General features: G+C 32.8%; 2 protein-coding genes across 6 annotated transcripts; both read right to left on the bottom strand.

The window, feature by feature from the left end:
• Nucleotides 1-1055: 1055 nt before the first annotated feature.
• On the bottom strand, nucleotides 1056-31176 carry LOC127834837 (uncharacterized). 5 transcript variants are annotated; one of them, XM_052360897.1, is made up of 23 exons: nucleotides 31070-31176; nucleotides 22902-23049; nucleotides 19888-19937; nucleotides 16832-16974; nucleotides 15598-15815; nucleotides 14760-14921; nucleotides 14455-14577; nucleotides 11755-11823; nucleotides 11445-11510; nucleotides 10862-11095; nucleotides 9715-9834; nucleotides 7606-7733; nucleotides 7208-7250; nucleotides 6796-6848; nucleotides 5891-6693; nucleotides 5578-5692; nucleotides 5210-5367; nucleotides 5015-5084; nucleotides 4002-4139; nucleotides 2631-2806; nucleotides 2340-2508; nucleotides 1959-2072; nucleotides 1056-1619 (listed from the first exon to the last, which is right to left on the bottom strand). In XM_052360897.1, the coding sequence occupies exons 4-23, from the start codon at nucleotides 16832-16834 to the stop codon at nucleotides 1429-1431; spliced, it is 3153 nt and encodes a 1050-aa protein (XP_052216857.1). In that variant the 5' UTR covers nucleotides 16835-16974; nucleotides 19888-19937; nucleotides 22902-23049; nucleotides 31070-31176; the 3' UTR covers nucleotides 1056-1428. The 5 variants fall into 5 exon arrangements, with proteins under 5 accessions (XP_052216857.1, XP_052216858.1, XP_052216861.1 ...); XM_052360898.1 differs by lacking the exon at nucleotides 31070-31176 and adding an exon at nucleotides 26965-27086; XM_052360901.1 differs by lacking the exon at nucleotides 16832-16974.
• A 12553-nt stretch (nucleotides 31177-43729) lies between these two features.
• LOC127835561 (E3 SUMO-protein ligase ZBED1-like) lies at nucleotides 43730-45223 on the bottom strand. Its single transcript, XM_052361995.1, has 4 exons — nucleotides 44808-45223; nucleotides 44523-44541; nucleotides 44100-44272; nucleotides 43730-43892 (listed from the first exon to the last, which is right to left on the bottom strand). Exons 1-4 carry the CDS (start codon nucleotides 45221-45223, stop codon nucleotides 43730-43732), a joined length of 771 nt encoding a protein of 256 aa, XP_052217955.1.
• Between the last annotated feature and the right edge of the window lie 15725 nt (nucleotides 45224-60948).

Genomic DNA, 60948 nt, shown 5'->3' with positions numbered 1-60948 from the left:
TAATATAGCATAAAAGCTATGTTTATTGTTAAATATGTTGAAATTTTTATGCACATCTTTAAATTTTTTAAATTAAAACAACGTTATGGCTTAATTTGGGAGATCTACTGCTGAAAATACGAATGATGCATTTGCATCTTTATTTTTATTTAAAAAAGTAAACGGTAAATCTGTCTATTTCTTGGTATTTTTGCTGTATATAGTGTTTCTATAAACACTATTAAAATATAACTTAAAGGACACTATTTTGAATTTTATGACACTTTGTTCTTAACCGACCCAATTTTTACTGGGCTGAAATCACTTACATTTCTTGGCGCTATTCCATATATAAAAATTTGTATAAATAAATGTCTGTAAAAGAATACTTATTTCATCTTGTTTAAACTTTAAACACCTTTACTGCATCTGTACACACAAACTGCATGCCCATATTTGGAAATTTGAATGAATTATGGAACTTTTATAAACCCCACGGGTAAAAATAAACTGGACAAAAGCCGAGCGTGGGGTTGGTTTTGAAAAAAATCGGTATATTTTTTTTTTAAAGCATGGAAATCCTACCTACAAATTTGCATGTAGTTCAGTTAAATGATGCTGATTATGACAATAATTCATTAGATTATATTTGGATATGTGCCCATTAGGGGTGCGCTACCTTAAATGGATACCCAATTTAGTCCTGCTGCAGTGGTGATGCTTCTACGGACGTTTTTACCAGGGTATTTGTCATGACAGATATATCGATGGAATATAAATCACTATATATTATTACATTCAGCTTAACAGATAGTTATGAGAAAGATATATTCAAAGCGGGCTTAATGTGTGGCAATTCATGTTTGCTTGCATATAGCTGTATTTGATGATGATCAACTAACTATTCGTATAAGTATCACCCATATTTTATGTAGCGTATTTGTTTGCTGAACCATTAAAAAAAGTCACATTTCTATTCAATTTTCTAGACTTATATCATGGTGACTTGAATATGGCATGTGCCTTCTCTGGGGCGCGCACGCTCCCTGGTCCAGAGAAGATGACTATTCGACTCATTGAACTTTCATTTTGCATATTGCTTGATTTCAATAAAGGGGACCTGCATTGTTGATTATAGATCAAATCAACACAATCATTTTAGTAGTGAAAGTGGATGTTCAAGTTATAAAAGAAACATCGTGAATAACCGATATATATGCCATATAAATGTATGCATTACGTGTGCTAAATAAAATTTAAATTATACTTTAGAGACAGCGACAGCTTATAAAGTCATGTATACAGCTTCTTATGGTTCAGAACGATCGATAGCGCGTGTTAGATTTTTGAATTATACATAGTTTTCACTATCTATCAAAGAGTTATTTAGCCAGAATGATCTAACTTATTCTGGTTCAAACACAATGTTGATAAATGTCAGCTGAATGATCATCCCATAAATGTGCGAATCCTTTCCTTAATCGGTCTGGTACAGTCTGGACATCTATCGATGTGCTCCGTGCACTCTAAGCAGTACTTGCGATGTGTGCAGGGTAGAAATAATGCGTTTATTTGGTTTTTGTGGCAAACATGACATAGAAGTATGCTCTTTAGTCGTTGATTTTGCTCCATCAAAGTGTCTGAAACAGTAATTGTTTTTCTTTTTAATTGAACGAACTGCAACATCCGGCCTTAAATCACAGAGTGCATGATACATGTAGATGTATACACACTTTGTTTTCAAAAATCAGTTCGGTATTTATTCAAAATGGGTATCACGAAGACAATATATTAACATTTTCTTGACAGTTCGTCAGACACCAATAGATACTGTCTAATATATACAATATTAACAAACAGAAACATAACTGTATACTGTGTGGATCGATCGAGCAGGCATACATCTAAAAATGAGACAAACATTAAATATCGAAAGCAAATAAAGTATTAAACTTTAACCATTAATAATGTGTAATTACCTTCTGATTGCGTACATGGTGTGGGTTGCATTATGAGTTTCTCTTCAAGCGATTTTCTCTCACGTATTACCTCGATACGAGTTACAATTTCCCCAATGTCTGGATCGCTGCTGCCTAAACGTTTTTACAAATTGTTTTAAGTGGGATTTGTTGGGTTTTGTTTTCTACCAAAGTAATACAAATGGTGCAAAGAACTTAACTAGAAACATAACATTAAATAAAAAAAACAAGTCTGAACGTAACACAATAAATATGTTTCAAAGTATTAACTCATTTAGTATTTGAGAAAATGAGCATTTATCTTCATATTGAGTCAAAACATTACATTTGAGGTTGCATGCCAGTTTGTGTCAATCTGCTACAATTATTATTATGAACAACCTTGTTGAACAAGTTCCAAGACCGCATTTCTAACATCGTCTACCAGAAATCCCATGTCAAATGTAAGTATGTGTCGATGTGTGTCAACAATCCTTTGAACGAGTCGATCATCGATTGTTATTGCAGCCATAACGCCATTCAACTCTTCATGCTGAGCCGATGTGGCTTCCTGGTTTAATAAACATTCATGTAAAATGAGAAAAATAAACATTTACACATTTGTAAACATAAAAAATAATAATATATAATTCAGAGGTGCTTAACCTACTAACAATGAATTTTCACACTCACACTTGCGACAAGATCTGCGGATACTTGGATTAGATCGATAAATTCATCGCCCTTAATTTCTCTTGCATATGGACAGGCCGGAAACCATCTGCAGTGTTCTATCCAGGGATCGTCTCCTGATTCCCATTTCCTCAAACCACCATCACATGCGAAGCAGCGACAATGGTCGTCAATGCCTTGGATCAGTAAACATGTATAGTGCGCATACTTTAACACGACCTATGACGCTATAGTGTTACTACATGCACAACTACGCTCTGTAAAGTATCCTGATTTTCAATGAAAGCAGATAAGCTCAACAGAACTGCATTCTCCGTATTTTGTCAGATGGAATCCGTAACTAAAATTCATGTCTTAAAGAACTTAAGTATGGATCATTTTTAAACACTGGTATGTGCGGCATGAACGTTTTTATATTTTTGGCACTCTTTCAAATATTCAATGTAACTTAGGGTTGTATTTTAACCTATGTTTCGAACAACACATGTATTTACTTAACTTTAAAAAAATACTTTGTTGAAATTGCATCATATTATTTGTGTTATAATTTGTAAAATACATGGATCTACGACTGAAAATCGTATTTTCTATCAGTTTTAAATTACAAGATATTTCAAGCAATCCTGGTGATCGTATAAAACATATAGTTTGATCACATGCCATACCCTGTTTCCAATGTAATTTAACCATTACGAATATTTGTATCTTACACATGTGTAATATACTTTTTAAGCGTTTTCATTGGCTTAGTTTTTTGTCGATTGACCAATCACATTTTGTTATTTTTCTTAAATGACGTTGCAACTTCAAATGACGTCTTAAATGTAAACAACATTCGGGATTTATCATCATGTTTGCGTAAATATTTATTTAATTTGCACATTTAAAAGCATGTAATAAAAATATCTGTCACTCGTTGTCATTTTATTCCATATTTTATTAAATTCGTCAAGTAAGCTCGCCAAAGGCTCGCTTACTAACAATATTCCAGAACTCGTTTAATAAATTATGGTATGATATGACAACTCGTGCCAGATCCTAAATATATTTATGTAGTGTTTACATTTAAACTAATATTCAGTTGTTAATCGTAACTTTAAAACAAATATTAACTGGAAAAACAGCATACAAATATGCAGATTATTTTCATATGTGGTACAATAACAAGAAACCTGAGTACTGCTTGAAGAACTGTACACTGTTTAAAATCCAATCATCATATGAATACTTTTATATTCTAAACAGAACAATCAACGTGCAAAGGTGCTGCTCATTCCCTTAACACGCGACACGTTCTCAGAAAAGTTATTATTCTACAGATTTATACATGTGTTGTTATGAAGCGTACACCGATATCAGGATTTTACCGACCTGTGTAATACAGTCCTGCCTCCGCCAATTGTTGTGGTCTCTGTGACAAATGTGGCGGCCAGTTTATGAAAGTGTCAATACGTGATGATAATGACCGAAACCGTTCGTGCTTTGCTCTGTAGTTTGTAACTGGCCGACCTATGAAATAAGCGTTTAAAAATTACTTAAACACTGCTGTTGACAATATGTCCACGTAGTACACTCGTGTGCCTATATTAATTATTTATATTCAAATATAGAAGGAACGTTTCTATAATAAGAATCATAATTGCAAACAGGCCTGATTCCTGTTAAAAGTTAAAAGTGCTACCCGACGTTAACGGTCGAAGGATTAAACAAAATACATGTATGTATTATACATTATTATAAATTGCATTGAAACAAACCAAGAAAACTTGTCTACCGTGTTCACTTCTGCAAATACAATTCTTAACTTGTCTCAACCAACCAAGCATATAATATTTTCGCTAACATAAAATGGATCCCTGTATGACAAAACATCCATTAAAATCCAAAGGGGTTACACCAAAATACAAATTTCCTTCATTTTAATTATTTTCTTTAAAACAGAACTGTGGCCATTTTGTATTATACTTGATATCTATTTAGATCACGACTGTTTTTGACCACTCAGAATTATTGCTTCCACATAATATTCATGGGCCATTAAGGTAGTGTCTATGAAGAGTTGACCTTTGAGGTAAGGTATCACATGAATAAAATAAAATAATACTCTTAATAGAATACCATATTGTATATTTTTCAAATTCAACATATGTTGTATTAAATAACATACATGTTTAATTAATTAACGGGCTTTGTGATTCCACAATAATTGGAGTAGTCTTGCGGAATATGCAGTGTGCATGTAATTTTGAGGGATTTGTATTTATGCGCTTGAGGCGAAGAAATCTTTGATTGGTTTCGTTTACTGGATTATATGTTTATGGTTATTTTGTTCGTTCGAACTTCAGGTGTACCGTAAAACTAGAAGCGTATTAAACACAAAACACCTTGTTGCTGTTGATACAGTTCACGCTGTCTTCGTCTGATGTCTTCCGGGTCAGGACGTGCGTTGTTCTGCTGCAATGTTAATACAAATAACAGCATTTAGTAATGCATATATTAATAATAACTTATTGTTACTTACAAATACTGCGTAAAGACGAATTTGGTAATTTAGATAAACATAAATCGAGAACCCTAACCTTATACATTTCTAACGCCTCTCGACTTCCAAATTGGTCAAGCAAATACGGACAGTTCGATGAATGTTTCGCGTGCTCCAGCAATGGATTGTCCGAGTCAGAGAAGTCTTTTAGACCGATGCCGCAGCAGAAGCATCGAACGAGGTCGTAACTTTGACCTGGAAAATATGAATTGGATTCAGTGTGACAAAGGATCAACAATGCATTTACGGATAAACGGTTATTTCGTACTTCATTGTCTAGTATTAGCGTATGTTTAACATGGTATCTTTATGTAGCTGTGTATTATTATATTATCCATGAAACGCAAAAACATTAGAAAGAGTAAACACAGATTAAGAATAATTATGAATATAAGTTGATAGTACCTGTAAAAAAAAAACCTGCATTGCAAAGGGTTTGAGGATCTGGCTGTTGTAAAGGCCATCCCCGATACGTCTCCCTTCTGCTACCTTCATTTTCATACGAAACATATTTAGCCGTCTGTAATAATTAAATTCAATTTGTTATAGAAAATATCAATATGTTGTAATATTCTTTCATAACATGTCAAATAGATGTTTAACGTATAATCATAAGCACGCTGTATTACTTTAAACTCGAAGAACATTTGTCTTGTTCTATAATCGGAGATTCAGATAATGAAATATGCACAATTATGCTAAAGCAACCAATCCGTACCGGATATCGTCTTTGCTGCATTTTAAATCTAGGAGCAATGTCTTGAACGTGTTCTGTTGTGTTTCTATTAAAGCGCATTCCATCATCCCATGGATTGTTAAATGTCATGTTTATCTGAACGTGTGGTCTGTCAATCTGCTCGATTTGCGGATTTTCTGAAAAATGGTCTTCACAAAAAGTACCGGTTTGATTGACGGAAAGATGAGTGTTGTTTTGATGGCTTAGTGAAGGATCTTCATCAAGGGAGTTTTCTTCGTCTGACGCTGAACTGTCACGTTGCTCTTGTGCTTCAGAAACTTGAGTTGGGTATTTTAGTTCCGGTTGATTTGGAGGTTTATCGTGGCGTTCCCCTCTGTGCGGGTAAACACGCGCATTGTTGCATGTAATCATGAGAAACCCACCAAACGGGTTTGCAACCGTGATGTCGCAGAAGTTAATAGAAGATAGGTGTGTATTACTTATATGTTCATCTAGCAAAGACATTGTATGTTTATCTCGAAAGAAGAAGGTCTCTCTGAATTCATTTCTGTAGGCGAGTACACCCGCTGGTATTCTTCCAAATACCGTGGCGTCCAAATCTCGCCACCAAGAGGCAGACGGTAAAACCATATACGCGATATGTTTTCGCAAATAAAACAATGGCGGTATATCCAATTCCACAAACTCGCCAAAATTACATAGTTCATCTAAAATTCGACTGATGGCAAATTCTTTTGCTTTTTTATTATTTTTATTCAGAAGCCCTTTTCGTAAGTCGTCAATTAGCTCTATTTTGAAAACGTTTGTTCCAAATATGCTACCGACTGAAAAAGACAAAATAAGTCAAACATTATATAATATTACTCAAACATGTATAATAAAGCGTCTATTCATTTTAAGATTTTTTTATGATACCAATTCAATACCTTTGATGGAACCTGTGCATGCTTGTACCTTCCCAAAATGAAAATATGTGTCTCTGCAATGTACGAAAACAGCATGAGCAAAACATGAGCAAATCAAACGTTCGTATTTGCCTCCATACAACGTATATACAGTTTTAGACATTTAAAGCCAAGAATAAATGAAAAGATGAAATTAATTGCTGTATACAATCAATCACCATGCAGATGAATAAACCTCAACAGTTGAATTAATCTTGAACCAGTTTATATCGCCATATGTGTAGAATAAGATAAATCGAAAAAGAGACTTTGTCTTTAACACTTTTTTAGATTTGATTAAGTTTAAAAAATGAGGCTCGGAAAACGTACATTAACCAATTGAAATGTATTTAAACATAATTAAACATTGCCTAATATACTTATATGTTCATACCGCGTTTGCTTTTTTGCCACCAATCTTTCAATTGTCTTCGTTTCTATAACAAAAAGACATTTCATGTTAAAATATAAAAACAGCCCGTGTGATTAACTGGAATAACAAACCACAAACAATTCATGAACAGACATAGATTTTTTGTATGGACATATTATAATGTATGGATTTTCAAACAAAATTAATGCAGTTTATAATATACACTTCACTCATTTGACGGTTCATTTAGATAAATGATCATCGTGAATTTGAGCGCATATACCCTTCGTAGACATCAAATTTACATTAAACTAATTGATATTAACATGGTAATAATACTTTGGGGAATATTCAGCATCGCTTCGTGTATTAATGTCATGTTTTTCAAACGGGCTGCATTTCCTACAAAAGCATCTTACCGTCAAAATCGGTCAAATATGCAGGTCCAGGGTTGGGCTCCACGCCAGAACTGATTAATTGAGCCTTTATCACTCTGATGGGCATCACGTCATCCCACACATACCACAATTCATTTTCACCTTCATCTCTAATAAAAAGAATATAAATAAACGACTGTTTTTCGAGTGTATTGACTTCGGTAGCAGCACGGTTAATGTAAATAATGTTGTACGTTCCTTAAATATGACCTATTTTTTTCTTTCCAACTGCAGTGATGGCCCTAAGTCCATATTTTGACATATATATTACTATATAAAATTAAATACATATTACATCATCCTAGCACTGTCATTACATCGCTTCTATATACATTTGTTTATGGACACCAAAACAAGAAGCGCGTCGCGTGGGCGCAGACAGCGATGCCAATAGGCTCCCCTCTCTCCGTTGATCCTTTTCTGTAAGCGTTTATTATGTCGAAAGCAAGCTGATTATGAACATATTTGACTTAAGACCTCTAATTGTAACATTGTACTTAAAGGAAATGGGACGGTTGGTACAATTTTTACAATTTCATCGATATCATAAACACAGCGGGCGCCAGTCTAAAGCACATGGCATAAATCAGCGTGAAGTTGTTTCCTGTGGCTGCAGGCTTTTACAAGACAATGGTTCTATTGTGCATTCGCACTGGATGCTCGTTAACTCATATCTGTATACACCCCTTAAGAAGTCATTCGACCAACTTTCACAGTTGTAATCTACATGCAAAGGTCATTGCGTTTATAGCGTTCTATTTTCATTTTATTTTCTCTCTGTTTCTTCTTTTTTTTGCAGTCACATAAACAACCAAGCAATTTTATATGGAACTTTTACACCCATTATTGCTGCTTCTTCCTGTATTTGCGCGATGATGATCTGAATTATTGACCCTAGCTTTATTCATTTATGTGTTATGTATGTTGTTTTGTACTGTGCTGTTTTGTGCTGTTTTGTGCTGTTTGGGCAATTGGTCACTTGCCTTGCCTTAAATAAATGACCAACTAATTGTGTATAATGAGAATTCAATACTGCTCCAGCAGCTGGAGTTTCACTTCTTTATATGAGATTCTCATTGTTTTTATTGTGGTCATGTGTGGTAAGTTATTTTAAAATTGTATGATTAATACAAAAATATACGGTCCGTCCATAAACACATTGTTTATTGCTAAATTCGACCTTAGACCTGTAAGTGTGACCGTGTACTTTGAGGTAGAGAGACATGTGTTACACACGATATGCCATCACTTCAAGGTGGTCATTATTGGAACTTAATTTTAAAATAGCACAATTAATGAAAAAACATTCCGAAAGAGTTTTTTTTATGTTTTAATTTGACCTTTTACCTCTAAGTATGACCATGAAGTTTCATATTGAGAGGAGTGTAACAAATGACACGTCGTTTTATCATGGTTTGCATGAGTGCTAAATACTTTAAATACATGAATGTAAGGCAAAGAAACGACCAATACTTCAATGTTTAGCTGTTTTCTTGCCAAATGTTACCTTTGACAACTGAGTGTGACTTTGATATTTGAGATAGGGAAACATCTGTTATACAGAAACCGTCGTCTTATGATGGCTTACATTGTCAAAAAATTTGGAAACAATCAGATGATAACTGGTTTAGTAAGAGAGCGGAGATCATTAAACAGCCAATGTCTGAGAACTAAAAAGGCAATGACCCCACAATTCGTGGTAAGATTCGTCTGTTTTTTTTTTAATAGACCTACTTTTTTGGCTAAGTATATTCAGAACGGTAAATAACGATCAGATGCAAACTTTTATGCCTCGTTCGCGGGCATAAAATACAATAGGCATTTTGTAAAACCACATTACAAAAAAATGCAAACATTTCGATTTTAAAGCGTTATACACATTGGTGAACATCTTCGAACGTACTAATTGTTTTATGAAATGTCGAGTGAACCTTACATACTTGCTATTCTGAGTTTATTTGTAATAAATGTTATTTTGATCTTGTCGTCAAATTTTCATTATTGAAATAAACTAATATCATGTTGTAAGAATATTTTTATAGGACTCGTAGAGTTTTAAATGCATATAATCTAGAAATCGCTGTATTTTACCTATTGAAACTTGTGACCGTTTCCATCGTTGCAATGTCAATTGCGTCATGCTCACTTGCATTTCGGAATGATTGGTGTGGATCATGAAATAAATTGGTAGGCCCAGTATCTTTACAGCAACTTAATCAGAAAATTATTTTGATCATTCTATTTGAATAAATAAATATTAAGCAATCTAACTTTACTGAATAATGTATATCACATAAACAGAGTGAAAGTAAGACTTTCTCATGAGATAGAAAATCTGCAATGGTGTATCAAATCTAGTCCCCGTGCTTAGTAATATGCAAACGAATTTCACTTGTTAATGCATAAGAGTATTCGTTATGCATATGTTTTAAAAGTAATATATGGTAGTTATGCAAAACCAAAAGTGATTTTTGTGGTTTTGTCTACGCTGTATTTTGCCACAAAAATACAATTAACAATTGCGTTATCAGTCGACAAAAAACCTGTTCAATTCACTACACATTGACCAGCCGGTAAAAAATGACAACAAACACTTTATGATGAGGGGTACAAATGCCCATAAAACAAAACAAATGTGCCTTAAAGTCCCTAAATTATTGACTTCCGATATAAATATTAATAATACAGATGGTGTAACATGTATAACATGGTGGACACATGCAATCTTATATTTGCATTCTGTTCTGGAAAATGTTTGCAAAACGACAAAAAAGGTTTTAAACATAACTTGTCTTACAAACATCGACAAATATGCAGTCACATTCACTGTCAGATATCTTTGAATCAACAGTTATAAGTTATATTGATCAGATATTGCTAGCAAATGCCCACGTATTTCAAAAGGTTTGAACCAGTAAATAGGGCAGATTTCGTTACAAGAAATTCGAATCAGATCTTGTTAGCAAATGATCAGTGTATATGATTACATTTTAAAGTGTTTGTAAAAAGGGTCAATCTATTTTATTCTAAAATAAAATAAATGCAAGGGTTTACGATTTTTTCATAATTACGAAAGTGAATGTGATAAATACCAAAAGTAGATCTGCATACACAAGCATTTTATCTTTTGGCAAACATAATACGGATAGTATATATCTCCATGAACATATATAGACCCTCCATCTTAATTAATAACGATACTACAAAATGTATTGAAATTAACCGCCTTTAACTTTACCTTGTTGTAACATATCTTAGTTCTTCGTTGATATATTCTGCAAAACTAAAATCCGTAGGCTGAGCACACGGATCAAATGTATGATACAAAGTGTGTACAAAGAAGGCGGCCAAGTCGTCATTTGCTGTCGGACATATTGAACATAGTTGGAATGGTTTTTGTATATTTGATTGCATCTTTGACAAATAAGGAAGCATACGCACTAATTTTGGATCTGACTTTTTCCTGCTCATCCTGTGAAAGTATGGACAAGATCGTGATACATTTGATATAAGATATTCTGGTCAAAATGTATCAACTATAATAGATTTTACATTGACACAAAATATGTAACTATAAAACCAATAAATGAAACGTAGTTATTACAAGCCTATTGCAATAACGTGTAAATATTACCCGTTATTTTTATGTATAAAGGGACGCTGAGTTAATACAATTGCATGATTTTAAAAACCATAACGTATATATAATTCTGTAATAATTATGCGATTGCATTATAATGTTTTGGTATGCATAATTATGAGATTATTTATTATTGTATTTCAGTAAATATATGGTAATAAATCAAACATGTACACTTTACCTGACGAACAGTTTCTCATAACTTCGGTCCAGACTTTCTGTCAAAAAGCGAATGCTGGCTACATCTCTACAAACATGAAATACAATGTCAATAGTATGCATGTGTGTACACAGTATAATAAAGTTTATTTGTATGTTGAGAATGAAGCATAGAATGCTTCGCAATATTTTGTATTATTTTAAGCAAACTTATTTATATTTAACTCTCGGCTAACCCTGTCATTGCAATAATAAAATACAACTACAAACAGTAGCGCAAGTTCATTTTAAAAAGGTATGTTATATGCAGTTCATAAGATTAAATGATTTACCTTACACGGAGTAACTCTTCGAATAATCGAACGTTCTCTTCGATGTCAGTGTGAAGTAATTTCAAACGTCTGAAAATTTTAATTTCATCATTCAGTCCACTCATTTACACTATAAAGCGGAAAAAATTATATATTGTATTTACACGTATCTATAATAGATCCAAACTGTTTATTTGAAACGCCGCATCCGTCGTTTGTGTCACATTTTAGAATTTGTTTCCCACATATTCAAACAAAAAAGGAAAACTTTTGTATTCAATGTATTCCGATTTAAACCTCGGAAATGGGTTAAGTTGTTTGTGTTTTGATATTTCTCTTTTAAGTATCAATGTTCACAGATATCACTCAAAAGCATATATGAAATACTTTGAAAATACAGATACCTGTGAACCATTGTTTTTAAATTACTTCCTTATTTCACATTATTTTGGAAACGTTGAATGGCAATATGGGGATTGCGATCTTTCAATAAATGTTCTTGTGAGGTAATTGACATACAACAAAACATTTCATCTTATACGTCTAGCCCTTTTGTGCATTTTATTAAAAGTATTAACTTATAACGTTAAAATGTCCAAAAGACCCGCGAGCAGCATGTGTGATGTTTTACTTACAATTTTAAAACTCTACCAAGAAATCCCGAGTACTCATTTTCTGAGCAAGTATCACAATGAATATGCACAACCGTGACTTTTACAGTGTTCACGTGGTTTTACTCTAGTCATTAACTGTTCCGCCTTCTAGAAGGCGTGTTTAAATTAAATTAACCAGAACCGTTTTCGAACGTGATAATGATTTCATGACAACAAATGCTTTTAGAAGAATTCTTGATGATAAGTCAACACAGGTGAGTATGGGATTGTGTTTTTACAGCTTTCCACAATTAAAATAAATTCATCACAATCATTCCGACACTGGACCACCATGATTATCAACGGTCCATAACAGTTTAAATTTTCGCATCCGAAGCAGATATAAGAACACATTTGAATTAGCAATGTGTTTAACGAGTGGGCACATAAAGTGACATCTAAAGTGACATTTAAAGTGACATTTAAAGTGACATCTAGAGTGACATCTAGAGTGTTCGCTTGTACTGAAAGCTGTCACTTCTTCTGCCGGCAATGTTTTTACGGACAAAAACACTTTTTAATTCGGCCGAGATGTCATGAGAACAAATAATCTGAATAATTTTCACGAAAATAAAGAAAACAAAAAGCCATGTATGGAAAAATGCTATCGTACTCCTTCTGTTCTTTAAAATACCGGGCGTATTATAAACCTCGGCCGATATATAAATACAACAAATTTCCTGATTAAGTTTCCAATCATAGAATGTACCAAACCTTATTTGCTGAAATATTTATAAAAAAAACATCATTTTCAAAATCTGCGGAGATGTCGTGTAAATAAATAAGCAAACAGTTTCATGATGATTGGGAAAACAAATGTAACTTCTAGAGATATTGTATTATCTTACTTTAGCAATGTAAGGAAACCAGATCCTTCCACTGACTTTCAGATATCAGAAACCTTTTGAGCCAGTTTGACAAAAAAAACTGTGAATTGTAAGTGATTATAAGGTTTAACTATAAATACGCACACTTCCCCAAACCCTTGGTAGCCATGTTTTAAAAACAAAACGGACACATTTTTTTAAACTTTGCCGAGATATAATTAAACATAATGTTCGGGTCTACTCTAATGCATATTGATCAATAATTGAGACCTCAAAATATATCACGAAGTTTATATATTGTCATACAAGAACAAGTGCCCCCATCCCTGGCAGAAATATGCTTCAAAGAACAGGAGCATAAGGAAAAATGCTCTTACTATGTTTCATGATGACTAAACAAGAAATTGACTTCGATAGTAACTTTAACCTATTTTAATAAATTGTACATAGTGCGGTAGTTTTTTGAAACAACGTGACCCAGTATTGAACTCGGCATTGATATAAAATTGCCAAATGTTGTAGCCAAGTATGACAACGAGTGTGCAATACATGTGACGTCTATAGAGTAAATCAGGAAAATGTTGACCGAAATTGCACGAAGGACAAAAGTCGATCACAATCAAGCAAGGCATACAGAAAACACCGTTATATATATATATATATATATATATATATATATATATATATATATATATATATATATATATATATATATATATATATATATATATATATATATATATATATATTTCCATTGGAGATTTTGGCGTGTGCGCCAATCTACGATGCAGAATGAAGCAAATATACTATGAAATCCCCATCAGGATGGTTCATTCATAGTTACATATCCTTACCTAACACCGCAAGGCATCTTCAACGTTGGAACAGTTTACATACACAGAAGGGACAATTTTACATACATACATATTTACAAACATGAAACCATAGTTTTATTTGGGCCCGATCCGATCAGGATTCATAAATACCCTAACACTATGTTAGAAACACTGCGGAAATTAATATATATATATATATATATAACAAAAAAACATACAAAACATATAGTGGACGAATGATATCAACTTTTTATTTGATATATATATATATATATCAAAATATATGATATAAAGTTTATATCATTCGTCTATTATATTTAGAAATGTATTTAAATTATTTTTCTAAGCTTACACATCATAAACACATAAAATTCAAGACCTGTTATTGATAGTGAAAACATTTACCTGTCCGATAGTGCCAGTTTCTCTTGTAACGCTCTGGTAGCACAATACAATTTATTGCGCATACAAAAAGTTTTTAACGGCGCCAGTGATTTGTCATGTTCAGAAACAAAGGACCAGAGGTCACTAAAAGGCGAAAAAACACATTTACACATGTTGTACATTGAGAATATACAACAATTAAACATTTTATTCGATACACTAAAATATCATCTATTCGAAACAATACAATTATTAAAATTAATTGATTGCAATAATTGATCTTAAAAGAGAAATAGAACGAGTACATGGTTTAAATAACAACGTACCTGTTGAATACGATGCTTGCGATAGTTTTCAGATTTGACATGGAAGAATCAATGACTTCTTCAAGCATTGTATCAGTGACAATCCAAATTGTGCGTAATGAAGGCAGTTGTTGTTTAAAGAAAAACATCACTCGCTCAGCTGTTCCACTTATTGAAATTTTACTAATCATAAAGAACACTTACTGGTTAAAAATAACAATATATACACACAAACCATATTCGTGGTATATTATAACTTTTCGAGGGCAAGTGCATTAATTTAAATAGATATGTTTTTACATAGATACACCCTACCATACATAATATTATATGTAGTACAAAACGTAACAATGCAGAACAATAAGAAACAGTTTCATCATTCTGTGACTATTTTGTTAAAATTGAATTGTTATGAAAACATGGGGCGTACCTATACTGTCATACAATGTCAAACCGTTTTTTAAATATGTGTATTGCGCCCAGAAATATGCTCATTTTGTTACAGAAAAATGTTTCTTTATGAAAAATGTAAAAGTGAATGAAGTTTTTGTTAAAATTTTCTTACTTAATGCAAGACGCTTTTATGTCAAAATAACGAAATGAAAAAACCCAAATGTGTTCAGTTACGTAAGAATCACGGTAAAATACGTGATAACGTATATTCGGCTTTTTTTTTCTATTGACATCTTAATACGAAAATAAATTATTTGGAATAACATGATATGAAACAAAAAGACATTTGAATGTATTTAGAGATACTTATCAGTATAACACATTATCATAACGCGTTTATTGGGTTATGGAAATCAATGTTTGCGAAAATAATGTAAATAAATATCAGTAAATTCGTTTTACTTACTCAAACGCTGTATTCCTCAGATTGCAAGAGAAATTAAAGACGTATAGCGAAAGACAAACTACGAGGGCGATGGTTTGTAAGGAACCACATTTTCGACCACGTTCATCACACTGTGTTATTCTACATCCATTGCTTTCAGAGCTGGGTTTTTTGCGACTCGTATAGCTGAATGTTCCAATTCTACAGCGATACGTTTGAATATCTACCCCCATGATTTTCTGCAAAAACAAATATTTATTGTGAACAATAAGAAACATGCATTACAAACATGAATTTATGTTTATGCAATGCAAAAAAATCATATATGAATAACGAATAATGCTACACAAAGTGTGACATTGGTTATTTCGGCATAATTTGAAAAATAATGCGTGAACATTACCAAACAGATTAGGGAAACAATTGTCTTAATGTTTTATTTGAGAAAAGGAAGGGAAAGGAGGAAAATCAAAAACAGGTTTTAGAACGGCGGTCGGTAATAACAATTTAAATTTCACAATAGCACAGAGTTTAACACGAGTAATGTATATATATATGTATAAATTAAACGGTGTTTCTCTTTTCATTGTTTTCATGAGTAAGAATGCATTAGATCTACTTATATTTCGGGCTTCAAACGAATAGAGTTAAACCCACAATCATATCATAAATAAATGATATATTCAAATTTAGAAATTATTACATCGATACAGTATTCTATTAAAAGTAGATAGGTACACTTATTTGTTGTTTTCATTTGTTAACATGTTGTTTACATTAAACAAACAAGCATTTATCGACACAAAAATACGTTGTTTATATATGACATAAGTTATTTAAAAGCAAATACATACTCATTCATCGTGAATTGCTATTTATATATTTAACTACAAACTGTTACGGTTTACATAAATGAAAACAAATCGGATTTACTACATTTGTATACAAATATGTTCAATTATACTTCACGCATACGAAACAAAAGTACTTGCTTTGGCTTGATTTAATTAAATTTAACTGTTGATACTTACCACACGCCGATTAATAAATTAACTGTTTACATTAAACCAAGTTCAATATGAGATCGTTGGTCGTATATAAGCAATGTTTGACGAATAGCATCAACATTAAGTATACTATTTATTATAATCAACCGCTATTTCGATCCTTTGTTAACTTTACTTCCTGGTTTGCATGAATCATATCTTTTCTGGTTACCGATCTTTACTTTAAGATCTCATCTGACTTTATGTACCATCGTGCCTATCGCGTTACTCAGCCTATCGTCTGCTCAGCCAATAAACCCTTATCGATATTTTCCGCCCCCTGTACGTCGATAATCCAAACTGAGTTGGATAATTCAAACAGAAAAAATGTCTGCCAAAACTGAAACTGAAACTGAAAGGAAGGTTATTATTTTATAGTTTCTGTTTATTTAGTAACTATAAGAACGTAATTTTTCTACACATGTGAAAATGAATGTCTGACACACACATGCGTTTTGGGTTTTGCAATGATTTAATAGTTTTCTAGTAAACAAGGATAAATTCGTTTTCTGAAAACGCTAATTTTCATGAAATGCGACCTATGTGTTGAATTATTAACACGTTTATTGACAATAAAGCGAGCGAAACTGTAAAATACATATGCCAAATTATATCATGAATGTCCATTAAAAATTTACTTTTTACACCTAGTGTGTTTCTGTGTGAAAAATCATGTGTTTACAGGACGGGTATAAAATTTTATTAATAATTCCAAACTGATATGAACATTTCTGTGGATAAAAACCAAACTCAAAATGGATAATTCACAAACTGCGATGCATTCAACGTGTTTTCCAAAGGCAGGTTGGATATTATTCTTTGAAAACAACGATTTATAACCCAAAACTCACACGATGTGTATAATGGAATATAAAATACTTTCAACGATTATCAACATTAATTTATTTGTTATTAGTGAAATCAATTTCAACGGAACATGCTTATATATACAATTGACATTAGAAGCACAATAAGCATGCGAAATTTGCATTCCACGTACACAGTAATGCCATAACACGTGTTCCATGTCATTTTGGATAGCATGAAATGCATAGAAATTTAAAAAAGTCCCTACTATATTTAATCACTTGATTTAGAGGGATTCGAGTCGAAGCTGCAGTTTAAAGTGGCACTTGTCCCGCTGATTCATGTTTTTGTCACCATATTAGAGGTTTCGAACATTATTTAAGGCATTACTGATCTGATTCATTATACATTATATCAGAAAGATTGCATCGAATGGTACACACATATTAAAGGGGCATATTGACGGCTAGTAAAGCATTTTACTTTCCGAAATATATTTACATATTGAAAAGAACATATTAAATTATTTATCAATACAAACAAATATATTAAAAATCTTCTGTAAATTATGTATTTTAATAATAATAATAATTTTGAACATTTGATATTTCATTATATAAGGAAAAGCCGTCGATTTGCTCCTTTAAAATGGTGGCAAATAGTTTTAGAGCCGGGGCTTGGGCACATAGTATTGGCTTTATTTCGCTACGTGGTAGGACCAGACTGATAGTGGCATGCTTATTTATTTTCAACATTTGAATTTAGTTTTATGAAATATACATTTTTCAGTACAACTCATTTGGCGGAAATGGAGTTCGATCGGCATGACGAAGAATTTGAGTTGTCATTTCAAGAAGAAAAGAAGGAAAACAAGTTTTAAATGAAAAGAAAACAAAATCATTTTTTATAATGATTGTTTCAGAATGTGCTAAAATGCTTTTGTTGTCAGCAATTAAATAAATCTCGAAATATTTTACAAGAGTGTTCATTTTACATAAATCTTCACATAAAGACATCTGGCAGTTTGGTCATTATCCATCGACTTCCTAATGCTAGTTTGGAATTATCCATACACTAGTTAGGTCATTATCCAAGTTGTATATTCTTGTCCCAAACAAATACAGATATATTGCGTTTTCGAGCATTTATGCCAATCAAATTTTTTTACATACATTAATGAAAGGTGCATCCAAGTATTAAAACATTAAAAACATTCGATTATAATTGTTTTTGGCCTAAAAATTTCGACAATTTCATTTACTTTTTCCAGATTTTCAAACATGTTCATTTTATTTTGACGTTATTGTTTTTAATTGTTATGGGTTTAGTAGCCCATAGTATCAGGCAAATAACATTTTATAAAAAAGAAACGTTTATTATGTCACAACTAGACTTATATAAACGTGTTCTTAGAAATAAATTACTGGAGTCTTTATTTCTGTCGCCATTTGTTTCAGTCTGAATTATCCTACTCAGTTTGGATAATAGACGTTTTTGTGTCTAAGAAGTCTATCTTTTCTGTATTCCATCTTAATTTTACTTTGATGTTTTGATGTATTTGTTAGCATAGTCGAAAAATTTCATGAGTTCGTCAATTCCATGTGTCCATAGTCCAAAACCATCATCTATGAAACGTTTATAAAAGTAGAATGAAGATGGAATACAGAACAGATGACTTCTTAGACACAAAAATTCAACTAGAAGATAATAAAATAACAACGGATTTATTCTCAAAACCACTCGATAAACATCAATATGTCCAATATGACTCAGACCATGCAACAAATGTGAAGAAGGCAATACCCTATGGACTAGGAATACGTTTAACAAGAATATGTTCTGACGAAAACAAATACCGACATCGAAAAAAAGAACTAAAACAAAATCTACAGAAAAGAGGATATCCAAATAAATTTGTAAACCATGAATTATCAAGAGTTGAAAATTTAAATAGGAAAGACTTACTTAAGAAGACAGAATCAAATAAAACAGCCAACAAGAGAGTACCACTAGCTATAACTTATTCCAACAACCTTCCAAATATCCACTCAATAATTCGAAAACATACCAACAAACTATATAAATCAGACAGAATGAAAAATGTATTCCCAGAGGTACCAATAGTTGCATACAGACGAGATAGGAATATCGGTGACATTTTAGTTCGTAGAAAAACAAATAAAGAAATAAACAAGCGTTTTCAACAAATACCAAAATCATGCAAGACTAATTGTATAGTATGTAAAATGTTGAAAAGAGGTTTGCATAACAACCCAAAAAGTGAAATTCCAAATGAAGCATTAACACAGAACTGTTATATTTATAACTTGGTGTACGGTATATTTTGTATCAAATGCCAAAAGATGGTATACGTCGGAGAGACAAGCAGATCGTTAAAGGAACGTGCCAAAGAACACGAGGCTGACGTGCGGCTACGAAGAGAAAAAACCAATCTCACAACATTTCATTGGTGCTGGCCACAGATTGCAGGACATGGGTGTATCAGTGCTATCACAAATAAGAGACAGTTCCCGTTATTACAGATTTATTAAGAAATTGGAATTCATAAAGAAGTTTGAAACACAATCACCAAATGGACTTAATACAAAAAATCAACTTGATGTCCTGCTACGGGAAACTATCTAGTAAAACATATATGTAAAACACATTTTATATTATTATCAACATATTTGAATGTAAAAATAATAGTACTTTATGCAATTTATCTTATCCATAATGTGTATATGATAGAATAGCAAGAATATATGATTATTTAATCAAATATCATCATAATATTTTACGTAGATATGGATAGAAATAATTAAATTCATTAAATAAGTTTACCCTATTTAATATTTTATAACAAGTTTACGTAAATTATAATTTAATATGATGATGATTATTTTATTGTAAAATATCAATTGATTAAATATATAAAGCACACATTTGACATAAGATTGAGACAAAATATGTAAGTGTTTAAAGTCATTTAATTTTTGGCGAATTTTTACATTTTTTGGCACCATTTTATATAACGTCAGTTATGACGTCATCATGCATTATGCCGAAACGTCAATGAAAGGAGTATAATAAGAGAGTTATTATCATTTAATATCCCTTAGGATAATTCAACTGAGCTTAAATAGTATTTTCATTTGCTAAACTGTTGAGGGATTGTAGTTGGTCCTTAGAGATATTTGGTCGGAAGTGTTTCTTCTTGTTAGTATGTAGAATTTCATTCTAATTAAAAGTCAAGATCAAATCTTCCACTAGGAAGTGTAAATGTAGGTGGTATCTTGTTAAAAATTGGAAGATTGTTTAATTCATCAGTTTCAGTATTACTTTGTATAACGTTTTTATTCAGTTTTGTAACATATTCTTTTTAACGAAGTCTTCAGGTAAAAAGGAAAACATCTTTCGCTTATTGAATTTGATTATTGGATTTAATACGAGGACAGAAGCCTCATAATTTTCCTAATAAAATCAAATCACTGTATGTTAATGTACGGTTTAAAAAATTTAAAACGGTCCCCTTATCCTGCTGGATTTTTCTTTCCTGAAATTTTTATATTCCCGTCTGCTTTTGAATTTGCAAAAAGCCTTGTGTGTGTTTAAAATATCCGGAATAACACGTTTAAGCCAATCTGTACTCAAAACTTGAGACATATTTTTGCTAATGCGACTAACTTAAACGCAATATAAATCATGAAGCCTCATAATTTGTAATAAATAATGTTGATTATTGATTTATCTAAAATTATTTTCATTTTTAAATCTATCACAGAACAATACTACTTCACCTATTATTTTTCTGTAGATCCGGAAATATACTTAATTACAAATAAATATAGATTATTTAATAAGTTATTTTTCCATAGTCGTATAAAACATAATTATTAATGAAATTTCGCGCTATGACGATGATCTTTATGATTTCCCATTGTCTCTTGAAAACGTATGTTGCAGGGAATCATGTAACGATCATCTTTAGACAGTCATTACTGTTATTGGATGATGAGTTCACGCAAGAGTTTCAAGCTAACGTATTTTTGCAAATGGGAAAGAAACGGAAATATGATAGATATTGCAAACTACTATGTGTTCCTAATATTGTCTTAAATACGTTAAAGTCTAAATGTTAAACAGTTCATTTTTAATTAAAAATAATTTATAGCACATACATGGACCGCTTTCTTCCGAGTACGCAAAATGCTTAAAATACTAATAACATTTTCTTAAATGAACTTGAACATGTTGGCCTGTCTCTTCATTCGTTTCTACAGATTGTTTACAAACAACATGTATTTTCTTATACCATCAATTATTGGTTAACCTGACTTTCGTTGAAATCGAAGCAAATGCTCAAATATAAAGAAAAATGAGCATCATTCATAGTTAATGTTAATAAATAATGCGTAGTGCGTACTAAAGACTAAAAATCAAATAGAAGCCATATGACAATCCTTGTATATTAATATCCTCTCCACTCCCGTTTTGGCACTTGTATGGCAGTTTTCAAACTTAACCATAGATACATGTACATAGAAAAAATAAATTCGGAAGAAATTTATTTACCTTATTCCGTTCCGCTATTTGTATTTACAACAAAATCAAACTTAAATTAGTACTTAAACTAGCTTTTAACCGTGATGCTCTTTCTGCCTTAAAACGATGAGCTTATAATCGAATTCAATTAAGCCACTGTATACATTTAACACAACAATGATGCATAACTCAACATACGTACAGAATAAAAACAAACAATCAATGCATATTTTAAGGTCCAACCAAATATGGTTAAACGAAAACAAAGTGGTTAATATTTCTCGTACAGTCGGTATCCAAAAAGATCAGTAGAACAAGTTAAATGTATACCATTTCCTAACCGAATGTCATCTCAATATGCGCGAGCTGCAACTTCAATATTTAGATTTACTGAATTCTACGTTATAGAACACCTTGACAATCAGCAAACGTATGTTCTTGTATGGCACTTTATATTATAAAGATTGATAAATGGCACATACGTGACAATAGATATGAACATATTTTTTGCATTAATGAACATCAATTTTTAACAATATCTTGCCCAATTCGTACGTTTTATAAACAGAGAATGTGAGAGAATGAAACATGTTAGCTCAAAACATGAAGAAATAAATTTTAGCATACATTAAGGCACACATGGTGAGGGTGAACATAATTATAATGCGGTCTATTCGAGCGGGCTCTGCAAGTAATTTGAACGGAAACACATATTTGAGGTCCTAATTTTTGATGACGTTTATTGCGTATTGCATAATATGTTATTGTTATATTGTTATTTTCCTACATTAAGAGAGAAACAACACTTTTTCAGCCTTCGGTTATGTACATGCCTCGACAAATGGGTGTACAGTATAAACATGTTAGCCATTGAGAGTGATATCGCAATATCATAGGAACACGCGTGTCAATCAGTACAGCACTTACCGTTTTTATTAAATACTGAGTCAGGCGAGTGTGTGTGTTTATCACAGAACGATTGTGGAATTTAGTCCGTGATGATATGGTTGATGGACCAATCAAAGCAGTCTTTTATTTGGCGGACAAGGTGTATTTTTCATCTCGACTCCGTCTTCTGGAATAGAGAATAAGCATAGACATGTCTAAGGATGGAAGTTGCTGTTTAGTGTTACCAAAGTCATGGATAAAAAATATGATATATATGGACCATCGAGTTGGTACAAATGGTTTTGATTCTGTAACATGCAAGTTTTTTCTAGTATTTAAAAAAACAAAGCTCGTTACTTTGTTTGTCTCTTCAGTTCTTTCGTTCTACAAAACTATGCAAGATGTACAGCCATTCTATAATTCAATACAGTTGCATATCATGATTAGTTTACACTATACATTGTACTTCTTCATGTTCTTTTTTTAATAAGAGGTATGAAAACTAAATGTTAAAAGTATTTTGACACAATACTTCGAAACAATACCTTAATTGGCGGAAATATTTCATGCACGGGATTTGGAATTTTTGCTTACAACTGGACAAAGGCCAGTGACTAAAAATTCTTTTTAGCTCGACTTTTCACAAAATTGTGCAAGCAATACTATTCGCCATAAATTTGGCGTCCGCAGAGTGATCTTGTTACGGTAAGGTGTGCAACATCTCTATGCTACTGTTTCTACTATACGTATTCACACGAAACTTCACTAATATCTTTTGGCCACTGTATAAGATCAATTACCAAGTTTCATAACTCTGACCTGCAAGTTTTTCAGAAACGATACCTATTTTATACTTTCAAGTTTCATTAAGTTAAACGTGGATCTTCTTCATATCACTGTTGTACTATAAGTATACATTTTACTGTTCAAACTTGCATTCGGGGTCACTGTATGGGATCACTACCCAAGTAATATAACTCTGATAACCAAGTGCTATAACCTTGACCTTCAATGAAGCAGAATTATGTTTTCCCCCCTCCCAGTCGGGAGGTAAACGGGGCGTTACTGTAATAACCCTAGACATATGCCTGTCTGTCCGTACGTCTGTACCTCGGTCTGTCTATATGTCAACGCTAATGTGCGTTCATGCGACCTTGAAAATTGTTCAACGTACATCATTTAAACTTGCAGGCAATGTTCATTGTAATATAAGGTGTGTAATCATACGTTCAAAGTTTCAATATATTTATGACTTTATGATTATTATTACCGGTATATCGTATTTTCGAAATATGAAACCAGAAGGTTTACGAACATGATATACATAGAAATTAACATGTATACCACAAAAACTTTAAGTACATATATAAGAACCAACGTTTACCATTTAGTATATAGCTTTGAACGATGGTCCTCTAGAGAGTTTACTTATACTGTGCCCCTATCATCAAAACTTGCAACGCTCCAGAGGTATCATCAAAACTTGCCACGCCCCAGAGGTTTCATCAAAACTTGCCACGCCCCAGAGGTAATCTAATCATGTTTTCATTTCAACTTGTTACATTATAAGACATGTGGCGTTGGGTATTCTTTGTCACGGTTGTGACACGCTCGACTTAACCGTTCATACTTGGTCATAACTTGATGTTGTATTCGTGCACATGTAGGCCATGTTGGTCAATAATAATTTTTATATGTTTATTACTACATCACGAAACCAGGAATCCGTTTCGCTTCGTAACTAATGTGATCTTCGATTGAACATAGCTGAAATAATGAACGAGTCATTTAATAATTAATATTATGAAAATAAAACGGCGCCAATAATGGACTTACTTGACATAAAACAATAATCTGATGTTTTAAGAATTCCGTATAAATGTGCTTAGGCTAAACAAAAAAAAAAACAAACACCTTACATCTATCTTCCTAACTCAAATGAAAAGGTCAAACTTAAAGATAACATTTTGCGATAAAACAACTTTTTGGAGATTTTCTAGCCTGTAACTTTGGCATTCCATCGTTCAACAAATGAATACCATCATAAAACGACGCGTCGAGTATATCACCTGTCTTCCTACTGAAAGAATCTAGGTCACACTCAGATGGAACATGTCAAAATATGTTCTTCAACATCACGTTGTATAACAAAGCTATTATTGATACAAAATACAAGTATTTATATTTTAGTCAGAAAACTGTATTTTACTCGGTTGCAACACGGTCAATATGCATTTCAAACCATTACTATATTATATACACAAGCAAGTAATTGAAGTAAGTACTCGCAGCCGACATCTTAAGTCCAACAACTCGTTGAGCTATGTATATCTTATTGCGCGAATAGTTTTAGTGTGTCACTGCCGATAAGTACACCGATGTTATAATTACCGGTAGATAAATTGACACATAAAGAATTGAAAGAAATGTTTATCTCGCTTTGTATGTGTTTTCTTATCATATTGTTCTGTATTAATGGCTATTCACTTCCGATGAGTAAAATATGAAACCACCATCTTACCCTAGAGAGTCACTTGGTGTAACGGAATTACATTTAACAAAAGACTCAATTGATCTCACGCAGATATTGTGACGCTTATGTTGTTAAAGCGTTATCTTTGTAAGTTGATAGACGGAAGAATAGTGCACTCGAAACATGATATACAATAATAATGAATGATTCGTATCGGTTATTCACCTACGTTAGTCTGGTTTTAAATTCAGTCTACATAAAAAATTGGGGTGTTTTTTTTTCAAGAAACACAACTGTTCGGTAGGACCGTAGTTCTTAAAGTTTACCTACGCTGATGTGTTATCCCTATTGCTATTGAAGTCATATGCTAAAAGGTCAAGGTAACTGGCGCTTGTGAACTTAGTATTGGACGATATATAGATAACACTTTGACCTACGATAATTGCATATATGACGTCTGTTACATTCATGTATCTTATTATCTCGACGTGGTACTGTAAATGTCATTGAAATCAAATGTTTTTAAACATGATACATAAATGAGTATCTAATTTAAAGTTTTTTCCGAGCTAGCGTTTTAATATGTTATATTTTAGTATTAAGGTAGCGCACCTCTAATGATTTCCCGCGATTTCTTCGAAGGTTGAAGAGCCTACTATTAGGTGCCGTAGCCTAGTCGTTAAGGCAATAGACTAGAAATCTTTTGGGATATTCCCGCGCAGGTTCGAATCCTGCCGACGCGTTTTATTTATTGTCTAACGTAATTTGATTTAATATGGCATATAAGCTATATTTTTTGTTAAATATGTTGCAATTTTTATGCACATTCTATAATTATTTAAATTAAAACAACGTTATGGCGAAATTGGGTGATTTACTGTTGAAAATACGAACCATGCATGTTGCATTTTTATTTTTATTTCAAAAAGTAAGCGGTAAATCTTTCTAGTTCTTGGTATTTTTGCTGTATATAGTGTTTCTATAACAACTAAGTTTAAAATATGACTTAAATGATACTATTTTGAATTTTATGACACTTTGTTTTTAACCGACCCAATTTTTACTTGGCTGAAATCACTTACATTTCATGGCGCTCTTCCATAGATAAAAATTTGTAAAAAATAAATGTCTGTAAAAGAATACTTATTTCATCTTGTTTAAACTTTAAACACCGTTACAGCATCTGTACACACCAACTGCATGCCCATATTTGGAAATTTGAATGAATTATGGAACTTTTATATACCCCAGGGGTGAAAATAAACTGAACAAAAGCCGAGCGTGGGGGTGGTTTTGAAAAAATCGGTATATTTTTTAAAAAAGCATGGAAAGCCTACCTACACATTTGCATGTAGTTCGGTGAAATGATGCTGATTAAGAAAATAATTAATTAGATTATATTTGGATATGTGCCCATTAGAGGTGCGCTACCTTAAATTAAAGGAAGAATCTTCGGAATAGTTGTTTCATACACACTTATTCATGCGATAAAACAAATCACTGAATAAAATGAGAAAAAAAGCTAACTTCTTAATACTTTTATAAATATATAAAACAATTATGTTTAAATTAATACCAGAATTAAAATCATTTTATATATTAATTAGCCTACGCAAAGCTCGAACGAACCTTATCTTGTTTTCAATCCAGATTTGTATACACAGCCCTTGAAAATACTTCCGACGGAGTGTCATGCTGTTGTCATATGCTTCAAAGTAAAACACTTAAATAAGTGTCGGTTTAACAGTTTTGATCTCATCTCCAAGATATTCAATCTTGTCATATTTTATGCGTGGGAGGCTTAAAGCAGTACAGCTTGTGTTTATGTAGATTTTGACACATATTACCGATGCCTTTAACCTATTTGTTTAAACATTTTCTGTTGAAACAAATTGATAGTTTGATAAATATACCCTATTTGTTTGTATACTTATAACTTTAAACTTACTCGCTTTCATAGTTTCAGGACACTTAAACACAAAAAAATATGTAAAAAGTACTCGATTCATTTTAAACGTTTTGAAGTTATGCTTCAATAACGCTTTAGACGCGCGTGTGGTTTGTGATTTTTTCTAGGGAAAGTTTGTGGCTTGGCTAGCCCTAAAATTGGTTTACCCTCTCCCCACGCTTGTCATTGCCAGTCTTAGACGATGATCCCAGTTTTAATTATTGTAGCTCTATAATTTGTGTTAATTTTATAAAGTCTGGGGTAAAGGATTAAAACTTGGATCTCCGAATTGAAACGGGACATTCAAAGTATTAAGGGTCTTGTCAAACACAAGATGCAATACTTAATAAAGTCTTTATTTGGAAAGTAACGTTTTCACGATGTTTTTCTGAAACAACTATGTCCAGAGGCGTAACATCACTAGAATAATAGACTTAACAAAACATTACAGAAATAAGTGCTTTTGGACCATCTTGATCCTCGTGTTAAAGGTAAATGGCTCTATTTCCTGATACAACTTGAATCTATACATGGATCTTCATTCAAAGCAAAGCATGTGAGCAAAATAAGGAGACACAAAGCAAATGTTGTTGGTAACAATACAAACGTGGCGTGCATTCTATCAAATCTTTGATTTGCACGAAATTCACTTCGACTATTAGTGAAAGATTATATAGGAGGCCGAATAATAAAGCAAGTACAGATTACAGTATAATTTTATATGATTATATGATCACTAGCAGCAAAGGCATATTTACCTCGGCAAACATGCTATTTCTACCAGTTCATGTCAGATAAAAGTCAATGAACTGTAGCCATTACACGTGTTTTATGAAAGTTTTTATGGCAGTTAACGCGCATTTTCAAAGTTTAATGTGCCTCTTTCATGTTAAGCTTTGAACAAAAGAAGGTTTTTTATGCTAATTGTAAAGAATGCAGTTTCGTATATTATGAGACAAATAGAATATGTGGTGGTAGGCTCCATATGATCAACAATGCAGAAAATGAAATGAGTCATTCACTGCTAATCATTTTGCTAACGTAATCATTGCTGACAGAGTTTATTTTAAAGTAACGTAAATACTCACAATCAACGAATATTTATCAAAATATTTTGTAACAGAAAGTAAACCAATACAAAAATCAGTATTCCCTATAATAAAATTTTAATAATGTAACGATATAGTTGGTATGGTAACATAGATTTAACGAGATACACAACTCTCGTTTTCACTTTTTTTATGGCACAATATATATTTTTTTAATTTCCTGCAACGATATCTATTCATACGACACACGAACATTAACATGGTACATGAACATCTGTTGAATATATTGTCCCACACATAAAACAACAAATAGCATTTTGAACCTCCTTGAATCCATATTAACAGACCACAGTAAACGATTACAGTTTTTCTATTGCTATAAAGACCATTGATTTGTCATGTGTAAACTTTATTTTTCGAAAAAGTATACCAGTGTTCATGGGCTTTTAAGTGTTTAAAGTACTCTGTCCTACCTATAATTGACACTAACGTTTGTATAACATCGAAATAAAGCTAAAATAGCGTCATCCTCGTTGATTATTATTTTTTAAATAATTTACTATATTATATTGATTACAGATTTAAGCACACGTGGGTATACGTCAAGTCTAAAGTACAGAGTGTAATTTGTAATGTTGTACCTTAAACATTATAAACGACCGGATAAGTACATGAGTCACAAAAATCAAGTGATATGAGCTGGTAATATTTGACAAATTCTTTCCGTACATAACGAACACTGATGATAATTGCTCACTTGTAATTGTGATGTGTTTTTGTTTTATTTTTGTTTTTGTGAAGTGTATAAGCAAGAAACATTCAAGCACTATCACATTAAAAGTGCTTTGATTGTATGTAGGACTTTAAAAACATGAACAAGTACACGTAAATTTGTTTGTATACATCTAGTTGACAAGTTGTATTTTATAAAAATCTATTATGAGTTAATTAAGAGTTATTTGTTGTATTAAAATTAAATGTTTCATCGGAACAGTGCTGGCGAGGTTCTTTTAATAGTGAACACAAGTGTAAGGCTGGTTATTTTGCTTTTTAATTTGGTCTTAAAGCGAGATACTTGTGTATAACTTACTTGTCATATATCGTTCCATATTTGTGAACATATTGTTCATTTCAAATAAATTGTAAACATTAGGTTTCAAATATTGTGACTTATAGTATATGTCACATTAGGTAAGTGCAAAACCGTTACTCACGTTTGAAACAATATAGGTAACACGTGTGGAAACCGGTAGTGCTGAGGGAATGTTTACATGATTTCTGTTTGAGTGCAGTAATGTTTTGGTGCATGGTGCATATTATTCATTAAATATAGTTCCAATGATATGTTGTGTCATAAAACTAAAAATCTGTTATATGGCACTAATTTTGGTACTAGCCTCTAGTCTCACATATTTGACTTACGTATTCATGCTCAATTACAGCATGCCTTTTTGTCCGAAGTGTACGGCCATATTTTACTAACCATCTATATATCTTTAATGTAATGTTATCATGATCGAACTAGACTTACAAAAAAATGCATATGTTACATCAAACAAAGAAGGCATTTATTTTGGCATGCGTTACCTATAAATACACACACGTGTCAACTTTTTAAAAATACGTGAAAGCTTCGGTGCGAAATCGATGCAAAAATGTTACATTATACTACTATCTATGCAAACGCATTGATATATCAATTCAGTAACAATAAATTACCGTTATTTAAATCTAATCATATTAAACATCATAAAATTCATTAATTTGGTTTAACTTATTTTCATACATTAACATTTTGTGTCATTAAGTTTATGTCTGTTGTTGCGTTGCTTTTTTCACCTTACTTTTTTCTCCTTAAGGTTGTAATAAGATGTTTTCCAGTTTATTAGGTTACTTTATTAATATGTTATCCAAATCGTTATTTGTGCATTCTATTAACATATTGTGCTTAAGTTCAAAGTGTTTTAGTTAATTGTATTAAATGAAAGTATAGGAATCTCACGGATAGGATTCTACATGTATATGGCATTAAGTTGATTTGTTTACGTGCGATCAACGCAGTCACTATGTTTAATCAGACAAGATATTAATTTTTATATCAATACAAACGAAAAGTTTTGTTCTTGTTTCAAATCCCGAACATACGTGTCTGCAAATACCAGTATTAAGAGAGTCAATAATGTGGCATACACTCAATTTAATATTGATTTAGCCATGTGTGTATTTGTCTTCAACTATAACCGCGTGACACACGCGTGCTTTTTTCCTCGCTGTGCCAAATAAATAATCCCCTAAAATATATTCTTTATCTCACTCGATACTGAAAATAAATTATTTTCTATCCAACCTCATACAAGTTTACTTTTAGGAAGTTTAATTTGTTTACTTTAACGCAAAAATTTAAAGTTAACATTACAATCCATACATACATTTGCATTTATTAAAAAGTTCACAATTAAAGGCGTATCAATACGATTTAACTCAAAGTAAAGCCCCAACATGTATATGTGAAATATAGACAGTTTTAAAGTATTAAATCCTGTGTGATAACAGAATGATCAATACACTTGTCAACAGCTCAGATGATGATGTATTATAATAATATTATTAAATATTAATATTAAATTATTTGATTATTTAATATTAATATTATAATATTAAATATTCTAAGTTCATGTTACAAAGTGTCACAACATCGAGGTTAAAATTGACCTAATCTTAATTTGTTCTTACCTACCTGAGCATGTCTCCGAAACATATCCGTTACACATGTTTGTTTTGTTTGGTGTAAGTGGTTGTCTGGTTCTTTTGCCACTTTTCAGTGCGTTTAAATGTCCATTGAATCAAAATATGTATTCTAAAAATATCAATTTATAATAGTATCATTAATATGGTATACCTAGGTTTTCCAATAATTATGCAACTTTAAGTGGATTATGTTGTAGTCTAGCCGGTGTAATTGATAAAACGTAAGAAAATACGTGGCTACATGTTTATAAGTCCCCTGCCGGTGAAACCGGATAGGGACTAATGGTTTTCGCTCTGTGTGTCTGTCAGTCTGTCACACTTTTCTAGATCCTGCGATAACTTTGAAAATTCTTCATATTTTTCATGAAACTTGTAACATGGACAGATGGCAATATGGAGATTATGCACACTATTTTATTTTGTCCCATACGTCAAGAATTATGGTTGCTGGTTGCTATGACAACAAATAGATTAGATATATTGCTGAAAATGTTGGATCCTGCGATAACTTTAAAAGTTTTTCATATTTTTTCAAAAAACTTCAAACATGGACAGATGACAATATGAAGATAATGCACGTCATTTTATTTCGCTCCTACGTCAAGAATTACGGTTGCAGGTTGCTATGGCAACAAATAGACTAGATATATTGCTGAAAATGGTGGATCCTGCGATAACTTAAAAAGTTCTTCATATTTTTTCAAGACACTTGAAACATGGACAGATGGCAATATGAAAATTATGCACGTCATTTCATTGTGTTCCTACGCCAATAATTCTGGTTGCTATTGCAACAAAAACACTAGAAATATTGCTGAAAATGATAACTGGAAACGTTCTTCATATTTTTACCCATAATATTGGTGCAGTTTCAGACCTTGCCATCACTAACCTACCCAGAAATGTTTGCACAGCTGTCAATTCCCCAGTGTGTAACTCTGATTACCATGCCATCACGGTCCTTTTGAAATTAGACATGAATACATGTAATTAACAGGTAAACTACATTCTTTCAATTGAATTTAACAAAGACAATCTCTCTTAAAAAGCTACCGGTAAGGAACTTTTATTGCTTGCCAATAGTCTTGTTCATTAATACCCAAGCTACAGGTGTACAACACACTTTTAAGCAGAATCATATAAATTCAAGATTAGCAGTAGAGACAACTCGTACGGAGCTAGAATTCAGTAAAACACAGTAATGCCCCTTGAACTATTTCTTTACAATATATAACATTATCATTCTATGCAAATAAATGTTTTCCTGGGAAAATATTTAATCTGTATCTGTGTCCCGATGGTGATCACATAACCAAATATTGTGTCCAGTTATATTAAATGTTTTTCGACACGTAAATTGGTGCAGCACTGATAATAAGTTTCACACACTGCTCGTAAATGTTTACATCCTGATAACACTGCTCAAGATTTTCTCTTAAATGACACAGATTGTTGCGCTGTTCTAGTATATCTGTATCATGTCCATATATCAAATTAACACAGTACACTTATAATCCAAAATATAGCCTGTCCGTGCATCAAATTCTGAACCCACTTAAGCGCAAATCAAGTCAGGCAAAACTTCGTCAATTGATCTTAATGGATAGTGCGGTCTCATTTTAGCGTCATTGAGACCTTTTGTGCAAATATACACACGCAAATTGTTCACCCATTCGAGCGGTTCAGTTACTTTCGTTATTTCCCCTTCCTTAACCATTCAAGTATGTCTTTGGTTGCTTCAGGAACACGTCTTTATGGGTGAATAACTAGAAAAACATTGGTTTTTATGCAAATGTCAGATTCCCCTTGGAGATTTTCTAGACTTGTAAAACATCAGATTATTTAGATGTTTTTGTGTAGAAATGTAAAGATTTTAGACTCAATTCCAGACAAAAATTTGATTAGATTCATAGACATGCATGCGTCTTAACGTAATATGGGACTGAAGGGTCTGTCTGCGATGTATAATTCCTGTCATTACTGTTCACCGTCGTAGCAATACCGAATACGCATCGTGCCATGAACCTTAAGTCATGGTCCATTATAAACTGACAAAATATTGATAATGGGTGTCAATTTGATCTGAGTCATAAAGTTCTTTACCTTATTAGTTTTGGTAGTGTTGTCCTTGCTTATCTGAAAACACACTGGTGAAAAATAGGTCATCTTGTGTCAATAATTGCATGTCTTTTCCTGTGCTGAGCACAACTGTTCTCGTGTGTGATGCAAACTACCACCGCAATTTGTACATGTTTCCCTGTTCGCGTCTTAAGGCGTATCCTGTCCTTTCCTTTTGGGCTTGCATACGGTTTTTCTTGGCTGTTTTGATCCACCGGCGACATCATGTTTACCACTGTTGCCCATGGAGTTCGACTGGCCTTTCATCAGCTCGTATGCTCTGGCAATGTCGAGACATTAAGTCGTATATTATTACCTTCACTGATCATGCTTTCGCTTAATTTCTGGTAACATATTCCAAATATTATATGGTCCCGTATCACTTGATCTATGATATCATCAGGATAATCAGAATTCTTTATAAAATATCGAAAAAATCGCAGATCTGTAGTACATTGTTCGAATGTTTCTACTTCCTTTTGTATTCTTAACTTGTATGCAGTAAAAAAAAATAAATTTTTGTTCAAATCGATCGAAATGATGTTTGAATTATTTGTTTTGGTAATAAGTAAGTTTCCATGTTCTTTAAATTTAACGTTCTTTTTTGCCAATCTCTCACATTAAATACTTACATTTGGTTTCGTCGTCTTTTGCTTTTAATGAACCTTTGAACGTTAAATCACAGTTCAATTTGAACTATTTAAAAGCTTGTTATTATTCCGGATTGTTCGATTCCATCCTCGGAGTTTGGGCTCAATTGCGTCCACTTTCTATCGTTTTAAAATTAGCAAGATGTCACAATTAGCACGCATTAAAACCTGGAAACGTATGATTGTATTAAAATCAAAATGCTATTGTTTGTATCCGAAGTTTTAAACTTCTGACACCATATTGTGGTCTAGCCGGTGTAATTTATATAACTTAAGGCGTATGCTGCTACATGTTTATTCATTAATACCCAAGTTACAAGTGTACAACAAACTAAGAAGTATTATCATAAGATTAACATGAGAGAAAATTCTTACGGATCCAGTATTCAGTGTAACATAGTAATGCCCCTAAAGTTTAACTAATTCTTGGCAATATGTAACAGATATATCACTTCTACCATACTGACTAGTTGTTACACATTTTCCGGCTTTAAAAAAAGTTTATTCAGTTTAATCACGTTAAATAATTCTTCTCTTTTCATATTTATATATGTTTTTGAAAGATTAATTGTAAGAAGCAACTTTTGAAAGCTGAGCATCATTTACCATTCACGTTTATATTATTTCAGAGAGGTTAGGAAAAAGTTATGCTCTTTTCGTTGGTTTAACATTTAAATTAAAGGGAGCCTGTTGTCAATATGTAATTGTTCTTGGTTTAGACAATCTATTAATCATCACTTTCTTTCTAGTTTTCATCATACTTTTATTGTAGATAACGTACCACACAAAACAGTGAGTGTACGAGTGGTGAAGTCCAAACCCCGTGTTATATGTTGATGAGTCTTAATGCACATGTGTTTGAGAAGTGAAAATGCTTATTTTGTATATTTGTATGTGTTATTAAAAACAAACAGTGTATTGCTCTGTAAAGGATTGTTATGATACAATAAATTTTGACTTGCGTTGTGTGTGCTTTCCATTGAAATATAGGAAATGTGTAGTTATTTGTACCCAACCTCGGATATCACTAAATTTACAAAAGTTTGAAAGACGTATGCTAATTCGATGTGATCGTTCATTTTATAAACTTATAATAAAATTAAAATCACAATGTATCACTTCTATAGTGTTTGATATATCTTTTGCTTCGAATTTTAATAGCAAACGTCTACTATAATAAGTATATTCCTTTTAAGATGATAACAAAAATGCACCCGTTTATACAAGCGTGTTATTTGTTGAAAAAAAAGACAAAATACATTGTACATGTTTATTTATTGAAATCAAGACTAAATGCATAGTACATGTTTATTTGTTGAAATAAAGACAAAATACAGAGTACATGTTTATTTGTTGAAATAAATACAAAATACATTGTACATGTTTATTTGTTGAAATAAAGACAAAATACAGAGTACATGTTTATTTGTTGAAATAAAGACAAAATAAAGAGTACATGTTTATTTGTTGAAATAAAGACAAAATACATTGTGCATGTTTATTTGTTGAAATAAAGATAAAATACAGAGTACAGAAATGCTTTATTTTTGTTTTTGTGGAACAATTTATTCAACACATACTGATGTACCTTGTTAGTGTTCGTGAGTCGTAAAAATATATATCGTCGCAGAAAATTAAAGTGGAATATATTGTGCCACAAAAAATATAAACCAGCATTTTGTATCTCGTTAGATCTATATTACCATACCAAATCTAGCGTGAAAATTGTGGCCATTGAAATAAGGAACATTACTTTTTTATGGGTTTACTTTATTTAACGAACTATTTTGCGAAATATTCGTTGATTCTGAGTATTAATGTTACTTTAAAATGTTAAATTGTATTTAACTTTTACCTAATGTCTTAAATTGATTGTCAGCGTTGGAACTATCTAGAATAATCAAAGTAAACACTTTAAAAGTAATTATCAAGATTGAAACTGAGTGCCACTGAACTCTGTACACATATCAAGGTGAATTGTGTTGTATATATAGTATTCTATTATATAGGTAAAATTAACCGAAGTATAAACAATAGAGTCAAGTAAGACACACAGTGAAACTCCACTTGCATATGCACGAGATCATTTAATCATCACTTATTAACCCTTAAGCACTCGACAAATTGCCATAGACTCAGGCAATGATAAAGACACATGACAAACATAAATAGAGATTGGTCATCGCATTGGAAAATTAAAAGCAGGAAATAACAGAGAAAAAACGGGGCATAGCATTGGTTGGTTTTTCCTTAAGGTCAAGCTGCTTAACCAAATACAATAGGAAAGAAATCTAGCGACTAACAATAACTAACATTTTCGAACAGAATTAATACATACATATTGAAAACATGCGAGTGGGATAGAACAATGCAATTACACATTAAATTTAAGGTCTATGCGAAAAACAAAAGAACTGAACGCGATGTCAAAGAAATACTTGGAGATGGTAATGTTAAGAAAGCAAATATCTAGACAAATTCAAAAACACGCAATAGGTAGAAAACTGAGGATGAAGAAAAATACACGGATTGAAGAAGAGATGAAAACTTAGCATTAGAAAGGAATTTAAGGAATATAAATATCACTTCTGAAGTTTAAATTTACTGTAGGGTTGGTGACGGTCACAATAAATTTCTTTCACAACAAAAGTATGAGTTTCATATGCTCCCAAAAGTCACATATTACATACGGTGGCAAATATATTCTTAATTGGTAATGGTTAATGATTACATTTCATTCTCGCTTCGCAATATTGCCTATCATATATTAACGTCAATTTAGCAAGAGAGAATACATAAACATGTTTCTTCACTGCAGTAGATGCACACTAGCAATTGAGTTAAGGTTGTTTTAATAACAGATTTTGACAAGATAACAAAGTTAATTAGTGATGGATTTCGTGTTGGTTGACCAGAGGCATTTATCAGATGGATGAATAGTTTGACACCATCGATGTGACAATTTGTAACCTTAAGGTAACGGTTAATATATTTAACAGAACTACATTAGCAAACTACATTTCAAAGGATCAAGCCAACAGGACATACAATTTAGTGGTATCTTCAGGACCACATATGGAGGTGGGGTTCTGTCTGGAGGGATTTTTCCTGTCCTGGAAGTTTTATCAGTTAATTTGAATATTGTGTGGACTTTGAAATGTAGTATTAAATACTAAATAAAATAAAACAATTCTGCGAGTTTTTGTATGCGTTATAACGCGACACCAATTGTATCCGCATGTTAATCATAATGTGAACTTAAGGATTCATAATTAATACACAACTTACATGTAAGGTACCTCAGTTGCTCCTACTCACTTGCATCATAACAGTTCGTAAGACATGAATCGTAACTGTTTTTAAATGTTGATGGTTAATATAGTGTGTTTTAATGAATTAATTAAGAGACAATGTGTTTGAATTAAGGAAAGTATGCGCATATGCTGAATCTTGTAAAAGACATTTGAACTTATCAGTTTTTGTCAGATACTTTATAAGCCCCGTGTTTCTTATAAATCGGTAACAAATCGTGTTTAACATGTACGTGTTTCTAACTTATCGGTAATAGGTCAGAAATTTTAAACCCTTACTATAATATTTTAAACATCAAAGGCCCATTTGCAATTAGTCATTGATAAAAATGACGGGATTTTCTTTGCCAATTTCAAATTGTTTCCGATTAATTTAATGAATCTATATCAAAAAGTACAATAAATCGGCGTTTCCCTTTTTGCACACCAACAATTTATTACTGATTGTTTTGCTTGCGGGGAAGTCTATAGTATATCGTGATTTAGAAAGTTTTTACTCGTGAAGTAATCCTAAACACAGCAAGCGGATCATGTCTAAACTAGAGATGAGGCCTTAACCGTCTCTGCACCTGGAATTGCTCAGAAAAACGTCCCATACCGAAGTAATACATACAATGTACAATGTTCAGTCTGGTAAACCAGCTTACCAAGAAGTGTAAATTGTTGAATTGACCGGCGTTAATGAATACTTTAATGTTAAATCTAGAACTAAACTATGAAAAAGAGATGAGTGATAAGTTGGTTCCTTTTTCCTAGTTCCTTATTCCTTATTGAATAAGGAATAAGGAACTGTTCCTTATTCCTTATTCACGCGTAACATATTTGTTGTAGGGTTTTAAAGAACAATAATGCAAACATTTATGAAGTAAATGAAAACAAAATAATGAACCAGTTCCTTATTATTATTCTAACCGAATAAGGAACTATGTTGTTATTAAATAAAACAAAGTAGAAATGTACTGCAATTAATATTTTTACACCCGACATACATTTACAATATTTTTCGTTGAGTTATTCGTCTCGTTGGTTCGTTTTGACTTATAATTTATAGAAAGAAAATTCCAGTTCCTTATTCGAATTGATTAAGAAATAAGGAACCAGTTCCTTATTTCTTATTCTCACTGAATTAGGAACTGGATAATCATCACTTAAAACTTAGTAGAAATGTATTGCAATTAGAAGTTTACATATTCAACCAATATATAAATAATATGTTCATTTATATGTGGTTAATTTTGGATCAATTTCATTGGTGTTTAAGTAAGAAAATGCCAGTTCCTTATTCGGCTTGAATAAGGAATAAGGAACTGGTTCCTTTTTCCGTATTCAGCCTCGAAGAAGGAACTGGATTATTAATAAAAACAAAACATGTTTAAATGTACAAGATTGATTTTTTGTTATCAAATACATGTAAAATAATAGTACATGTATATGCTTTAGGTTTTGTTGATTTGAAAATAGTATTCGAATTAGAAAATATCGGTTCGGTTTAAACAAGAAATCCTACGCAAGAGCGAAAAAGAAACATGAATATGTAACGTAACACATAAAGTAAATGTATTCGAGCTATTTTGTTTTGATTTACTTCAGAAAGGTTAGCATTATTGTTCTTTCAACCCCTATAACACATATGTTAGCCTGAATAAGGAATAAGGAACAGTTCCTTATTCCTTATTCGAAAAAGGAATAAGGAACTAGGAAAAAGGAACCAACTTATCACCCATTAAAAAGAGTTCGTTCCCGAGAGCAAATAATAGCGTGCAGACATGCATAACACCTGCTGAACATAGGCCTGATAATCTGATGTATATAATTTCCAAATATCAGTGTTTCCATATAAGTATTTAAAGAACAAATACGTGTACATAATAACACATATAATATTATTATGGTACTTACATTTATATATCATATAATCACTTTGGAAAGGGTACATGCTTTCGTTATATAACAGCTATCCGTAAAAGTTATGAACCCGTCACTGTTAATTTTCTTAAAATTGTCGAATGTACCAATATGTAAAGATAGTTTCAACATGTTTCAAGATGTAAAGATAGAATATGTTCTTCAAAGTTGAAGCAAGTTTACGTGTGCATTATCGTTGATATTACAATTGGATAATAGCTATTTAAACGTGCTATTATTTGTTGCTGGCATGATCAAATTTTTACAATGTTTTAAGTAGTCTAGTTTTATTTATCGCCGCTTTAAATGTCATTTCAAGTTGTCTGGTTTGTTTCATCGCCGCGTTCAATGGCATTTCAGTCATATTACGGCGATGAGTTTACCAACTCAAACCTTTACGTGGATAGCTGGTTTACCAATTATAAGTGCTGATATAGTTAAAGACATAAATCGCCCTACTTGAATCATTGGTTAAGAGCGGGATAATGGCCGTACAAAGGATTTTATGAACAATTTCCCCACAAGTTATATAGCCGAGACGAGGATAAATGCGGCGATCCTCGGATTTGTAGTTCAACGCTCTACAAATTGAGTTCAACGGTACAGTAAACGTTTACATATCAAATCGACAGAAAAGGTCAAAATCAATGTTGTGTTTAAAAATGTAACATCATTAATAAAAAATAATACATAATAGGTGTGAATGAACTTGTTTCATAGCACCAAAAATATGTATACCCCTAATCAAATGAAGGCAAATATTATGATTGTAAATAAAGCAAATCAAAGATATACATGTACTTGAGCCGTTCTGCGACAAAATGTGTATACGTAACATCAATGATGACGCTGTCAGTTCACATCTTTGCCTTCGTATTTTATGAATAAAATGTAAACAGGATGATATTTAGTCCAGTTACTACAAATTAATAATCACATTCTGTCAATCATCGAGAATCAAAAATTGCCTTTCAAAATATGATTTACATTTTCAGCAAACGTCGGGCGTTTGTTTCCATATTCAAGATAATATACATGTTATCATGTAAATCTTCATGTATTTTGCGTTTAAGACATTCAGATGTTTGCGCGAACATTGTCTTATAATGAAATATACTAATCCATTGTTTTGTTCGATCGCCTTTTTCTATCGAAGTATATTACTTTCAACGCATTCGATCGGGTAATACATATAACATTGTATGGACGGCTTTTATCCATGTAGTATTTATTGAAACTTATGTCCCATTGCATGCGCCACATTGTGTTATACTTAAAATAGAAACGACTAAAGGTATTTGTTAAAAAAAAATACAAATCATAGTTTGAAATGTCTATTTATAGCATTGCTCTAATACGCATCGATTGAACGGTATCCGTTTAACAGCAGAAAGTTGACAGGTAAGTATAAAAATAAAGCCACGGAGAAAACTTTTCCGAATTCGAAATAATTAACTAAGTACCCTTGTTATATAAGTACATACTTATTCAATATAAAGTACAAAGTTCATCTTCGTGATAAACTTCCGATGCTTTTTATAATAGATAATCCTTCCCATCGTTATACTATTTGCGTTTAATTAGGCTTTTACATGGGGTTGTTTCGTTTTCCATATGATTATTTGTATTCCCATGTTTCTACTAAACGTTTTAGATGGGAAAGAATACTGAGAATGGGAATTGTAAACAATTCAAAAGTGGTGCTGCAATATTGTTTTGTTTATGCATTTGAACATAATTTAAGACTTACTTACTTTTTACACATAAAGCTAAAACGCATTACATCTGTCTTTGAATACTGAGATATTTTTTATACTTTGTGATGTTGATTTGTATCACTTTTACCTAATAACTATATTAAATGTTCTCAAAGTAGGAACTATAAAAAAATGAAAATATATGTGGATGAATAGCGATTTATTGTATTACTCATTAGATGTGGTATGCTTTGTATGTTAAATCAAGTAAGCCAATAATTGCTAAGAAATCAGAAACAAATACAATCCGTTGAAGCACGAGTAACAAAGCATCAAACTTCAATGACAGCTTCAACTGTTTACGAAATCAATAATCTTACCGATTTGGTAAAACAATCCACGATCGATCCATTTATTTAAAGGATTACCGATAATGACGGAGCAATTCAAAATAAATAAATATTTTCTCACAAAACATAAATGACACGCATCAACTTTTATCTTGTTAAAATATTTCTACCAAGAAGCGGATGTAGTGTCCTCATCGATCACGAGATTCTGGGTTTGATCAAAGCTATGGACGCGTTCTCGACATTTCGTTAAGTTTCGGTGTTGAATTTAGATTGTATATTAGCGTAAGTGAAAAGCGTCTGGTCTTCAAGGCCAGCAGTTTTAAGCTTTTCAAGAAAACACAAGTCCAATATATGTTTGTCTATGATCAATAGAGTCAGCTATTAAAGGTACCAATATTTCTATCTTTTGTTTACTCTGAACGGATCCTTTGTGTAATGCTAACTCATTGGTGCAAGAACTCAGTGTCGTGCGTCCTATCCCCCGATTTACCATTATCTATTTAATCGTCTTTCGCTCGTCACGATAAGTCAATGTGCACAGAACTAGATGTTGCACAGCTGCGAAAACAAAACATTTTGTATTTCGCACTATACCCAGTAAACTTATTTGAACTTTTAATTATGGCGACCTGGATGCATTCCACACCTGTCTAGTCGTATATGGCAACGTGTGCAAACCGTTTATATTTCCAACGTCTGTGGAAATTCGCAAACAACCTTCATCTGCATTTATTAGCAATCCGACATGAAAATTTAAATTGAGTTTCCATAAATCAAACCAATGTTACTGACGGTATTATTTTAATATATAACTTTCATAGAGGATGAGGCGAAGAGAGTTATGGTGATGTTTATTATGCATGGCAATTCTGCTGAAGTCAGCCCGACGTGAATTATTATGGTAATATTTTAATTTGTGCTCCCACGGGTCAAAAAATGTATTCGGGTCGGGTCAGCGGTTCAAAATTTCAAAGTACGGGTATTTTCGGGTCGGGTCGGGTATTTAAAACTTTTTTAAAACTTTTTTAAAAACACATTGTAAACAACAATAAAACATGTATTTTCTTTAAAGTTGAACATGTCAGATACATTAAAAAATAACCAGTAAGACATAAGACAAAATTACTTCACAAAAAAGTATTCTTTTTGTAGAATTACCACATTCTTAAAAGTATTAAATGAATTTATCAAAAACTGTTGATAATACCTCAAAAACTATTAGAAACAAAATGAATAGAGCAGAAAGAAAATATCAGGCTGCATTAAGGGAATTGAGATCTATCTTATTTCGATACATAATAACCGAAGTTGACATATTTTCTTTTTCATTTAAATTACGCACACATTCACCACCTCAAAAGGCTAAAAGGCACAATATAGTCTGCTTAAGAACAAATCTTTCATCAGTTTGTTTACAATAATTTTGAAAAAATGTTAACAATATGTATCAAACTGTAAACAAAATCTACTATCACCATATCAAGACTGAATTAAGACGTCTTTAACATAGAAAATGACTAGAAAACTGGGGAAAGAAAACACTTTCTTTAACAATTATAACTAAAGGAAAGCGGAAACAATTCTATGCAATTCAAATTACTAACTTCTTCTTCAAAAACAGTAACATGTCAACATTTCCGCTTTTCAAGCAGGATCTTTGTCTACACACTAGCTGTGGAAAACACGCGCTCACTGGCAACTGAAGTTGCTTGCGTAACTAAATATTTCTTTGCAATGTGAGCTAATAGTGGGTACTTCTCCTTGTTGAAATTCCACCAGTGAAGTGGATTTTCGTCCAACCTGATATTTGGTTCACCACGGTAACCATTGAGTTCAGTTGAAACTTTATCGAAAACAGATACACTCACACAACCCTGAGAAAAGATATCGCCAAACAATTCAGTCAAGGCAGATTTTTTTTCTGAAGCTTGTTCTTTACCCACACCCCTGCCAGAGAGCTTCTGAGTGTTGTTGTTATCATCAGCATCTGCCTCATGATCTACTGGATCCTGTACAGGTAGCTTCACCACCTCGACACCTGAGTCTGTGCACGTGCTTGTTGTATGCTCCTCACCGTGAAGAATCATCAGGAACATTATTTACAAAGTTATGTGACATAATTCAGTAAAATAAGCTGTTTAAGAGATAACCTAAATATGACTGTTTGGGTTTCAATCATATCATAGTGGTCACTTAACCTACTAACACTTTTTCTGCGTTAACTGCATAACTGGTTTACTTAATTGTAGTACTTCTTGCATATAGGTATTGTAGTAACTGACAGCTGCAATATTTTGCTCAGAGTAAGAGATGTGAATGTCAGAAAAAATAATTTTATGAACCATCACCACGCAAGCTGTGTTGCCAGGCCGGTAAGCAAACCTGGGATTCTTAAATTTGCTGTCCAGTGCTCTAACGTCTTAGCCAGGTTGATAACGAAAATAAATTGGATATCTTTAAAATATGTTTTAACAAGTCTTCTCAGTTTTTAATTTCCTGAATACTGAATATTCAATAAATTTTTAACTTATGTAAAGGAATTTCATTTATTTGTATAAAACATTTATACCAGAAACTTTGAATTATTTTGAAGAAACCCTTCAATTAAAACTAAGTTAAATAACCTCAGTTTTTGTTTGAAGAATACTAAGCATCTGGTCCCTGAAACTGCCATATGCTTTGGCCTTCTGCTCCTCAGATGCATGAGGTACCAACTTGAATCGTGGATCTAGAATGCTAGCTTCCAGTAGGAACTGCTCCGTCTCCTGGCCGTTGTATCTTTAATAGGATATAATAAATTATTAATTGTCAGGGAATTGTAAAGGGAATACTTAAGATACAGAAAGCTCAGGACAACAATACATTAAAGATTACACTCATGTAAGGCAAGAGAAAAACTCTAAATTTCACTTGTTTAAATTGGTAGATATTCTGTAATTTAGGAATTTAATATGCAAGTAATCTGATTCACAAAAGATTATTTACCGAGTACTCAGGTCAGCATGCATTACTTCTTTCATTTGTTTCACCATATCGGAATCTGATAAAGCAGGTTTGAAGTGAGTCAGCAATGTCATCTTCATGGAGAAGATCAAGGATACTGTTGGATACCGTTCCCCTGAGAGAGCCTCGGTAGCAGTTTTGAATGGTGACAGCACCTAAACATAAGCATAACATTTTACATATTGTCAATTTCAATTATCTAAGAGTAGATGAAATAAGGAGAACATAACCAACAAAATAGAGTTCACATATTCTACTGCACCTAGGATATAAAACACTGCAGATTTTTCCAGGATATTACCTGTACAATGTCCTCGATTGCAGCATAATCTTCTTCAGTTAGATTGTTTACACCATCCTTGTCCTATAGTTTGATGTCTTTCATCATTAAGGCGTACTCATAACATGCTTTTGCTCGAGAATCCTGCAATAAAAAAATACATATTAAATGTTTTCCCCATGCAAATAAAAATATGACAATATCATCTATTTTATATGGAATAATAGATGAACAAATCATAAATGTTTGAATAAACAAAATGTGCAAAAATATAACTATTGAAATAAAATGCAATGTGTATTTATCAATGTCATTACAAACGTTGTAAAGAAACATATTGCTAAAAATAGTTAACCCTGCAAGTAAAAATATTAAAGCAAACAGTGAAACTTAATTTGTTTAGTGTTTACCTCTTAAGCATGTCAAAGCTGGAATTCCAGCGGGTCTCCACAACCTGAATCAGCTTGTGTTTGGGTACAGGTATGTTCAGCCCAATCTGGTTAGATTTCAGAAGGGCGGCTGCAGTGGAACTGCGATGAAAGAAACCTACTATTCTGCGAATTTTCCTCAAGATTTCAGATATGCCTTCAACTTTCATACCTTTCTGAGTCGCAAGGTTAAGTGTATGAGCCATACATCTCACATGAACAAGTATACTTTTACACACAGCATTGACAATATTTGCTGCATTGTTTGTTGTTATGTTGGGCTTCAGACCGTCTTTAATTAAGCCCCATCCTTTAATCGCACAATTCAAAACTTCCGACAGGTTCTCTGCTGTGTGGCTTACAGAAATTTCACGTGTTTGCAGCACAAATGAAGTCATCTCAAAGCTTTCATTTAGACAGTGCACTGTTATGGTCATATATCTGTCAGTGGAACGACTAGTCCACCCATCCGTTGTTGTGGCCAGTGCTGATGCCTCTTCGATATATTTTAACACATTTGACTTAGTGGCATCGTACGAATTTGGGATAACTTGCTGACTAAAATGAGACGCTGAAGGTACAACATACCCTTGTTGAAGCACTTTAAGAAGAAAGCAAAAACCATCATTGGACACCACGCTGATTGGCCTCAAGTCCTTGACAATAAATTTTGCGATAGCATCTGTAAATTTGCTTGCCTTTTGAGCAGATATTTGTGGCGTATTTTCTCTAATTTAAACTTCATCAAGTGTGGATTGACGCATTTGTTTCTTTGGTTCGCTTCCTTTGATCTCGTTTTCAAAGGTTCGTTTGCATGCCACTGCTTTATTAGATTGAGGGGTATCAGGTTAAACATGGGGATGTTTTCTATCCAAGTGTCTTCTTAAGTTTGAAGTAGAACCTGTTTTATACACGAGTTCAATTTGCCAAATTTTACAAACGGTCATGCACTTGTCCTAGTCTTATTTATGATACGCGCAAAGAATTTAGAGATACTTTTTATATGGGCTAAATTCTTTGGAACGTCTTATCAGGGAAAAGTCAAAAATGTGTTGGAAACCAGAAAGTTTAAATTTTCATCAATTTGCGTAAAATTGCAAAATAACATTACCAACTCATTCAGTTTTAGTTCAGTAGTCCATTTTTACCTCAAATATCGTCGAATTGAAGTTGGAAAGGCATAAATTCTTCAGTTAAACTTCTGCTTAAATCGCAAAACAATCACTGACCTGTAGCAATGTCATGAAACTGATTTAAATATGAACCAATCAGAAGAAGGCATTATAGCTCAGCAGATTAAGTCTATATATCAAGAAATCGTTCAGTTTGTGATGCAAGCACCAAATTTGGCACATATACTCTTCAGTCACTATAGATTTGATAAAGCACGTTAGCCAATACAAAATGTAAAATGGCGTCCGTTTTCATTATGGCCGCCCTCAGGATTGAAAAATGAAAAAAAAATATATCAAATTCTCTGAAAGGTTTTAATGCTGTGAATATTATTTGATTTTGATTTCGTACACAACAATTTGACTAGCTTGATTTAAAATTCAGACATTGTTTAAGTTTAATAAAGTACACACAAATCCAACAATGGCTGCCAAGATGGCCGCAAAAATCTATTTATGATCATAGCTATGTAACTATTCACTCAAATTTGATGAATTTGGTGTCAATACCCAGGTTTCAGGGGGCAAAGAGCACATTTATTTCGTCAGACAAAGTGTAAGTTAATAATGTCACACAGAAATCCAACATGGTATCCAAAATGGCTGCCAAGATGGCCGCCAAAACATATTAATGATCATAACTGTCTTACTTTCCCCTCAATTTTAGATCTAGATTTTTGTGTCTATAGATAGGTTTCAGGGGGCAAAGAACACATTAACGTCATCAGACATTTTTAAAGTTTATTATATATCACACAAATCCAAACTGGCCGCCAAGATGGCCGTCAACACCTATTTTTGATAATAAAATATGACTATGTTACTGTCCATTCAAATCTGATTAATTTGGTGTCTTTACCCATGTTTCAGGGAGAAAAGAACACATAAATATCAAATTTATATCATCAGACAAAATGTAAGCTAAGTATGTTACACAAACATCCAACACGGAGACCAAAATGGCCAGTTACACAATACGAAGGACCACAGGTCCATTACTTGTTACTCAAAAGTTATGGTTGTTATGTAAAACGCCATAGTTTAGGAGACAAGGAACACTTTAATCGAGTTGAGGTTATCATTAAGCAGTTGAATAATCATAAACTCTAATTGATGACATTTGGAAGAGAGAATGAACTAGCACATGACTTCAAAATAGGATCAGGTTTTACTAACTTTTGTAGACTTCATTTTGTACCGTTGCTGAAAATCATTGAATATTAATTACAGCCTGAATAAGCATGAGTTCTTCCAAAAGGTTAATATTATACACTATGTGTTCCTTTGACTATTTATTTACATCAAAGCAGAAGTAGATGGTCTTATTGTCCCTTTCGGAGTTATGCAGGATCTAGATGAGCAAATCTGTATCCTCGCCCACCAACTGTGTGGTGCTACGACGGGATCGTTATACTGTTTCTTTAACAATTGCAACGGCTGCATCCACTGAAGACAGAACAACATAGCATCCCATTTAAGGCAGAGTTGTGCTGATCAGAGCAATCATGCCGGCCTTGTTTCTGTCACGAGACAAAACGTCTTCCTTTTTTACATGAGCATTCTCTTTCTTTGCTTAAAACTCAAAATATGATTCACGTTTGTTTCATCGTCTCCGGTGCGTGTTGTCTTTGTTATAATGACCGTCTTCGAAGCCATCGAACCCCACTGTCGCTTGTACGTAATGCATTTTCTATGAATCTACAGAAGACTCGGCTATTGCGTTATATACGTCGCCCTTCTCCATGGTCAAGAATTCAGCAAAGTGCCACCATCATGCATCTGTTTCATGAATACAGTTCATCTCATCCTCACATGATGTGTCTATAGCATACTCTCAAATTGCCTTAGCGATCTGAGGCTTATCTGCTGTACACAGTATGTTCTTGGTTTCAAAGAAGGCAGCAGGAAGGGAGCTCTTGCAGTTCAAAAGGCAATACGACTGCAAGGGAAGGATCTCCAGGTTTTAACACCACCAGAAAACGCTGGAACAGAAGAGCAGGATAAAAAGCACGGTCAGAAGAGATCTAAACAGCCAAGCTATTCCCAAGAGCTTTGGCTGTGTATTTTCTCGTGAATTTATAAGCAAATACCGACTTTCCTATGATATCTCTTATGATCGTTTTGCCAAACGCCTCAACTGCATGAACATTCACATCTGACCCAGCCACTATCTTACTGACCATGTTTCTCAGAGTAGGGTTAGCTGTGTATGGAGAGCAGGTTGTAATCTGTGTCTGCATTTTCTATAGATCAAAAGAATCCCATTTGATGCACGCCACTGTTGAATCTTTGTGTTGTGGATTTGAAGTATAGGTCAGATCTGTGAAATCCTGCATCCCACTGTTGTTCTCGGATGAGGCAGATAGGGTCCAAGGGGTTTGCATTCCACGGCAATTTCACTGCCGCGAATTAGACCACATGTGCTCTATAAACACATCATCAATGTGTGCTCAATTACAAGATCACATCCTAGCCCAGCATAGCATTGATAGCTCCTACGAACAACGTGAAAACCAATACCGAACTTTCGATAAACGTCTGGTAGCGTTTTCTCTAGGTCGCTTATTTGCAGAAAAAATGGATAGCAAATCGGGCACTGCCTGCTAATATATCAGCCAACACCCAGTACGATATGCTTTAATAAACACCCTTGAATTGTTAATCGTAAGCTGATAATTCAGCCATACTATGATTGTCTTTGAGGTCTGGGCAAGTTCATGTTTCTTCTTCTCTGTAGCCCTCTTGGGTTTGATATAAATTGCATAAAATATGATCTGCTAGCGACATTTTGCACCTAAAAAAGGAAGAGTACAAATCCTTTACATGATCCAGCAGTATCTGAATGTCTGGATTTTCTTGGGGCATTTCGGCTGTAAGCTGGCTGTGTATGCCCTTTTCAACAAGAAGATGGTCCCGTGAAGCCCTTTGGACAATTTTTCGTGTCACAATGTGCACAATTTGCGCATTTTCTCTATAAACTGCCTCAAGTATGTTTTAGAAAGCGGTTTCTGTCATGAGGGATCCTTTGCCCCCCCCCCTCGAAAGTTCATACGTTTATGAAACATCCCAAATTTTAATCAACACTTTAAACTACTTTGTGGCGCATCAGTGATGATTTCGGCAGCCTTCCAATACAAGGGTTGGTCAAACGTTACAATGGTGTGAAGGTTGTGGCAAGGTTGCAAATTAAGGCTTATGTTGACAAAATGCACGCTTTGTCCCCATTGTACATATTAATCATAGGCAAGAATTTGAATGACAATTGCAGCCCTGGGTATGTATTTTCTAGTGCAAGATATATCAAATATACGCATCATTCCCTGCCAATTCAGTGTTGCATGAAGCTGAAAAATATCGATTCTCTTGTCAAAATCCAAAAAAACTATGGCGTTTCACATAACAAGCATCCCGTCAAAAGTATTTGAATTGTGGTCCTTCGAGGTGTGTCGTTTGACACCATGTGAGATTTCTGTGTAACATAATACACTTAAACTATGTCTGACAATCGTAATGTGTTCTTTGCCCCTCGAAACCTCGGTATTGACACCAAAATCATCAATTGTGAGTGGAAAGTTACAAAGTTATGATCATTAATTGATTCTGGTGGCCATCTTGGACGCCATTTTCTACGCCATGTTGGATTTGTGTTTAATATAATAAACTTAAACTATGTCTGATGATCTGAATGTGTTCTTTGCCCCTTGAAACCTATGTATAGCCACCAAAATAATCAAATTTGAGTGGATATTTACATAGTTATGATCAATAAAAGGGTATGGCGGCCATCTTGGCGGCCATTTTAGACGCCATGTTGGATTTGTGTGTACTATTGTAAACTTAAACAATGTCTGATGATCTTTATGTGTTCTTTGCCCCTTGAAACCTCGGTATAGACACCAAATTCATCAAATTAGAGTGGATAGTTACATAGTTATAATCATTAATATGTTTTGGTGGCTATCTTGGCGGTCATTTTGGACGCCATGTTGGATTTGTAAGTAATATAATAAACTTAAAAATGTATTCTGATCTTAATGTGTTTTGCCCCTTTAAACCTATGTATAGCCACCAACATAATCAAATTTGAGTGGATATTTACATAGTCATTATCATTTATAGGTTTTGGTGGCCATCTTGGCGGCCATTTTGGACGCCATGTTGGATTTGTGTGTACTATTGTAAACTTAAACAAGGTCTGATGATCTTTATGTGTTTTTTGGCCCTTGAAACTTAAATATAGACAATACATTCATCAAATTTGATTGTGTAGTTACATAGTTATGATCATTAATAGGTATTTGGCGGCCATCTTTGCGGCCATCTTGAAAAAAATAACTTTCCGGAGTTCCGATTGTGGTAAACTTTATATATGTGTTAAAGGACCTTCTACCCTACCAGGATCAGTTAAAATACCCTTTGTAGCAATTTTTTGGTGGTTCAAGGGATTTTTTCATATATTGACCGTACTAGTACTTCTTGCTAAAAACAGAGTATTGGCGGTCATCTTGAAAAAAATGCCGCCATTTTGAATTTTCAAGTGGCTAACGTGCTTTTCGAAGAAAGGGGTACCTAAAGGCAATTTATGAAAAGTTTCATGCTTGCATCACTAAGTGAACGATTTTTTTCAATAATCAGCGCAGCTATTACGGTGTAACGTGTACGCGTACTTTTATTTAACATGAGCATTTAACACTGACTTTTGCCTAACTAGATCTAGTATGCTAATCTTTGTCGATTTAATAAGCTTTTGTTCAAAACAGATATGGTGCAGTTTCTATTCACTCTTCTTCGTTTCAGCAAGTTTTTATGCATGTCTTTTTCGCACCTCTGTCTGTGCTGTTTTATGTACTTACATTCTACGTTACATAGGACGGTATACTGTACGATCTGTATCAATATTATTTATGTACAGAATAAAAACAAAAGATGAAATTTATTTCAAAACTTTTTAATTGTCACTTTAGAAAAAAAAAATGCTAAATTAATCCAGAAAAGTATAATAACATCGGTTTACTATGTAACACGCTCTGCACCACAACAGACGAACGCAAACTGTATTTTACGCTGTTTATTCTTCCGCATTAAAACCAGATGCTTTACATCGAGGTCGTGTTCTCGATTTATATCTACACAGCGAGCGAATTGAGAGATATTGAAAAATTGAATAGTGGTTGAATTTTAATTGATCAGGCGTGCAAAATTCAAAGTGTCATTAAATAATTTTCACGGAACATTATCGAGAAATGAATTATCTACACAGGTATGTAAATATTATTGCAATCCGTTGATATTAAGTGTCTTATATCGGGGCTTGAATGTTGCGCACAAAATCCTTGCGCAAAAATATAGACAAAGAAGGAAAACTTCCCACCATTGTTTTAATCGTTCCCCTGTTGTACGCTCCAAATATTACCAATATAGTAGCTTAATATTTGAGAGCGTCAACACGTTAACATCGAAACACGAGATTAGCAACCGCCATATTACATTATTAAAACCGGAAGCGAGTTAGAAGGTCATAACGGTACCGTTTGCGACAACTTTGACCAGGAATCGCGGGTATTTTTTTGACCCGCGGGTTCGAGTATTTTCGGGTACCCGTCTGAGCACTAATTTTAATAGCCTGTCTATGTGGCCACGGGCGAACCATGTGAAAAAGTATGGTGTTATTGGTATCTAGAGTCGCCATAACACAAAGTATCATTTAAATGCTTATGGTATCATTTATTTTTCTATTGATTAACGTCTTTAAGTTTGTTTAAAGGTGTGTCTTTATAGTTCAAATAGTTGAATGTAGTTCATCTACGAGTATGCATTACGTTTGTTCAAAATAAAACGTAAAATGTGAAATTAAAATATATTACAGGAAAGTGGCTCTATACTTTACAGCACATTTGAAACTCTACAGTCACACAATAAAACATCATAGTTATACATTTTGTCTAGACTATAACGCCAACAAATATTGGCAAATGATTTATTTAAACTATGCGGATCATTTCTATGCGCACTGCTTGAAAATAGAAGCATACACAAATTTAATGTTCAGACATATATCAGTCTTACATTATTGACATTTTTTCACACAACAGTTCATAAGTCATGAGTTGTTCGATTCTAGAACTGATAATGGAGAAAAAGAATCATAACTGCACAGACAATCTATCGTAACCACACCTTAAATATATTCATATATTTCATGCATATTTTTCTTAAAACACTTCGAAATGAGGATATGCACCCGTAACGACAATTATATGAACTTATATTTCGTTTTACTTTTTTATAGACCCCGCTTGACAAAAGAATGGAGTGTGTTCTGTTTTGCACAAAAACGAGTCAAATATTTTATTTAATATTTCATTTTTGTACCTTTAAATGTTTTTTTTTTAAATATTCTTTTTAACACTGTCCGTAAATGCGTAGAAGTACATTTGATTTTTTTTTTTAATTCTTTGGATGGCAAAAACATTCCGTACAATTGCTATAATCGTTTGATGAAGAGTTTAATTTCTATTGCTCGCTGAGTCATACTTTTTTTATTAACTGACGTCCTTCTTTGAGAATCGAATATGGCAAACACAAATTTTATCCCATTTCAACGCGACATTGACGGTATAACACCTTATGGAATATACTAGCCTGTATTCAACCTTGTGGGATATACCTGTCGCGTGCACGGACTACTTTTTACTTTACCACTGAATGATTTTCATAAGAAATAAAGTCGAGAAAACGTTAGCTTCAAAATTATACGACCTTCAACCTTAAAATCTAGTCCTATGACATAATTTTTCGCCATCCGTATTATGAATCAGCTGATTGATGGCGTTATAAAATGACATACTTATTGCGTCATTTTCGCCAAAATATTTGACGATTTATTATAAACGCGACTTATTTCACATGTACATGTACTGTATTTCGACATATTTGAAATGTTCAATTTATCACCTTTTCCTTATTTCGTTTAATGTGCATTGTTTATAATCCATGCATGTACTTTTGACATTTAAGAATGTACAGCAAGCCATTATAGCCATACAAATATTGCACAATTCATAAATCATCTGCAATATTTGCTTTCCGAGTTAATTCACGTTAGGCATAGAGCTGTGTAAAGTATAAGATGGTAAAAATAGCACTACACTGGAATTCGGAATGTCCCATTTTGTACACGGGTATTATCCACTTGTGTATCTGTTGTGTAATGGAATGTTTTCCATTCTTTCTGTATTTGTATATTTAATTATTTTCTTGTACAATAAGGGCATTTACCATAGACAAATAAAACATTGTGCAAGTTTAAACATAGTTATGTTTGTATGCAGAAATCTGCAAATGCAACCGAGTTTACCAACGGCTATTACTTTATAAACTGCTCCGGGTTTTTTTAACAGCAGTAATGTAGATAGAGTACATGACGTAGTGTGTGACGAAAAAGAAAGTTTATTGAGTTCTCATTTGAATATAGTGATATGATGGCATACGGGTCTTTATTTAACTATGCTAAAATACTTATTAAAGACCGTAGATGCAAAATCGTCAATTATTGATTTAAATGGATTATTAGATGGATTTTAAAGGATAATTAAAGGTAAGATACTAGTTCAAACGTGTTTTTGTTTTTGTTTGTCTTTTGTCGTTCCCTGTTTTCGTTGAAATGGTTTTAACATGGGTGCCATTGATGCATCGGATCACACACGGCATACCCATAACATAATCATTATATAAAAAACACATTCTGCGCGTCCTTAAATTCGTCATCCGAAGTCGGAAAACGTATTGTCCTGTGTATTGAGTCAAATAAAGTGTCAGTCGCTGCAATTGTCTGTTTACTCGTCGAAATTGTCAAGGTCGTCGATGGTGTACATGTATGTTGACATCGACATCATTTTGTCAGGAGCAATAGCCGACATATTGGATTTTGATCATTTTCTTTCAAAAACAAAATGAATTATAGTAACGTTAAATCTTCTTTTCGCGGTCGTAATGTGTTACAATTTGCATGCTGCGTAAAATTGAATCGAGGCATATGGTGATATTTTTACTCGTTTTACAGTTTGTGTGTGAATTTTGTAAAGACTATTTTGCGTACCAGAACAAATACATTTATGTCACTGCGCATGGTTACATTCTTTAGATTTTAAGCGCTTTGAAGAATGAATTAAAATTATTGTTCAGGTTATTAGATCTATTTATGTTAAATATCACGTTGAAAAAAAATCAAATGGGATAAATAGAATACTGTAAACGGTAAACGTATAGAAATTCGTCGGTATGAAATTTCGCGGTTTAATAAAAAACAAATAATTCGTTGACACGTAATTTCGTGGATTTCAAATTTTCGGGGAAGATTGACAGTCATAATAATTAAACTTTTCTTAAAACAACCAGAGTAATAACGAATAATACTAGTACTAGGATTAGCGTTGAATACAAAGAAGTTTATGTTGCTCGGCTCGAAAATTTGTAAACCTCCAATAGTTTTTTTGTTAAATAACCTAACCGATACAGACCGGTATTATATAAAAACGTGTTTACGTCCTGGTAACGGTCATTGCACACAATTTTGGGATTTAAGGCGGTTTTTGGCTTTCCTTACTTCATTTATACCCAGACTTATATAGACGCACACGTTTTAATAAACAATAACCTCAAAGCAACCCAATTCATAATTATACGCAACAAACTATAACACAAATTCGATTTATTTACATTGGTATAACTAAATCCGAATCAAGAGAATTAAAACTGTTTCATACACAATGACAATAATTACGTACTTTATTGTGTTTTATACGAAATTTATAGCTTAATTCCTTTTATCAGATGTTAAAAATCTGCATCATATTTTACAAATGCCAGACTATCGTAATTTATTTTCGTAATAAAAATAGATAAAGGGTGATCAGTAATGTAGCTTGGATGTTCATACATGTGTACAAAGATACATACGTGGATAATAATTCCAATAAGAGAAATCTTCAACATATAAACACATGCCCTCGTACAGCAAAGTAGATATACCCCGAATCTGACAATTCATAATATATATTATATGAATATGTTTATACATGCAATTACCCATTAATAAGTAATTTTATGTGTCGAACCATTTGATATAGTACTTTTGTAAGGTATAATGAATTGGTATTATAGCTGTCACAATTCAACCTAAATCGTGTTACTTCATCTATGCAATGTTTAAAAATCAAAGTTTTGACAATAATTTAAGCAAGTATTAATCATTATATATTATTATAGCAATTTTAATCGATATGGCTTTACTACAACTGAAGAAGTTTATTGAAATGTTTAAGCGTTCTTTTTGTTATACTCACATTTACATCTCCGTTTACGTGAGAACTCCCATTATATATTAATAGAGATCTTAAAGAAACATTATATTTAAACATAACTTAGCGATTGTGTGAGAGGCGTATAATATTTTCGCAAGGTTAATCTCAAGGTGTATTACATGAATATCCTTGGTTAACAATGTATGACTAAGTGAAAGATCACGTGAGCATTCGTCATTTGCTAATGAACAGGCAATCGTACAGGAAACGAATTTGGAAATAATGTATATATTAGCCATATAATGGTCCCTTTTGAATATAAATCTACACAGAAAAAATGCTTATACTATAACATACAACAAGAAAGATTTATTTCAAGTTCTTATTACTTATTATTAGGTGTTAATCTAGAAATGCAAAATCAGTACTGCAGTATTAATTTTGAAGAAATCTATATATACATAGCATTTGTAAAGAATGTTTATTTGTTATTTTAAGGCTTAGTACAAACACTTTTTCTCGCAAGTGTCTTTTCAAAAAAGCGTAAAAAAATTAGTGTTGAAGAATTCTATATATACATAGCTTTTGTAAACAATGTTTTTCTTTGTTAACTAAAGGCTAAGTACAAACACTTTTTTCGCAAGTGTCTTTTCAATAAAGCGCAACACGCTAATGTTAAATGCGATTTCCCTGAAGCCTGGTGTGTAAGATATAAAATAGTATGTTCAAAAGTTCTATGATACTATTGTTTTCAAAGTATTTCTACATCATACTGCGATCATTGCTTGCTCATTTAAATTCTAATAACGTTCGTCCGACAAGATGCAACTGTATTTATACCGAGGAAGAAGAACAATATATGACATTTTCTTTCGCTCTTATTCCACGCCAATATTGTATAAATGTTGTATGAAATGCTATGTATTAAAATGTGTATTACTTTAAATACATATGCTTACACTAAAATTAAAAAAAACTTGATAAGAACTTGTATTCGGCCCAGTTAATTGAGATTTGTTTAATAGACTAAGAAACTGAATTTGCAAAAAAAAAACCACTCTTATATGTATTTGTATGGAGTTTGGAAATCTAATAAAGGGATGTACTTTAAATAATTGTTCTGTTTCCCAAACACATCAAGAAATTTCAAGAAAAAAAAACACGAAACATATGTATAAAATATTTATACTTCGAGAGACATTAAGACATATTCGGAATTACGAAAGAATATGTATTGAACCTACATTTAAATATCAATGCCCCTACCATGTTCTGGAAAAAGTCATTTCAATATGCGAAACTCTGTGTCACAGTAGCTTCTTTGTAAGCTTAAATTTAATGGAGTTATCCACACAGGCAGTCACGGGCTACGGTTCACACCGTAGCTAAGCTCATACTGATTTGCAAAATTATGTCTGCATTATATATGAGCTAACGCTCACAAATAAAAACTGCAACTGAACGTTCAGCAGTTATAAAAAATGCTTGTTAGTTAATGCGTATGGCAACACTGTAAAAAATCCTCCTTACACCTCTTAATCGGATATCCTAAAGCAAACATAAAGCGTATAAATTACACTGACAATCATCAAGTACGAAACCGGATAGCAACCATTAAATTTGTGGTTTCGTCTTGGAAAACACTTTGAAATAAAGACATATTCGCACATTTATATTGATACTTTGTCATTGTTATTTAAATTTATATTAAGAAGTTTTAACATTTACTAATGTTTTTTTGAGGAAAGCGGGAAGCAGCTTATAATTTAATGCTATTTTTTCTATACATGTTACATTTACAGTTTTACTGCGGTCTTAATTCCACGATAAGAATTACGATTAAAAACAAAGCGGTAATCGTGAACCAATCTTATTATTCTTTAGCAGAATCATATAAAAAAACTTGACGTCAATCGTATTAAACATGTAGGTTTTAGAAGGTTAAAAACGGCTGGAAGGTCCAACGATCAGTACGATCTGGAAATTGGAAACGTAATTGGAAACGTATCGGGTTGTTTAAGAATGTCACAAAACGCTTAATATGATTTTATATACGGTCCATAATAATTACCAGCGGACAAAAACAAATAAGAAGAGCAGAAAATGTATTTTTGTCATTCTAACATTAATTTTACAACAACAGGAATTCAGTTGCATATTATATTGTATAGTTTATTTGGAAATGGCATTCATAAACTAAAAAAGCATCATAATTAAAATAATATTTCTTGTTTCCTTCAAAACTCAATAAGTCATAAACTTAATTATTAGAATGTTATGTAAACAATTATAATCTTAAAATTTTCTAATTATTGAAATGTTTACAAGATGATCGCAAAGGCTTGTGTGGAGATACAAAAAAGAACAACTTTGCAAAATGTAATTGAATAAACTTATCAAGATGATTTTAACACGTTTTTACACACGAACAGTTTTTGAAATACGTATGTTAAGTTTTAAAAGTTGTAAATATAATTTGAGATATTTATAAATGAACTTTATAAGAGTATATATCTAAACGCAAATGAATAACAGAGTAAAAAAAACAATAAGGATTTGAAACCCGAAATTTAACACTAAGATTTTAATCAATAAGAAATATTACGTACACAAATATACTGTAAATATATAAAACAATACTTCGTAAATTTGTCTATGTTGTATGTTATACATGGATAAATTGAGATTCATTTGCATTTTGTGAATGATTCTCATATATGTTCATGGTTGAAAAGTAACAAACAATGTAAATACATTAAGTAGAGGTATAATAAAAATGTCAAACTTGAATATCTCCGTAATTAATTAAGATTTTGATATACCATGTAATATATGATCATTTGACTTCATTATGTGCAAGCTAACGATAAAATCAATCGTCCGTGACGATAGGACGCTTTTTCAATTTCATCATTACAGGTGGGTTCTTACACCATGAAAACATACAATAAATAAACAAAACAATATGGCTCGTATGAATACTCAGGAGCGCATCTGCGCAATTGGCATGTTGAAGGCTTAATACCCCGCGTCCTTAGCGTCCGATCGTCACGGATGAACGATTTTATCGTGAGATTGCACCGAATGAAGTCGAATCATCACATATACACTTTTAAATCGAAACCTTTACTCATAACTGAGATATTCAAGCTTGAAAGTGTTGCGTAGGAATAGTCTCACTCTGCGTGAATTAGGACAGGCTATTGGGGAAGACTAGCGAAACAACCCGAAATGTTTTATTTTTAACTACGTGACTTCAATGAGAAAAGGATGATTACACGTTGTAAGAGTCGTGGGGGGCACATTTTAGGTATTAACAACTCGAATTTGTGATTGCTATCTTGTCCTGGTGCGTTTAAGTGCAATAGTTAAAAAAAGTTTTGTCAGCTCTGTTGTGCTCAACGGACGCGTTGCACACCACCCATTCCACTTAACATTCCAGTTTATTATTCAACATAACCGAACATGGTATGGTTTTCAGGTAAATACTCTACTATGGCTATTACAGTTGACGAAATTGGAGGTAAAATCCGGTAATGTATGACTTTCCTTTCAAATCTTCGTAGTATTGTTAAAATCAGTTAACAATTATTACACTAGTAACTATATCATTCATGCAGCCATTTATCATTACCCCACATTATACACAATGGCCTAACCACTATCTGTTTGTTTACCTTATATCGATAAAACGGACTTATGCAACGCCAATTTATGCACTACAAGTCATATACATGTGACGATTTATTGTGTTGGAAAATGTTTTATTTATTAATCGGCAAATAATTGACACACGTCTAGCCTAGATACGTGTATAAACAATACTTGTTGGCCTTATCTCGAAACCTGCAGATGTAGATGTTGTTCATAGACTCTACAAAAACCTGATATTTATTTTTTCTAGATAACACTGCTCTCAATATTTGGATAATTTTAAGTATAAAGTCAAAATGTACACTTAACTGAATAGTAAAAAGTCACCATTTTTATTTTAATTAACTTCCTTCCATCACAAAAGCAAAGTCTTCAGTTGATGTGTTCAACTACTCCGTAGAATATGCATCAAAGCTCCAGAATGTGTCAATTGAAGCCTATTCTTATAAATCGATTGCTCTGAAATCGGTTACATTCACAAAGCTAGGCTGCATCTTACAACATGTAAGTACGTATTTTGTCTTTGATGATCCTGTTGCAAACTGGACATTTGTGAATATCCCTTGAACATTCAATACAAACTTTATGATGGGTACATGGAAGAAAAAGAATGTTCACTTGATTTTTTTCCGCAAATGCAGCAAAAAAGAATTCCTTTAAGTCGGCTGTTTTCCTCCAGTAGTCCATCTCGTCTGAAATGGAGTATTAGACGAGAACAATGGCACAGAGAGTAACTTAAATTGAACTATAAGCTCTTTCATTCATTGTGTTTCAATATGCCAAACAGCTAAGAAGGATGGAGAATATTAATTTTTTGTCATACAGTCGTTATATAAGCCAAATAAACCCGATTTCTTCATGAATATATGTTATTATTGCCCTGAAAACATTCTTTGAAATTGCTGTCTTTTTTCGACTTATTCTTATAGTTATAATTGAATTTAGCAAACTAATTACACTAAAGATTGCCTTCAAATTATTCAACAAATAATAATTCAATAATGAGTGTGTGTCTTAATTATTGGCGTCTCACTGAAGTGCGGCGATTAGTATGTAATACTTTTTTTCGCTTATGGGAGAAGTTATTTTACGGATCAATGTATATATTTTTGTTGTGAGAATATCTTGCATAGTGGTGATTTTTTGTGTAAATTAGTGTAAATAAGTACTGCATTTGTGCCTATTACACATACTACAATATTTATTGCCAATAATGCAAAGCTTATTCTTTTAATTAATAACTGATCACAGGGACTGGGCAATAATAAAAGATCACAGGGACTGGGCAAATACGCGAACCGGTGAAACTTTCTGGTTTTGTATAAAAACAAAAGTTCCACTATCCTAGCAACCACCTAGTTACTAATAAAAGCGCTATAGAGCGCGAAGCGAAACATATTTTATTAATAGTAATAATGATTCTTTGATAAAGGAAGCAGCCGCTTATCAATGAGGAGCACCATCACAGCACCCCATGCTCATTACTATCAAGTCCTCCTACAGATTGTTTGTAAGAGCCACATATAGAAGGCCGCAGGCCTGACCCGTATCTTGCCAGTGGTATGGACTCTTTGGTATGGACCTTTAACCCCACTCACTATCCAGCGTTTGAACTTTCTGGTTAACATTTAAACCGACTATTAATAGCTTATTAATATCTTAGTTAGAAGGTGATTTTTCAAGCGGTTCCGTACTGTAGTGGTTACACGCTCGCTTCACATGTGAAAGGCCCAAGGTTCGAGCCCCAGTAGAATCAAATTATTGTATTTGTGTTCTATGTTAACTTTTTATTTTGATGTAGACATTTTAGTTTAAATAAATATGCTGTTGTATTGTAACCATTTTTGTTTGTATTATGCCCATGAAATATATGTGTGAGAGGGTGGGGTGGGGAGCTCGTAAACACATTAAAACTTTTACAGTGTTTTCATATCAATAAGTACCCAACCTCTATCGGAAATGAGCAACGTAATAATAAGTTCAGAATCATCTCCC

Source organism: Dreissena polymorpha, chromosome 6 (genome assembly GCF_020536995.1).
Source record: "Dreissena polymorpha isolate Duluth1 chromosome 6, UMN_Dpol_1.0, whole genome shotgun sequence".
Lineage (NCBI taxonomy): Eukaryota > Metazoa > Mollusca > Bivalvia > Myida > Dreissenidae > Dreissena > Dreissena polymorpha.
Note: the sequence above shows the minus strand (reverse complement) of the source record. Positions and strands in the feature narration are given on the sequence as shown.

Bases quoted from the DNA above. Each gene is read 5' to 3' on its own strand.
- LOC127834837 (XM_052360897.1), bottom strand. The intron at 7,734-9,714 runs GTAAAATACAGC...TCTTTTTATTAG, and splicing joins ACGGTCACAAGTTTCAATAG to AGATGAAGGTGAAAATGAAT. The intron at 5,368-5,577 runs GTACTATCAACT...CATATTTTCCAG, and splicing joins TGCAGGTTTTTTTTTTACAG to GTCAAAGTTACGACCTCGTT.
- LOC127835561 (XM_052361995.1), bottom strand. From the start codon at position 45,223: ATGACTTCATTTGTGCTGCAAACACGTGAAATTTCTGTAAGCCACACA. The intron at 43,893-44,099 runs GTAAATAATCTT...ATCCTATTAAAG, and splicing joins CATGCTGACCTGAGTACTCG to ATACAACGGCCAGGAGACGG.